The 72,089-nt window shown below is 35.6% G+C and overlaps 2 protein-coding genes across 8 annotated transcripts in view; one reads left to right on the forward strand and one right to left on the reverse strand.

The window, feature by feature from the left end:
* Positions 1 to 5,623: 5,623 nt before the first annotated feature.
* LOC8272414 lies at positions 5,624 to 24,570 on the reverse strand. 7 transcript variants are annotated; one of them, XM_048370421.1, is made up of 21 exons: positions 23,955 to 24,568; positions 23,666 to 23,728; positions 22,364 to 22,626; positions 22,211 to 22,289; positions 21,989 to 22,066; positions 21,855 to 21,914; positions 21,568 to 21,672; positions 20,886 to 20,996; positions 17,007 to 17,048; positions 16,736 to 16,837; positions 16,481 to 16,665; positions 12,207 to 12,484; positions 11,986 to 12,107; positions 11,804 to 11,846; positions 11,632 to 11,723; positions 11,283 to 11,331; positions 10,681 to 10,751; positions 9,874 to 9,993; positions 8,119 to 8,219; positions 7,570 to 7,615; positions 5,624 to 6,128 (listed from the first exon to the last, which is right to left on the reverse strand). In XM_048370421.1, exons 1-21 carry the CDS (start codon positions 24,138 to 24,140, stop codon positions 6,078 to 6,080), a joined length of 2,247 nt encoding a protein of 748 aa, XP_048226378.1. In that variant the 5' UTR covers positions 24,141 to 24,568; the 3' UTR covers positions 5,624 to 6,077. The 7 variants fall into 7 exon arrangements, 4 of the variants coding, with proteins under 4 accessions (XP_048226378.1, XP_048226377.1, XP_048226379.1 ...); XM_048370420.1 differs by having other exon boundaries at positions 22,364 to 22,629; positions 23,955 to 24,565; XM_048370422.1 differs by having other exon boundaries at positions 12,207 to 12,466; positions 22,364 to 22,629; positions 23,955 to 24,563.
* A 44,350-nt stretch (positions 24,571 to 68,920) lies between these two features.
* LOC125369956 overlaps positions 68,921 to 72,089 on the forward strand; it is an 8,551-nt gene continuing 5,382 nt past the window's right edge. The window contains exons 1-3 of the mRNA XM_048373488.1: positions 68,921 to 69,400; positions 69,517 to 69,774; positions 71,791 to 71,860. Of these exons, the coding sequence (XP_048229445.1) occupies positions 68,921 to 69,400; positions 69,517 to 69,774; positions 71,791 to 71,860 (808 nt within the window). The remainder of the gene's footprint in view (positions 69,401 to 69,516; positions 69,775 to 71,790; positions 71,861 to 72,089) is intronic.

Here is a 72,089-nt window from a genome sequence, read left to right on the forward strand (position 1 = left end):
CTGGAAAACTTCGCTCTCGATGGTCAGGACCATTCCGAATTAGTAAGGTTTTCCCTTATGGTTCAATAGAGCTTTAGAACAGACAAAATGGTACTTTCAAGGTGAATGGTCAAAGAGTGAAACATTACAGAGTCGGTGACCTTATTGACGAGAGTGTGGACATCACACTTTCCGACCCTTCACCGAAATGAATCGCAAAGGAGGTCGAGCTTATGACCTTATAAACAAACGCTTTTGGGAGGCACCCCAAACTCATTCCTAATTTTTATTTTTACTCAGACTGTACTTTATTTATTTACATTTTGCATTTATAAAATAATAATAAAAAAATAAAATTAGAAAAATAAAATCATAAAAATAATTTTTCATTTTATGCAAGCATTTTAGTACAAAATCAATTTTCTTGGGACTTAGAACTTTGACTTTTTGTCTTCTTTTATTTTGCTTTGTTTTGTGTGTTGTGTTTTTATTTCTTTTACTTAATTTGTTTTAGCTTAAGCCTTATTCTTGTTTTATTTCTTTCATTTTATTTTTTTTAATAGGTACTCATGCTCTCACCAAATTAGCAAAGAAAAAAAAAGAAGAAGAAGAAAAAAAGGGGGGAAGCGAGAGAATGAAGGTAGTATAGTCCACAACCACCTCACAACTGACTACTTTCAACCACAGGTAACCCGCGGCTCTCAAAATAAAACAGCACACGAGGCAGTCCGCTCCACAGTAAGGTCACAACCTAATATCTAGAGCCACTGCCGGACCGTGACCTCAAACCTGAAAAAGGAGACAACCAGTCTACTCCACGGGATGGACACGATGCACCCATAATCATCGCAACCTGGTCATGAACAATCTGTTGGATTTTTTATGCTCAATTCAACCAGACTTCAACCAAACTCGCTCTGGAGAATCTAAATACTTAGATGAAGTCACAAGGGTTTTCGAACCCTCCTCCTCTTCGTTAGTGAGATTTTGTGAGTACCTCTCCCTTTTACTTATTTTTATATTTTGCTTTTGCACTAAGGACACTACAACATTTAAGTGTGGGGGAGGGTATTAGCGTATGTATTCATTTTTTTTTTGTGTTGCTAAAAAATAAATAAATGAAAAAAGAAAGAACTTTGAACATTCCAAGCCAATTTATGAAGCAAGTAATTTCAAAAGAAAAATGTTTTTCTATAGTTCTTGTCATGAGTTGATTGACACTGGATTGAATAATTCGGTAATGATGTATAAATTCTTTTTTGACAATGGATTGTGGCTAGAATTATCTTCCGGGCCCCGACTCGACTAATGCATGTATCTTGAGTAACTTGTGAGGAATTTGAGCCATATAGACTGACACATCTGAATCAGTCTCTGTTTTTCATGTGTGATTAGATATTTTCCTCTTATATAGTACGATTCTTAGACTTGCCTTGGTTCTATTCGAGACTTTATGACACATATGTGGAGGATGACTAAAAATTCCTTTAAGTAGTTAGAGCCTCAAATTTTAGGATAGCATTATTCACTCACTTTTCTTTTTATTTTACATTCCCCTCTAGGCTGAACCATGTTGAGCTTTAATCCCATTTCTTGACGCCCTACATTACATGCCTTAGAGCCCTTTTAAAGGTTTTGTTTGGATTTTGCGGAGTATGCTACTACAATGTATGCTTTATATGTCAATATGGAGATTGTGATACAAAAGAAAAGTTGCAAAGTTTGTTACTCAAATAAAGTGTTAGTTTTTTTCAAAAAAAAAAAGGGTGAAAAGTCCGGGAAAGAAGCACATAATTTCCCGATATAAAAAAAAAAGAAAAGAAAAAAAGAAAAGAAAAGAAAAGAAGGAAGTGAAAACGTTCGGGAAAGAAGCACACAATTTCCTAATATAAATAAAAAAAGAGAATGAACCTTACATTTGGAAATAGTTGTGTTAGTCTGAGTAGATTTTATTTTCTTTTATTAGGATTTGAGCACCACATCCCCAAATAACATTGTCTTACCCTATTTTAACCAAGCCTACCCTATTACAAGGAACTCATAACCCCCATGTTTGTGCCACCCCAAAATAAGTGGAGAAAGACGAGAGGCAAGTCTAAAGAGGAAGACTACAAAAGTGTCGACGTGAAATAGGTTGAGTGATGGTGCTGCTACCTTTTTAAACACATGAGAGACTCAATTTATTTCCTTTTACAAAACTAAAGTGAGAAGCTACATGCATATGACTGAGTTAGGGGAAGGAAGCGGTAATATTAGTTGGCCGTTGAAGGGTGTCATCGACTTACTGTTTCATTCCATGTTCATTGATTTGTGACACTAACATAGTTCCTAAAATGATTTTAAGTTTTCATGATTGTTACTTGATTGAATTTATTGGTTTGGATGTTCATTATTCGGCTTTGTAGGTATGCCATTCTGAAAACCTTCACGAGTCCTTACTCGTCCGCTAAGGTAACCTAGGGGTTTAAAGGGCTTGTTGCACATGCTAAGTGCAATTGTGATTCCTACGACAATGAGTTAGGATTTTATTGCTTTATTAGTATAGTTTTTCTTATTTTTGTTTTGTTTTCTCGAGGACGAGTAAAGGTTAAGTGTGGGAGAATTTGATAGCACAATAATATATGTATTTTATATGCTATATATATACACTGTTCTTCATGTTATCTTCGCATTTCTAATCTTTTAGAGCTACTATTCGTTATTTTCGATATTTCTCTCCTCGGGTTCGTTTTGTTTTGTTTTTGTAGGAATTGGCTCGATTTGCTAGGCGTTGGCAAGGATGTTTATAGAGCTGTTCATGGTCAAGCACGATATCAAAGAGATACTCATGCCTAGGAGGATTTTATATCACAAAACGAGCAAAAGAAGCTATCTTGCGGCGACTCTGTGACTTGACTTTCAAGGCTAATGATAAAGTAAAGAAACAGTCCACTCTGCCCCCTGCTCGCAGCCTACAATGCCACGTCGCGGCCTGCCCGTGGCTGGATCTGCAAAACTGCGTTTTGGACAGCTGTCTAGTCGAATTTTTAGGGTAAAAACCTAGCCAAACTCTTGGATACCCTATGATGTAAATAGATTGTAAAGAACCTGAAAAAGGCAGCCCCATTTCTCCTTTTCTTTTTAGCTTTGTTTTTCCTTCTCTATTATGTCATTTTTCTCTATGCTTTGAAGATTGATTAAAGACTTGATCATTCATCTATCAATCCAACTATTTTCCTTTTCCTTTTTAAGCTGTTATTAATTATGTTCTCTTTTATAGTCTATTTTGTTTGTTTAACTATCATGAGTGAGTAGTTTTCTAATCTAGGGTTAAGTGAATCCTAGCCATGATTGATGAATGATTTGCTCCTTTAATTCCCAAAATTAATTATTTAATTGCTCTTGCTTAATTGTTTTGCATATTCCGATACTAGATTAAGGATAATTAGTATTGTTATGATTCCATTGTCTTTATTACAGCGGGAGTTGGACTTTAACGGATTTTATTATTTCAATTAAGGACATGAAATTCTCCACGGAAGTAGGTAGAATGGATTGTTAGGAAGTCAAGATATTGAGTTTAATGTCTTTAATTTGCATGATTCCACGGGAGTAGGTTTTAATTGCATATTAGGAAAGCCACTGATACTCGCGAGAGATCTATGGTATTTTATAGGATTACTTTCCTTGTGAACATTATTTAATTAGTTTGGGGTAGGAACTTATCTTTGCATTAATTATGCTAGTGGGGATACTTAACTCGTAGGTGCTTTTTATCCTTGAATTTATTCTCATTATTATTATTTGAATTATAGATTAATTCATCCTCAATCGTTGATTTGATTACTTACTTAGTATTAATTAAAGTCAAGATTAGCTAGTTTTTACTACTTCAGTCTCTAGGGACTCGACCCTTGCTTGCCCGACTACATAGTTAGGAAGTCTAGTTAGGTTATTTTTGATAGGCACGCGACAACCTTATCAATACCCAAGTAAGTCTAAAAGGTGATCATGTTTAAGTGTTTTTTGGCTCGTCTTAGACCTTTCAATTAGCCTTTATCTCTAGTGATGACCATCTTCTGCCTCATATCTATATGACTGTCTCTTTATTGAACAACCGTTTCATTTATTTTGATTTTTCTTTAAAAATTAAAAAACCAAATTAAGAAAAACAAGTTTTAATTAATTTTAAGAATAATTAATTTAATTATTAAGTTTACTTAAAAAATTATTTTAGTTGATAAATAAAAAATTCTAAATTTAGGTATTAGTGTCAAAAATTAATTAATTTATTTTTTCATTATTAATTAATATTTTACTTTTATTATAAGAAAATGCTTACAATTATCAATATCATTTTTAAGTGCAAACATTTTCTCCTGCAAAATTTAACATAAACAATTTTATTTTTGTAAAAGATTAAAAAATTTCAAGAATAAGAAATTGAATATATTCCATTATATTAAATAAATATTGACATTATATCCATTCTACTGAAAGAAATTTAAATTTTGATTAAAAGATACTAAACATATACTTAATTTGTACCTAATATATTATACATATATATATATGTGTGTGTGTGTGACAGATCGTCAGAACTTCATCAGAGTTCGAATCCTACTGAGAGGTTCATATATATAGATAGATAGATAGATAGCTTTAGGTACTATACCAAATTAATATTATTAAACATATACTAAGCAAACACCGAATATATACTAAATTTATAAATAGCATAAAAATTATGAAACATATATCAAATTGCTAATAATATATATTATATTGTAAAAATAGTAATGCCTAATATAAATCACCAAAGTTTTGAAATAAAATTTTAATTTATAGTACTTTTGAAATAAAAAAAACTAACACTGAAATTGATATTTTAAACTTTTCTCTAAAATAATTTTTAAATATTCTTATGTTAAATGTTGAATTAAAAATTAAGGACTTAAAATGACTAAATAATCAAAATTAAACCATTCAAATATGCAATTCTCGTTTTATATTTTCTGATTGTTCTTATAGTGATGTAATTTTATATTTTCTGATTGTTCTTATAGTGATGTAATTTTGTATCAAGATTACTCCTATATATGACAACCATAAAGATTTCATGTATATAAAAAGTTCACTTAGCAATTAATTAATAATGTAATTTTATCTTTTTTTCTCTGATTCCAACTTTTGCAAAATAAAAATTAAATTATTTGGACTTTCTCAGATACAACAGTGTATAGCACCATTGAAAGTGGAAGGCTAGCAATTCTTCACGAGAATTGCTAGGGACATTTTGATTGATGGAGCTGACTATACTTTCAAATACATCCAACCCTTTTAAAACAGAAGCTCCGGCCATATTTAATGTAGCAATCAAATTCGTATTAGCAATACATACAACAAATTGCATCTTAGAAATTAAGTCTTTTGGTGGCCACAGCAGTCCCAGATTCTTATATATAAATCTAACTAAGATTTAAGTATTTAGTTAAATTCAGCTCTTCAAATTTCCACACGTGGTACTCGACCACCAGATTTATATGCATACATTGTACAAACACCTGATACGTTTTGAACTCATTTAACCCGTATATGAACATAAATTTGGGTTTGTCCCAAGTCATACAAATCGCCACTAATGGTACTAAATGTTTGTCAAGGATAGTGACAACTGCACATTGAATATTTTATATCAAAGATTAATGGAGAAAAATACAGCCAACTCCAAAGGCAGGGGAACAATGATAACTACCCATTGGCACAAATATCATAGGACCAACCGTTGCATCCACTTGGAATGAAAGGAGGTGGGATTTTGTAAAAACCACCTTCATGTTTACATTCAGTTAGCTTGATTACTACTTTTTAACTTTGCTCTGGATGGACTGATGGCCACACACAACGGAAGGATAGACGATGGATGCGAAAAATATATATAAGCATCAAGAATACAAGCGCAGTTGCAACTCAAGACGCTAATGGAATATTAAGAGTTCCAAACAACCCTACTTGAAATTTACGAAGCACAGTTGATCCTCAAAATGCACAACTATACATCCTCGATAGCATATACATGCTAAATTCCCCAGCTGGACCAGCTCAAAAGAAAATTCCCCTCACTTGTGGAAGAATAAACTTTTTTTCTTTCCTTTCCTTCTTTCACCAGCCTGCAATAGCCAACAAAATTTTTGAGTGCCTCTGCAAAAAAGTTTCAAATGGCAGTGCAGATAATGCCAAAATAACAATTCGGGTGATTCATGGCACTCAATTGAACACCAAAGAGTTAAATGAAATATAATTACAATTCAATTTGTCAAAAGAAAAATCCAAAAAATTGATCTAAAGTAAATGATATCACTCGTGCCACATTCCTGTCAGAGACTAGTTGAAAATCTAATTAGCAACCTGAACTATTATTTTGCCATCTTATATTTTACTCAAAACTAAAATGAATTAACATTCAAGCACCAAAACTCTGATATAGTATGTCCATTTAACACTGAAGTTTAATGAGGTATAACAAAATTCAATTTGTTCAAATCAAAAGATCCCCAAAATTATCTAACGTCAAATGATCACTAGTCACATTTCTCAGATAGTAGTTTAATTAGGCAACATACAAAACAATTTTATTCATCGTACATTTTACTCGATACTAATATGCAGCATTCAAGCACCCAAAAAACTAATTTTCCTCCATAATACTCTAATATAATATCAAGTCAAGCACGGTTACTAAGAAATACAGGGAATAGGCTAGGTTTTAAAGTTTGTATAGTCAAGCTCCATAAACTCAAATTCTTAAAATTAACATGAAAAAATATGATAAAGTCAAGTCCCAAGTAACAGCTGCAGCTGAATCAATTCCCTTAAATCCCTTCAAACATCTAGCACTCCATTCAAACATTCAGTATCAAGACAATCCCAACACAATACTAATTCCATTTACTAAGAACATAACCTTATGCCCAAGCTCATTTCCTAGCCCCAAATCCTATGTCCTATCCCAGCTAGGTCACATCCTCTCAAGTACAGCCTCAAGCTCACCTCAGTCCACCAGTAGTTGCAAACTGTCTCCCTATCTTGCATATTAAATTTGGAAAAAGTTTAAAATCAAGTGGGAAAGAGATCCCACCACCTGGCACAATGGTTGGGAGGAGAACACCAACCTGTCCAACCCAGGTTTTCTATGAAACTAGACATTATATAAAGGGTCTCTCTCTTTCTGCTATGCTTGCGAGAAAACTGGATGCAGGGAGTTGGGGATGCTACACTATTTAATCTACAATTCCATATTGAAATTTCCTTTTTGCGCCAAAGAACAAATTTCTTTGCTATCTGAGATTCTTTTCAATCCTTAGATCTTCAAATTAAACAGTATCAGGTTCCTATCATAAAAGCCCCATGTATATTAACTGCTTTACTCATGAGTCTAAAGCAGCATGCATGAATGAGCATATCACCTGCAATCTAAATTTTGGTCCTCATAAAAACAGCATAAAAAAATTTCAAAATCAACATGGCAAGGTTAAATATAAAAGGTCATGAATTCCACATCATCCAACTGAAAAAAAGAGGAACCAAAAAAAAGGTGAAAGAAGTTTGTACCCGCATGATAAATAATCTCAAGGTGATAACAATTGTGTCTCTTGAACTGCAAAAGAGCCAGGGAAACAAGAAACAAAAACAATGGCATAGAAAATTAAACCCTAAATCAAACTTAAATAACTGAAAATTAGCACTTCAGAAATTCAGAGCACGAAACATTTAAAAGAATGACATAAATTAACCAATCTTTCCAATTCCTGGGTAGTCAATCACAAACAAACCTTTCAAATAACTGTTCCCAGACATCCTCTAAAAAATTAAAGAAAAGAGGGGAAGAAAGAAGCAAAAAACTCACAATTGAACTTATAACTGAAATCCAGCATGTAATTTAAATGCACTCTAAAGTAACTTCTAAGATGCAAAACTATTTTCTTCTCAAAGCAAATCGAATTACATGTTTTGTTAGCAAGCCGAGTATATCCGGAATTGTTTCTAGGATTTCAGGCAATAATTGCCGTTTACTTTGATAACATCAGCATTATTTGTTTTCCAGCACACTATTCTCTTATGACACAAAAATTACGAACTTAAAAATGCAGTGAAACTCACCAGCTAATATCCATTAAGTTGTTATCTGCACGTAACATATTCTGAACACTATTAGAACTGGTAATCACGAACTCTGCAGGCTGCCCATATGGGATTGAAACCTACAAAAAGAAAATGATAATAATATAATCAAACATCAAGCAAAACGCAATTAGATTTAAGGACGATGCATAAATGGCAAGAGAATTATAGCAGCTAACAAGTTGACAGAAAGAAGTCACTACCACTGACTAATAAGATCTGATTGATCATCTGGTCAGAGTTGCTCTAACATATAAGATTGAGCAAAATCACAAGTCCCTATAATCTTCATATCAAAAAGGTTTGCTCATAGCCCACTAATCAAGATGTCAAAACTAGAAGATGGCATGTTCTGCTTCACCAGTCTGACATGTGTGCACTACAAGTTACCATGTCCTCTTCCATTTAATATCCAATTACAAGTTTCTAAATAAAGATTAAAGAACAGCATATCTGGATTGACAGGAATGAATTGTTAATGAAGAAAGGAGAGAAGCAAAATGATTAACCTTGCAAATTATTTTTCCTCCTTTTGTTTCCTTCAAGAGGACCAGAAGGGGAATGGAGGGAACTCATTAGCTGCCATTCCTCTTCATCTACGTATAAAAGAACTTTTGTCTTCCCATATCTTAACTTTTCTCTGATTCAAAACTCCAAAATAAACAAAATTTTCTTTGGCGTATATAATTGTTAGCCCCTCCACCAACTTCACCTGAGGTGATTAACATAAGTTCTCTTCCATTGTTCTTCAACTATTGCCCTTCTCTCTACTCCCCAAGACTTCAAAACATAGATAAAGGTGCATAAGCTTCTGAACTCTAAATGTGTACTATGCTTACATTGTTCACTCCTCAAATTGCCAACCCCTCAACCTTCCATCAAGAAAAAGCAGCTAACATAAATTCTTTGATGGCTCCTACTTTCTTATTTGACAGTAATCCGCACCTCTGTAACTCCATTTTCTGCCTCAACCTCTACATTCTATTCAGCTCAAGGCTACATTGTCAAAGAGGTTTAGAGATGTTAAGGTTTTCATCACCATCTTCTACCTACTTGCATTCACTCTATTTTAAATTTGAGAAGTGTGATCTTCCAAAGTTGTGCATCTGCAGATCTATGTAAATATTGCGAATCTATAACAATTGTCTCACCCTCAACTTATGCTCAATGGAACCCACTTCCACATTTTTGCATGAACTCAATTCCTAATTTATTTCTCACATGTGCATTAAAACACTAATCACTATTGCTCTTGTTCTTCAGTATTTTTTTCACCGTGCAACGTGAACTACCATGACCAATCAAGTTCCAGGATTATCAAACTTCATATTAAACTGCACATAGATCACAATCAGATGTTCTATGCAAGGACATGGTAATGTGCAGACACAATTGGGCTTCTAGGAAAGTACAATTACAAAACCTCCATTAAATAAGCACACATAAATCCAGCTCTGAGACCACCTCTATCATGATCTAAGACGCACAAAGTTTAGCAGTCAGCTAAGAAACATTTTTCTTTCGTTTTAAAAAGAGGATCATTTATTGAGATAAAATAGTGAAATATTTACCAGCCACACCAAATCTCCAGACATTAATTTTTCATGAGAAAAGAGCATAAAAACTTCAAAAGTTTGAAGTTCAGAACACAACATGATAGTTTTCTTCAAGATTGACATAGTATGAAGCCATTCACAGAGGACACAAAGAGAATAAACAAGCAAGGAACCATACACTTGTGGTTGGGGAAAACTTTTCATTGACTACAACACCACTGGAACCACTACACTTGATACTGTAACCTTCTCTTTTAATGGCTAAAGTGGCTGGTTCCCAAATATCAAGATATCCAGTCTGTAACATAAGCACATGTAACATTAGTTATGCTCTTCATGAAATAAACAATGCTGAATGGTGCACTGAAAGAACACCATAAGCAATTGGAGAATAAAAGGTGAAAAGTTAAAGAGAAAAGTACAAAATATACCTTCTGGTTAGACGCTTTTACACTTAAGAGGACTATTTTTTTCCTGACAAGGGAGTACCTTATATTTTATTTTTCCTACATTTCAATACCCTATTACATAATACCATTATGATTTTATAGTAAAATATTAACAAAATATTAACTTTCAATAATAAAATTAATTTGTAGATGATTTACTATCAAATCAATTAGCAGAATACTCCTAAAAATATTATAATTTTATTTTAACAATTATTTCATTTCATTCCTAGTAAAATTAAAACACATTTAATTTTAATTTTATTTAACATGAGTTTAATGTAGTTAGTTGTACATTAAATCACTTATTAAGTGATCTTATTATTGAAAATGAGTATTATAGTAATATTAAATCATAGAAATCTAAAGATATTAATTTGTAAGGTTGTAAAAATGTAAGAAAATCAAATCCAAGAGTACACGAAAAGAACCACAATCCTTTAAGAGCAAAAGCGCCAAACCAGAGAGCACTTTTTTGTACTTATCCCAAAGTAAAATTTTAGTAGAGCATTTTCCTCTCTGCCGAGAAGTCATACCGATAAGGATACTTTATATGAAGCATGACCGCTGTAAAGAGTTCTCTCAATATGATTCTGCATTTCAGGATCTGCGAACAAATAAAGCAAGATTGCAACATTTATCCCAAAAATTGAACAATTTGACAGCAGAAGTAAGTGAAGCTACCAAAAAAGTATAATAATCGGAACTGAAATTCCTAACTTAAAGAATGAGAGAGAACAACATATGGCATGTTACTTGCGCCTCACAATTAGCTGAGAATCGCTAATTCTGATGCAGCATGCATAATGGTAAAGAATGTCAGAAACTTCTATCGCTAGGATAAGGGGGGAAAACAGTGCTGTGAAATACTGTAGACCACTCATTAAACAACTTCAAGCTTATCAAGATTTTGTTAAAAAAAAAAATTAAATAAAGAAGTCCACAACTGTATGGAAGATGCTAACAAGAAACAAACTACAATAAGAAAAGCACTTTGAGTAAGGAATGCTTTGATGACCAAGTAAACCACTTCAAAGTTTACCAGGATTTTGGAAGTCAAGAAAAGCTTTTCCCCAAAACACATGCAAACCTTAAGCTTCATTCAAAACCACATAGAAGTAATGATACAATTACTAACCACAAATTATCTTTCTGTGCTCATTTGCGAACACCTTTACAAGCTCTCCCTGGAGAAATTGGAAAAAAATAAAAAATAAAAAAATAAAAAGGAAGATTGTTATAAACAGAATATCATGTTATAACTTAAAACACAACCATGAGAAAAGTCGTCACTGGAGTAACACTTCTATGTAAATATTCATTTGTGTATGTGTGCATGTATGGGCCAAAACCAAGTTCCTATCTAAAACAGCATTTAACAGTATAATGTTGACATAGCACGAAAGCAACAAAGTCATCTAATAACAAAGAGAATGTGCATTGAAGCATGTGATCAGCATATGCAGATTATCATGCGAGGTTTATACCTTGCGCTTCCTGTCATCCAGAGGCTGGACTTCTATAGCAAGGTAGGAATTAACATCGTCAGCAGTTACAAGATAGTTTGGTTGTTTTGCTCCTGTAATCACCATATTCTATTTGTTAAGCATCAGTTCTCAAGTCTGGAAAAAATTCAAACAGAGAGAACGCAAAGATTACCATCAATATAATCAACAGATCCATCTTCCAAATGGCGCACCCACTGAAGGTATGACAAACAGTGAATATATGAATAACAACATTACATAGAAATGAACCCAAATAAAACGTTAAATGCATCTCAGAAACTATAACCACAATCACTAATGAACGTTACCAAAGAATCGATATCAAAACCATACCTCAAAATTACAACTGGTTGTTCCATTAATAGAGTATCCACATGCCTGGAGTTCTCGTCCAGGAAATGCTTCGCCTGAAATTTGTAGACCCTCAATAGCTGGCAGTGGATCATCATCTGCAGCTGCACACCACAATATTATCCAATTTGGGATAATCAATAATAGCAACTTAGCAAAAACCTGAGGCAGGGAAAAAAGGACCAATGAACAAGCTTATCAACCTTCAGAGAAGGAGGAAGAAGGTTCTTCAAGAACAGGAGGTAAGTAAGGTGAATATGGTAAGATAGGATCATCAACCACAGTGGTTCCCCAGTTTGCTGAAGGTTCTCTCTCATTTTGGTGTCCTTCTCCATCAGGATCATCCATCTCATTGTTGCTAACAGGGTCACGAAATGTGACTTGTTTACTAGAGGTTTCTTCAGCACGTGTATCAGCCCCAGTAACTGCAAACTGTGCTGGTATGTCATGAGTAACAGGGTTCCTAGCAAACAGCAACATACTGGATCAAGGCAACAGGTAGAAGGCAAGAAAGTGCAAGTAAATATATCACTCAGCAACAGTTACAGAAATTCTAGACATCAACAGCTCAATCTGCTAAATAGATTTTATGATCCAGAGCCAATTTATACAAGGTCTGCTAAGGGCATCCCTACTGGCGCCCTTTATTTTAAAGAGAATCATTTGTATAATAAAGAGTATCTTAGAGAATATTTAAATGCATAGAGTGAAAAAGTTTATTTAAGTTCAATGGACCCTTTATATTTTGCTTATATTGTACTTTTTCTCTATAAATATTAATGGTTTTACTTTTTCTTTCCTTTCTAATAGATAAAATAGAACTACAAATATTAACTGATAAAGTCCATGGAAACTTGTGGTGCATTTATTAAAATCAAGATACAGGGTAAAAGTTTAGCTCTCCATAAACCAACTTTTTATTTTATATTTACAAAATAATGAGAGCCTTATTTTATGAGAAGATTCTCTATACTAAGGAATCTGACATATATAAAAGTGCCTTGGAGATGCTATAAAATTAGTCAAAATAGATGGCTAATCTTTGAATTTTCTTAAAAATCATATAATACCATAGTTGCTAAAGGCAAAAGGCGCACCAAAGCGATAAAGGCTCTTGGTGACTGTGGTGCAAGATGCAAAGCAAGGGGCGCGCCTGACAGAAGTGAAGCGCAAAAAATAAAATAAAACTAAGACTCGTAACACAACACATGCGTAAAATTGAAAACTTAACACAGCCAAAGTAAAGAAATAAAAAGATCATGGCAATCATATTCAAGGGGCATTTAACAAATAATAAAAAGACATGTACAAAAGATATAATAAAAGTATGCATCTCTAAGTCCTTGAACTTTACAGTTTTATTTAATTGAATCCTTTTATTTTTATTTTATTTCACTAAGCCCTTGTACTTTTATTTTTGCTTGTATTAAGGACTTAATGATCTTTAATCAAAGCAAAAATAAAAGTACAAGGGCTTAATAGAACAAACAAAAATCTCATGAAATATGTATAAGTCCTTAATAAAACAAAAATAAGCATACAAGGGCTCAATAAAACAAATTAAAAATTTAAGGGCTCAATAAATTAAACAGAAAAATTCAGGGGCTTAATAATGAGTTTTGCCAAAGTAAAATATGGTCTTACAAATAACTAGAAGTCCTAGAATAGTAGAAATTATAAAGAACCTTCTATCACTACTACACTCTTGATTTCCTACTAAATACTAATTATAGTCATATCACTCATCAAACATTATCATTAAGCTCCATGTACTCTTCTTCTTCTCTTCTTTTTCTCGATCATGTCTTTTTGCCCTAATATTCTTTCTTCTTTTTTTCTTTTTGGAGATAATCAGGTGTGGGAAAACCTACATAACCTATTAAGTCTATGATGAAGGGCTGAGATCATTTCATGTTTTCAAAGAAAAAAAACAATTAGAAGTGAAAATACAACAAAGACGCGCCTCACCTGCGCCTTGTCTTAGGTTTGAGGCCCCCAAAGGAGGGCGCCTTAGTGAAGTCGCCTACTCTTTCTTGGCTTGAGGCGCTAAGGCTTGCACCTTGTGTGCCTCTTGCCTCAGCCACACCTTTGACAGCTATATATAATACAATGTGTTTCTAAGTACCAAAACTGCCAATAAGGACACTGGTTACCACAAAGTCCTCCATTTTGTTTTGCCCAACCAACCTCTATGATAAACAAGCATGGACAATCACATTTGTAAGGTGCAGTTTCTCCCTTCTTAATTCCTAGGAAGAGGGGGAAATTCTTAAAAAAACCACAGAATTGCCTTATGATGTGCTTTACATATATACATAGATTAAGCTATCAAGCAATAAAAGGTTATCACCCACCTTACTTTATCCAAATGTAAACTACATTCACCGGGAGAATATTTCTCTGGCTAAGAATTGAGAAAAACTGATCCATGCACCTTGCCCCACTAGTGGTGTCAAAGCTTTGTTAGTGCATACACTCAGAGTATCAAAAATTTTCTCCACCATATTCCATGGTTCACTTGTTAGTCTATGGCAAGCTACCAAGAGTAACAAGGATAGTTGCTTTACATTCCGCTTATTTAGCAGAAAGTAACTTGTTTCTAGGAAACATTTTCTAAGAAAATTACTTATATTCTGTTATATGGCTCCAACAAGGATAATGACTTGGACATTATTTATGATGTCTAGACTTTGGAGTAGAGCAGAAAGTACTTTGTGGAGCTGGACCTGATTCCATTTGTATTCATGGAATCATGTTTTGTCGGTTAAGCAATCTCTTCAATTACTACAACAACTGGCCTTTAACCACTCAGAGAATAGAAATCCTGCCTCTAAACCACAATTCATCCATATAGCAATCAGTACAAAATGGACAAAAATCCCTGCAAATACCGAGTTATTGTTTAATCCCTAAGGCAGCTGAAACACAGCCTATAACTCCATCCCCTTTGTTCCACCTTCATAAGCCCCAAACTGCCACCTTAATTATATTGTTTTTAAATATCAAGAAAATCCACTCATCAGAATTAAGGAGCCTTCCTTCAGATCGAAGTCCAGAAATCTCAACTATTTCAGTGCTCAGCAACATAAAACCATAGACTAAAACTACCATAAACCACAAAAAATTGAATTTATAGCACCATAAACCCAAGCTACCATTGACCACATATAAAAGATCCCAGTTTCCTAGAGCCTTAGCCCGCCATTTTCAAACACACTTCTGCAGACAAAGCTTCATATAGATATCCAATAGTTGTCCTTCATGTTTGTGCCTCTTGAAAGTTTCTTTCCCGGCTAGACAATGTAAGCAGTACCCTTGCATAATCCTAACTGATCCCACATGGTTGACTAATTGAAACGAAAAGTGATCAGATGTATGAAATACATAAAAATCATTACACTAGCATAATCACATTGACTGGACATGTTTGAACCTTGAAGTTCCACATGTTTCTTACCCTTCACCAATTAAGCCTCTCAAACAAAAACTAGGTAACTTCTTTTATGTTTCTTCCACATGAAAAAAGAACCTCCAGCCTGAACTTTCACCATCCAGATAATTTAATTTTAAATTAATTACAACCCTCGATCCTCGATCATTCAAACTCAATCCTTATATCCATTGATCATTCAGGTGTTTGCCAAAATTAGAAGGTTTGCGAGGCACAAGGTAGTTATTTCAAATTTAAGAAGTTCTAACACCACTCAATCCTTATCAACCAGTTTGGCCATTTTCTGGGAAACCCAATCCACAAAAATCGCATCCACAATGAACATCATGCCAAAATGAAAATTATTCCCATTGCAAATGCAACTGAAAGTCAAAGAGAACATCCAGCAACTCCTAATGCCCCTTCTGCAACTGCATTCAGTCCTTATCAACCAGTATGGGCATTTTCTAGGAAAGCCAATCCACAAGAGTCATATCCACAATGAATATCATGCCAAAATGAAAATTGTTGCCATTGCAAATGCAACTAAACTCAAAAAGAACATCCAGTAACTCCTAATGCCCCTTCTGCAACTCCATATTATTTCTTCATCCTCCATGAAAGGAGCTAGATAATTAATTTTAGTAATGCATCAATTATAATATTTCTTATAAATAATGTCCATACCCAGAAAAATACTAAGAACTCACAAACACTTTGGTCCTTGTGAAAAATTAAGAAACTTGTCTCATAAAATACATCAATGGGCCAATAAGACTAAAAAAACAAGATTGCAACAGAAAAGCTCCACTCTCTTAGCTAGAAGATAAGTCGAGGAAAAGAAAAGGTTAATTGTTCTCAAGTCACATGCAAGAGAGTTTGAAGTCAAAGAAGAATCATTCACCGCACAAACTAACATGCACTATGCAGACAATAATCACGTACACATGCATCCAATGTAAGAATTTATGAAAACAGAACCCACCAACACATGAAGATGGTTGTAATTTGTACATTCAGTAGCAGTCTCCATTTGACCAGGCTCACCTGCTTCCAAGAGGTGAATATCTTCCCACATCATCTGCTTCAATATTGTTTGCACCAGCACCACCCAGACGTCTCTGATGGTGATTCAATATATCCCAGTCTGCAGTTTGTGCATCAGGAGAAGCCATTGGTATCTTTCCATGGGAATATGCTGGCTGTGGCACCAATTCAAGTCCGTTCTTGTTCTGGCATAAGACTTAAAATTAACGAGAAGTTGTGCTGAAAATAGGAAGAAAGAGGATGCACAGAAATTACCAGTCCAGTAGTTGAATGAGACGGTAACTGAGAAGCAACAATTGAGTGGTTAACATCTGAACGCCATGGTGCCAATTGATACTGGGATTCCTTGAGCTTTGACTAAAATTGGGGAAACGAGATAATCAGCTGACTGACATAATTAACAAGTAGTGCAACAGAATATATTAAATTGGTGAAACATAAGTAAACTCCGCTACCAACTAAAGATCCAAATATAAGACAAACAAGCAAGGAATTTAATTAACAACTTCACATGTGCATGACATACCTCAGTTTGGAAGAGTCTCTCCTGGAGATTTCTGAATAGAACCTGAAAAGGGAGACCTTAATAGTAAAGAAGACACGTACAATTTATAGAAGAAAAAATTACACAATGAAACAAAGAAAGAAAAAAATTGAAAATACAGCCTTGGAGATGCTTCAAAGTAATTTTTCTCCAATTTAAATGCGTTTCCCCACATTTAATTTCCAGCAATTCTCAACATCAAGTAATGTAGAAACCCATCCATTTCAATATAACATGGTAATCTCTCTATGCTCAGGAATATTTTCTCTCCAACAGTGTGAAAATGATGAGGAAAGCAAATGAATAAGAAAAATACGTCTAGGTCACTGACACGGGATTCACATTCTGTGAAGAGGAAAATCTCACCCCAGACATGTGAAGCCACTCATGTCTCTTGATCACCAACTACATCACTAGATTCTGTCATCTAAATTCAAAGACCTAATTTCAAGTCCGGGAGCACAGTAATTGAGCTTAGGCCAGGGCATTGCCCTCTGTAACCCTCATCAAAAATCTGGCCCCGCATTGATAAAGCCAATGCTCCTGAAAATGAATGGAACTTTGTTCTCAAATTATGGCCAATCGCACATTCATGTTATAGTTATGAGATTTTAGGAGACAATTCAATCATAAACATTTTGTTAAGGCTCATATAATTGTGGTTCCTGAAGCAATTTGTTTGGCCAATGCACTTTTTGTTTCCATCTTCCCATGATAAATAACAGATATAATGACAATAAGGAAACCTTAAAACTTGAAGTTTTTTTATGTTTTCTGGTATGAGCACCACCTCTATTTGATGCAATATCCATTATACCCAGTCGTCAAAAATGCTTTCAATATATCATGCATTTTCAATTTTTCACTCATTTTAAATGCACAAGAATAATGAAGTGCACATTTAACAATCTATGCCATGCGCATATAAGAAAGTAAATATAACTAAACATGATTTCTCCCCAACTGCCATGTAAAGCAATGTCCCAACCACGTAAACTGCTAGACCTTCCTCTAGCATACTAAGCCTATTAAAAACCATCTCATAGTGCATCCAAGCAATAGATTGAACTCAGCAGCCATCTTTAATACTGAATCTAAACATGTAATACAATACTCGACAAAGTAGCATTCTTGAATCAAGAGATGATACATAAAAATATGTAAGATGACTTTGACCTACTGACTGGCACAGAAGAGAACAGCTTGAATGCAGATATTCTCAGCAATTAATCTGCTCAGTTAGCTCGGATGCAATCTGGCATTTCAATAATTCCCTCCCCAAGACAATGAGTTAGAGTGCAACAAGACCTGACTAAACTTTTCACCCTGATCTCACAACCAATTCAGTCCCAGTTAGGGAATCTTAATAGAGGGCCAGGCAGAGTTCACTTGAGGTGGATGAGGATTTTGTGAAGAGACAAAGTAACTGTTCTATTTTTCTGTGCAACTCACATGTCAAGCACGTCCCCTTATGTTACAAGTTCTTCCACCTAAGCATAAGGTTTTTCATTTCTGAATACCATTTCAATTAAACATCCAGATTTTATATCAGAATGGTATAATTTGGTAGCTATCTAGTTTGGTGTTCTGTCCAGTGTGCATGTTACATGTAACTAAATTAAACAATCAAAACTTTTACTTCTTTAAAATTTTAATAATTGCTATTAAATTCTATCAATATTTTCATTTACATTAGTCTCAGATACTTATTGCTATATCTATTTTATAAGCCTCTTAATGTTCATAAGATTTAATATATTTTCAAGAATAGGATATAAATAACTAAGATTTGTACTAAAGGAATATCATTATAATTAAAATTAAAATTCTACAATAAAAACTAAAAGAAAACTATTCCCTCCATCCCACTTTGATAGGCTTTTTTTTTTTTTTCCTTTCTCCATCTGTGCCAAAATATAGTCTACTTTCCTTTTCTAATTGGTTGTATAACAGCTAACTATCAAAAATACCCTTCATAAATTGACCTGAGTATTAAAATCTACCATTAGACTTCCACCACCTTGATTTTGGTATTGCAGATTTTATTAAAATTCTAATTTCAGAGAGAAAGTGCCAAAAATTAATGCCATCAACCAAAAAACCTCATCAAAGAAAGAAAGGGATTGCCACAAGAAACATAAAGCATCTTCCAATAAAAGCTGGCACAAAGCAACAGAATCATTAGGACAACAATCAAGACGAATAACACTTCAGTCGTTAAAATCTCCTAAAGCATAAGCCCTAAAAATAATAATCCAATAAACTAATCCTACAGCAAAGTAGATAACACAATCTGATTTTTTTGAAGATGCTTGCAATCCTTTCAATCCAAATATTCCACGATAGGGCAACAAAAATTGCAAAAACAAAATGAATAAAAGGCACAATTCCAAATAATTTTGGCATCTTTTCTAAAGCCAAATGCCTTCCATCCTAAAACAAGAAAAGAAAAGCCTCTAAAGAATCTGAACATGCTCAATACTCCACCAAACTTCTAAAAAGGCTATGCCTAGCTGTCAAAGCCACCTCACAACTTAAAACAAGTAATAATGAGACTGACTATGCGTGCAACACATTCACCTGTAGGAGAACGACAAAACCAAAAAAGGGCCCTTACCATGAGCGGCACTGCAGCTTCTCAAGTTTTATTGTCCGAATAAAGACAATGGTCATAAGAGGGAAAATACAGTAGGAATAAATGTAGAAAAGGTGGGGAAAAAAGACACAGGAGAGAATTCCAAAAGAGAGTAAGTGCACCGAAGCACTTGATTGCAAATATTAAGCACATAATCACATCCCAATTCAAGTCCAGACAGTACAGAAAGTTCCAAAAATGTTCAGCCACATCCAATGTCCTTATCCCTAAATAGAACCTACTAATACACCCAAAAAACAAAAGGAACGAAGTGATGCACCCCCTCTTTTTCTTTTTCTTTTTTTAAATAAGAAATTGAAGAACAAAATGGTGCAACCAAGTAGAAATAAAGTACAAAATAAAAATGCCGAAGAGCAAAAAGGAAGACAAATATTCAACAGCTAAACTCTCAACCACCGAATTAATATAAAATGTACAAGCTCTAGAAAGAAAAACTGAATAGTTATAACTACTTCAATAACGAATGAAGAAGTTCCATGAAATGTCTGCAAGTCCATTGAACTAAACCCAAAGTATAATCCTTGGTCTAAAGCAGTTCTTTAATAATCCTTGGTTCACAAGGATATCAAAACCTAAATGAAACAACTGAAAAGTTAAGACACATGAAACAACATAGACCCAATCATGAACCAAGTGGCCAGCTCAGCTTAAGAAAACCAGCCTTGGTCCACTCAAGGTAATTTCTTCCAGAGCTTAAACCAAAATTGGGATGTATCCAGCCCAGCTTTGCTGGGATGTTATGTTAGATAAAGAAGACACAGGACTTATATATTAGTTGGACCACTCTCAGCCAAATTATTGAAACAAAACCTTCTAGCAGATTAGGATATTTTCTGAACATCCAAAATGAAAAAATAAAATAAATCTTACCTTGACCAGGCGTAAGCCACAAAATGATCATATCTAACATAAAAACAAAAAATTATTATCTAAAATAATCATATAAAGAGATGACGCATGAAACTTCAGATGAATAGAATCCATTTCCATTTCATAGGGTCAAATCAAGAGGGAATTAGATTGCATTAGAACAGAAAACCATTCATTTGACACACAAACACAGATATTAATTTGCAAGCTACAAGTACTAGCAGTCAAATGAGTGAAGGATGGTAGATGTTTTAAATGTACATACAATTCCAAGAAAACTCTAGGAGCACAGAAGTATAAAACATGTCAGCAACACAACTGGAAATTAAACTGACCCTGACATTGCTAACAATAGACTGCGCATCAGGAACTGGTGGCTGAAAATTATACTCTGCAAGTAGAGGCAGCAAAGATGACACAAACGTTGATCTTTCTTGCTGTGAAGCCTGAGAAATCCAAACAAAAATCTCAATATTGAATAGGGTATAATTTTATTGGTTGGAAAAGGAAAACCAGGAAAACTAAAGAGAACAGTAAAGAACATCTGATTAGCAGCTGAATTTGTGGGAACCATGGTACCATCAAGACATCTAATTTACAGTAGATGTCAAAAGATGGCATATAGGAGTCGTGCACCCTGATGAAAACAGGGGTACTTCAATGTCAATTTACAGAATCCATTAAACAGGCCGAGCAAAGCAGAAGGAATGCATAGCTTTACTGGCTAATTCCATTAAGCAAGACATTATTTTACAAGTGGCAGAATTCATTCCTATGGTAAAATCTTTTCAATTCAATAGAGATTAGACAGGCAGAACTTCCAATATGCAAGGCAAAAAAGCATGGCAAACAGATAATTAGCAGTTTACATTCAAGATTGAAAAAAAGAATAAATATTGTTCAATTTTCATTAAATTGAATCCAGCACTAAAACACTTGCAGTATTGGGCAGGATAATATATAATAAATCTAATCAAATACCCTGTCCCAGGAGAGAGAACAATATCAAACACAAACCTGCAATTCATATGTCAAACGTATATTTTCTTCAATTATGTCTTGTCTGTATGAGAGAGCTTTTGATGCAGCATCAACAAGGTCCTGTTGCTGTTGATCAAAGGCCTAGTGCAAGAAGTGTAATAGAAAAATCAGAAATTATCCCCAACAAAACTAGGAAGGGAACAAGTGGGGAGAGAGAGAGAGAGAGAGAGAGAGAGAGAGAGAGAGAAAATAAGAAGAAGAAGAAGAAGAAGAAGAATAAACTTTTAGTAAACCAGAAAAAACAGAAGAAAAAGCCTGCCTACCAGACGCATATAAGCAATGCGCTTTTCCAGTACATATTTTTCATTTCGTATTTGTGCTTCCTGTCAATGAATGTCGCATATTAGGCAATTTCAATTGGCATAGCTTTATTGAGCTCTAGTTATGCTGAATCTACCTTCATAGAATAGTCAGCAAGATGTTTCTTTAGCTGCAAAATCTCTTCTTCGTGATCTCTAATCTTGAGGGCAAAATCCTAAAAGAATATAAACATGGTTCATAAAGTGGAAAACACTTGCAACGGATGTCGGACAAAAATAAAATAGTTTTACATACACAAGCATGTTCTCAAAAGAAAATTACACACATGCATATAAATGCCTATAAGAATGATATGTACCTGCTTCCAAAGAAAATTAGGGTTATTTACTTCAGTCATTGGCATTAATCCATGTCCAGCCTCCCCTTCCATTTGATACCTAGGAAAAACATGTACGGTTGTATAGAATTGTGTGCATCCTTCAATAAAACAACTAAATCAAATCTAAAATACCTTATTGGGGAAAATGAGGTTGTGGATGGTGAAGAGAGCTGAGAAAGACCAACATTATCAACAGGTGTCTGCCCTCCAGGAAGTACCTTCAATGTCCCATTCATCTTGCTGCTGATAGTACCAGATGGATCTACTGTAGAAGTAGTGCCCATGATGTTAAGTTTATCTTCTAGATCACCTATAGAGGTAACTGGTTGACGAATTTCATAAGGATGACCCCGCTCATTCCATGGCTCAGCAGAATGAGATCCTTGGTCAGTTACCTTCTGCCAAATGCCACAACCAATAATGTATAAAATCTTGCACATATATTGTTTTATGAAGATTAACATGCATAGCACATAAGACTAGCTGTAAATCATAAAGACTATGAAACCAATGATGTGGCAATTAAAAGTTAAAATAAAACATTAACTAAAAAGCAAAGATGCTCAATGCAGCCTAAAAGCAGCTCTGCCAAAATCTAGCAACAGTTGAATGAATAAATCTCAGGACCAATTGTGAATAATTCCTTGCTATGTTTTCCTTTTATCACTACACTTTCCTACTTCATACTTGCAACCACCGCCACAAATAACCTACCACCTCACCTACAAAACCCCAAACGAATAAATAAAAAGAGAACTTACCTAATTCCCAAGGGAATAGGAGAAACTAAAATTATTTTAACTCTTGAGTGGAGGCCTAAGGGTGATTAGTAATTGGACCAGAAGTTTGCTTACTCTAATAATAAACTGGAAAGCATTTTAAGCATATAGCTCCTTTGAGGAACTATCTCTTCTTTCTCTTAAGAAAATCATGTTGCAATAAACCAAAAGGCAGAAAAGACTTGAGAATTTGTTTATCATGCAACTATATAAATACATTTGAACAGAAAGAATATAGAGCAGCTCCAGATGTTTATTTTCTTTTCTTCACAAGTAATTTTGTCAAGTCCATATGATACCATGTCTTAAAGTATGCAGTTTACAGCATCATATGTGGACAAGATGCTTTTTTGAATACAAGATTACTGATATTATTATCCATTAATTAAATCCATGTGTAAGTCAATTCCCAATCAAACTATAAACTAAAGGTGTCTACTAACTTGTCCAAACGAAAATTCAAGATTACAAGCGTTCAGTACACAAGAAGTTTTCTTTTTCTTTTTTTCTTTTTCGGGTGGGGTAAGGAAAAAAAAAAAGAAAGAAAAACAGCAAAACCAATATACTGAGCAAACAAGTAATACTTTGATTGCCAGACAATTTAAGTCCCATTTGATATTGGATGGACAATTAAGAACAAAATAACTAAACTTACGTATTTGTCAAGTTCCTGAATTTTCCTCTGTAGTTCAGTCCTTAATCTGGTATTTTCTTCTACCTGAGAAAGTGCAATGCCAAAACAAAACAAAACAAAAAAAAAAAGATAAAGATCCATTAAAAGACATGTGGCTGTTTCAAACACAAAAGTAAACCCTAAAAACAAAAATTAAAAGAAGAAAACTTACTAAATACACATCATTTCATTTCACACAACAATAAAAATAATAATAATAATAATAATAATAATGATAATAACAATAAAAATACAAACAACAAAACCATACCTGTTGTCTGATGGTAGCCTCGGCAGCTTCTACAGCTTTCATCACCTGATACAAGCTGTCGTTGTTGTTACTGTTGTTCTTGTTGTTATTATCATTAGAATTAGGATTCGACGACGAAGAATTCGAGTCATTCAACCCTAACCCCGCCATCTTATTGACTAATTTACCTTCGTGACCGTTCTCCATAAATCCAAAATCAAAACAAAATCACAACTCTCTATTGCATCAACTAACCTAATTTAATAACCACTACCAGTTCTGAACGAACCAAAAACAAAACAAAACAAAAAGAAAAGAATACTGAGAGGAGTAAAATGATTTTCGAAACCCTAAATAAAACCCAAATCAGACGGAACGGAGACAGAGATAATAAGAGAGAGAAAGAGGGATGAAATCAATTAATTTTCTTCTTTTTTTTTGGCTCTCTCGCTCGCGCTCTCTCTCTCTCTCTCTCCCTTCTTTTCTTCGTTTCTCGCTCTGTGTGTAACGACAGGGGCGCGTGTTAATTAAGACACGAGTATATTTTAATGATGCTGCTGCTGCTGCTGCTGCTAATGATGATGATGATTGATATTATTATTTGTTTTGTGTTTTCTTTTTTCATTTCTTTGTTTGTACTTCTTTCTTTGCTAACACGACGGTGAATTTTGTGATTATTATGATGATTATAAATTATAATCATCACTCTACCTATGCTTTATTATATTTCTTTTTTTCTTTTTTTTCAAAATTAAATATATGTTGATGGATTATTATAGGTTGAAAGTTTGAGTTTTGATTATATTTATTTACAATTTAAATGTTGTTTGTTTTAGATAAACAATGGGCTTGATAAAAAGAAAAAAACATTCTTTTAAACTTATTTTTTTATTTTTTAAATTTATAAAATTCATTTTTCTATCAATTATGGTAAAATATTAAAAATTTAGTAAAGTGGTCGGTCATTATTAGAATATAGAATGCTAACTATATTTGAGCATTGAGAAGCTTTTTCTTTCTCTATTTTTGGTCCAATTCTTCGTTCATGCGTTGAATGTGAGATAGGAGGGATTTTAGGTGATTTCTTTTATTGCAAAAGTTACATTAAAATTTTTATACTCTAGGAACCATAAGAAGAGTCTATTATGGATTTTGAGTGATTTTGGTAAAAAAAATTTAAAAAAAAATGAAAAAATATGACAAATGAGAAAAGACATACAAACTCTAAAAACATTATAGGATATTTATATAAAACATGTAAAGTTATATGTTATAAATAAAACAGAAAAGTTTCATAAACTTAACATTATCAGTTGTTTAATAGAAGAAAATAAGACGTTTATGCTAAAGATTTTAAAACCACTTGAATTTTTTCTTTTGATAAGGATAAAATGGACAACTAGTTGTCTTTGAAAAATTTCAGCAAACTTAAGTATCAATCTATTATCTGACAAAAAAAAACATAAAACTATATTGATTAAAACTCATGACAACAAGACAATTATAAGCTAGTTTGAGGAAAATCATATGATTTGGACTCATATTCATTCAAAACGCTTCTTTTACAATAAATCAAAGTGATAAAGGATTCTAATGAAGTTAATTCAACTAATAGTGAGCAAAATGCTAAAATTAAGAACCAGATTTAGTGATGGAAAAGTAATAAACATAACTAAAGAGCAAAAACAACCGACAAAAATTGCATTCGTAAAACATTGGTAGAAGAGAAGTTAGATCATGCTCTTACTGACCTTAATTGGTATTTCTCTTTTTTAGATACTAAGGTATTCAATATAAAAATATTTCCATTGGATTACACTGCTCTTTTTCTTAATTTATTTTTCAGTCACTATTCATAGAATGGAGATATCATTTTCATTTTAGAAATGTATGGCTGAGTAATGAAGATTGTGGTCGAGTTGTCAAAGAAAGTCATAGGCTAGGCTAGGAATTTATAGAGTAAGATCCAAATCTGCGATCAGAATCTCTAACAATAAAGGAAGACCATTATTCATAAATTTAAAATTGATATTGTCAAATGTAAAGGAAGCTGTGTGATTTTAAGCCTCTACATGATGATAATGCTATGAAAGAATACAATGAATACCACTAAAAACTTCAAATTTTTCTTGACTAATAAGAAGTTTTTTGGTGTTAAGTGCCAAACAATATCCGTTGCAAGAAGGCAATCTAAACACAAAAGTTTTTCATAATTTTGCTTTAACCCAGAAAAAATATTTAGATACATACATAGCTCTTTATACTTGGAAAAAATGGTCAGATATCTCCCTTAACTTTAATCTTGACCTATTAGTTCGTTGAACTCACGAATTGCCTAACACATAAACACCTTCCAATTTATGTAATTTATACGCGCGGTGACTCATTAAGTGAAATCGACATATGAGCGGCAAGCTGATATGTCAGACACGTAGATATTTATCTCAATTAATTTTCTTTCCTCTCAATTAGTGCATTAATGTGCAATGGGTATTTGCATTTTCCTAAGCTAAAAATTCTCAAATTTGTTTTACAATCCTTAATTTTCTTACTACGAGCTAAAATCCTTAATTTTCTTTATCTATTATAAGCACTTGTATTCTGAATCTAGATATCGAAAGAATTATGAAAACCCGATGATGAAAATCCTCATTCTTCTCGAGCTTCACAAAATTGAGAAAAGTTAAGATCTTAATTAGGATTATAAGTAATTGAGCCAAAATCTTATTTTTCGAAATAAAAAAGTCAAAGTTGGACTAAATTGACTAGAATAGTCAGTTTTTGAGTTAAAATCAGTTAAATGGCCAAGTTCGGGAGGCTAAAATGCAAATTTTCAAAGGTCCAACGACTTTTAGAGCCAATCGGCTCTACACAGTGGCAATTAGTTAAAAACTTAATTTTTTATGTCGTTTTCAATGTTTTTTCAGGATTTAAACGCCCATAATTTTCAAAATCAACTTTCTAGAAGGATTTTATGATAATTATATAGTCTTTTGATTATTTTTATAATTAAATGGATATTCATCAATAATTATTCTAAATTACTTTAATTACCTATATTTATTGACTAGAAAAGGATTTTAATAAAACCCTTTAATTATCTATAGTTCTTGAAAATTATTGACAATTAAAGGGATAATTATCTTGGCCTCTAGGGTTAATTATCTAAATTTCTCCTACCTTCTCTATAAATAGAAAAGAAAATCTTAGAATATTGAGGTTGACAATTTTCAGCAAGAGAACGACTAGTAGGCTTTGGCAAACGTACTAAGATTTTAATAACAAACACTCTAAATTCCTACCCAATCTTTGGATCGACCTCCTTTTCCACTCTTGAGACTTAAGGATATGCACAATATGATGACAACCTGAGGGTTCATAAAACTCAATCATCTTATCATCTTCTCGTATGATTTTATTTGTACTTTAGTGGCATCTTTAGGATCTGTTCATATGGTTTTGACATTTAGATCTAAAATTAATAGTTATATGAATCTTAACTTTAATAGATCTACATGTCTAAGGATTTGAATATGATAACTTGAATTATAATCGGTTAATTTGCATGTTAAGATGAGTTATCAAATGATATGCCATGTTTAAGATAAATTCAATTAAAAGTTATCCTTCTTAATTGAGTATGTTTTGAGGAAAGTTTCCTTATTTACCATTTGACGAATATGTTTTTCTCTATGTTTATTATTTGATTGCCACATATTTTTAGGATGTAATAGTTTCTTTTTATTCTCTATGATTGATTAATTTGATCTAACATATTAGATAGCCATGTCTTATATCTATGCAAGCTTCAATTAAGTTACTGTAAGTTTTTCTTTTGAACTATCTTTTTTTTTTATATGTTTGGGTTGAGTTACGCTATTTCATTGTCTGTTTCTTTCTCTTATTATATTCATTAAGGGCTAAATGATGTTGCTTTATTTCTATGCATTAATGGTCATTTTCGGAGGATTTTGGGGCTGGAATTCATAAACTCAAAAAAATCGCCAAAGAATCAAATTTATAGCCCGAAAGAGCCACAGACTGATCAACTTAGCATACACCCAATCGGCTGTGCGTAAAGCCAATCGACTGTCCATTCCTAGATTGCTTGATTTTGCACATTCCATCCATTTTTAGCTAGTTTTGATTTCCTTTTTGAGTTTTAGGAATGTAATTTTATTATTTTCTTGCTTTTTTGCTTTATGTTTTGCATTTCTGTAATCTGTAAGTAGTGGCAAATATCTACTTAAAAGTCATTACTAATTAAAAACAACTGACATAGACTTAGGCTTAAAATTGGACTTTGGCATGAAATCTATAGCCTATTAGGTTAAGGAGATGGTAAATTGGGCCTAACTATAAAACCTAACTAGACCTAGGTGGGCTTTGCCATGTCTAATTAATAAACTGGTCCATTTAGACTTGGGAGATTAAAACATGCTTTTGGCATGCAAGAGATAGCCTATTTAAGATTAGACATTGTAAGTTTGGACTTGATAAATAAAATTAGGCTAGACTAAATGGGCCTTTTGCATGTAATTGAGTAATTATCTAGATTAAATAACAAGGATTGGACCAGGTCTAGTAAAGGGGCTAGAATCAGGAGGACCTATGCCATATTATATTGCTTATATGTAGAACATACTCAGTTGTATTTATAGGAAAAAAGACTATTAATTAATAAAATTAAAGGTAGGAATATATAATTAAGGAAGTTGATTTTCGGGTCCATCTCTAGATGTGGCGATGCTTCTTAAAGGAATCTAGTTATACCATAAATTTAGAAGAAGTGTCTTAGTGATTACCCAGGTGGCGACTCTCTTTTTTTCGCTCTAGTCTCTATTATTGGTTAGTGTGTTCTCAATTAGATTGAAAAGCCTTGTAGTGTCGTAGTTACAAAAGACACTTGGGTGCATGCTTGAAATTGCCACCTACGGTGGCGACTCCACTAGGGATAAGAGAATTTGATTCCAATGTATTCTTACATTTAATTTTAACACTTAGTAGTTCATTCTTGCATCACTACACCATTTTCACATATTATGCACATTCATCCTTATAGCCGTGATGGCATTGGTTAATAGTGCTCTGGCTCCATTCAAACCTTGGAATTATAATATTGGCTAACCATCATTCACAAAATAAGTAAATTTCCTTCGTCGCATGGACCTTTAAGTGGGGAGACAAGCAAATGAAGGATATTTAATTTGTGGGAACCTTTATCCTTACCCGAGACCCAGCCCATGCTAATGGCAGTAAAAATCTCCACTAGGTACCCAATTGCTTGTTGTTTGAGGTATTTTTCCTTATAAGAGTTTGAAGCCCATATCTTGGAAGGCCTTGGCCCAAAACATGCAGGCTTTGCCCTTGTATTGAAAAATACCACCTTGTTTGTTGACTGCTTTGAGAGATATTGGCATATGCGATCTGGTACTTATTATCCCATGTTGATAGTAAGCCCATACCACAAATCCTAGGAAAAAGACTCACCTCGAACCATGTGCGAGAGTAATAAGGTCGGGAGGAATGATTGTATACCCTGTGTTTTCTTTGTTTGTTTTTGCTAACTTTTCCTATTATGCATTTTCATATGCATCATGCATACTATGCATCTCATGCATTACTCTAACTCTTTGTTTTGAAGTCATATAAATACTCCTTTGGGTTAGAAAAGATAATAGAGTGGTAGGCTAGAGAGAGTTCCTTTATCACTAAAGATCATATCAGTGTTGGAATAATTAGAGAGATCAAGAAGTCATCTATCTGTAATTGAGACTAAAATGGCTAACGAATAAGATGTTGAGATCCTCAAGAATGTTGTCATCAATTATCTGAGGGGCGTAATTGATAAGCATAGTTTTACACATATTTGCTTGCATATTATTGCGTATGTTCTTAGCAATTATTGTGCTTTTATTCCCAGATCACCCGTGTTTTGTGTTCTTTTGCATTTCAGGAACATTTATAGGACCATCATCGTTGTTTAAGCAATTATAGATCAATACGTGCGGAAACGGACGAGAATTCATCAAGATCGGACAAGAGCCCGCATGATGCATACATTGAGCACGGCTGGACTCGGCCGTGCTCAACCAATAACTGATTCTTGAAATTAGCACTTTGGGCACGGTTTCCGTAGCCACCACGGCCTGCAAAGACGCGGCCCCGTGGTGGCCGACACGGAGCAACCACGGCCCGTGGTGGCCAACACGGGAGAAATACTGGCCGTGGTGAAACCCTACTGGTGAGATCCACGATTTCGTACGGCTGGACTTGAAGACCACGGTAGTCTTGAGTTAAATATATAAGAAAAATTCATTTTTCTTAGAGGGGGAGAGAGGAAAAAGTGTGACATTGAGCCCTAGTGGTTAGTTCGATTTCGCACAATCGAGTGCGAGAGAGTTGCGGTGAGTAGAATCCGAATCGTAAGATTCGAGTGCAAAAACGATAGTGGAGCAATTCAAGAGGCAGTTTGGGAGATTAATCAAAGTGTAGATCCGGATTTGGGTATTCATCCAATTCGAGAGAAAAGGGTGTACATGTTTTATTTTCATTATTCTTTCATTGTAATTGATTTCCTAGATTGCTTTAAACATGAACATGTTTAGCTAGACTGATTTAATCCATTGGGATTTCTTTACTATGTTGGCTTGATATTATATTGTTGGATTGTTTGGGTTAATTTTGTATTCTTCTTGTTTTCAGTATTAATAAGATAATGCATTATTCATGAGACGTTGTGAATTGTGTGTTTAGATTTCTTTGTGTGATTGAGAAGTCCATTTGGCAATTGGAATTTTGAATAGCAAGAACTGGTTAATAATCGCTTAGAGATAAGGATAATTAACTAGCCTGATTAAGAATTAACAAAGCTTAATAGAGGCGGATTAAAGCTTAATGCTAATTTAAGAATCAAACGTTAGGAAGAGATTCCAACTTTAGGTTATTAGGTTTAGGAATTCGGTTATCTCGAGAGAGAAACCGAATTCGGTTAAGAATTTGTCCACGGGTAGCATAATTAGACTCACTGATCCTTTATCTTTTGTTCGGATGCCAACTAGTTTAGATTCCCTTTGGGTTTGTCTTCTTGTCTTAATTATTTCACTTATCAATTACTCCTGCATCTCCCTTAGAACTTAGCTCGTAGTTAATAGTTAGTTTAGAATTTATTCATCATCCATTTTAGGTTAATATAACAAAGAACAAAGAAGTAACTCTGGGCTTTCGCTTTCCCGAGGAATACGACCTTGATACTCGCCATTAGTGCTAGACTGCATCGATAGGTACATTGCCTTAGATTGTAGCTAACACGAGTAGCACACATCAAGTTTTGGCGCCGTTCTTAGGGAATTGTTTGAAAACTAGAGTGAAATTTGCTATTTGTTAATTTAGCCATTTTTTTTCTTTCTTATTATTTTATGATTTTTTTTATTTATTTATTTATTTTATTTTATTTGTACATATTTATTTAGCTTAAGTTTATGATTCAGATAGTGAATGATAAGGAGGTTCAATGCTAAATTCAAACTCTTTGTATGACGCATTGGAAAATGAGAATAGGAACCAAGAGAGTGCTAAAAATTGGGATACCCGTGCATCTTTAGATGCTCGAGTGGAATCGTTTTGCAGGGCTACCGATCAACTCTCTTCTCCTATCCTTTCATCTCAAGTCTTTTGTGAATTTTGTTGTGGTTTACATGTGTGTAATGATTGTCCATTGTATAGTGATGTTGCTCATTGTTCTTATAACGTGAGCGAATGTGAATTATACGGAAGTTGGCCAAATGACTCGTATGGAAGCACCTACAATCAAGAGTGGAACACTCATTCACCCTTTGGATGGAGCTTAGATGGCCAAGAACCACTAGAATTCAAAGAACTACATCAAGTACCTAATGTTGCACCTTCAACTCAAGATGAAGAGTTAGTGTCGGAGGAGTTGATGATGAGGTTCATTACAAGTCTTGATGATAGATTCCAACAAACAGAGAGGATACTTGAAGATCAACAAGCCTCGATTAAGAACATAGAGCATCAAGTAGGCTTAATCTTCAAGTTACTAGCCGGAAGAGCAATTGAGAACTCCATCAAATGAGGAACATTTGAGCGCCATCACTTTGCGTTCGGTGAGAATTTTTCTGGTTTATCTATTATGTTTTGACGATGATGCTTATGTGCAGGACGACTCTTTGAACATGGAGATAGAACCAGAAAAGGAAGAGGCAAACATGATCCTTCTGAAAGACTACCAACTGGAATGTACAGTTGATGATGCCGAGTTGCGATTAGAGGAATTGTTGGTAGATTTTCCACAAGTCCCCTCGATGATGGAAGATGAGCACGAGTTGTCCAATGAAGAAGTCTTGGAGGAGCTCGAGTTTCTCCTAGCAAGTGAACCAAGCCGGGGATCAAGAAAACCATCGACACTCCGAAGAGATTGCCCAACCATCGATCCTTCCAATTGTTGAAACTCTAGCTTTCAAATTGGAAGAGCCCCTAGAAACATCATGACTACATCCAATTATACGAGGAGTGAGTCTTGCCCATCATATTGGCGACTTGTTTGATAGTCGGAAGAGGAAATTGACGATTATCCCTCTAGCGGATACTTGAAGATATTTGCTTGGAAGAAGGATGGATGGTCGTCGATCACGCCCATTTGCCTTTCACCATGAGTCCGGTAAGAAGACTCATCACATAAAAAGAAGCGCTTTTGGGAGGCACCCCAAACTTTATCTTTAATCTTTAATATTTTAACCTTTTGTTTTGAAACATTTTATTAGTTTTAGTTTTCATATTTTTAGTTTTAATTTTATTTCTTTATTTTATTATTTTCGGATTCTACCGAGGAGGCACTCGAATTTCCACAACATCGGCCTCGATGGATGATCAGGCGATCCCCTAGATCTTTTTATTTTTCCGTATTTATTTACTTTATTTTTCATACATGTCATGCACTTGGGTTGTATTGCCTTTGTTCTCCGAGTTGAGCATTCCATGCGGGGTATCCATAACATTTTACACCGAGGACAGTGTGTTCTTCAAGTGTGGGGTGCTTATGGGTAAACCTTAATCTCTCATATGGATTTTTAATATATCCGAAATTGCTATGGCTAGGTGTTGTGTATTTTTAGGGATGTTAGGACACTTTGTGTTTTTATGCACTTGAGTATGCTATTTTTGAGCCGATTGATGACTTGATTTATAGAATTGTAGTTACTTTTCTTTGTTGTTCATTGTCCTTAGAAAACAATTTATGGTGTTTTACACATCAACCCTCAGTTAAACCGGTGTTATTTAATTGTTTTTCGAATTGTCGAATTTTAACTTAGAACGTTGATAATATCATATGCATGTGTTTCTTAAGTAATGATTCAATTAATGATGTTGCGAACCAACTGCACCTAATACCACACCTGAAAGTGAGATTTTGAGCCAGTTGAGCATTCATTATACTTATGCTCTCTATATTTCTTGTTTGAGTGTGCATTGTACTTAACTTTGCTTCTAGAACTTGCTTTGTAATGCGTGTTGAAGTTACATGAATATTGTGAATACCATGAGATGATTTGGGCGATTTAGGATTCCCCACATTTGACCAAAAGCCTATCACCTTATGTTTCCATTAGTTAGCCAGTTTTTGAGCCTTAACCTTTTCTTCATAATCTACACCTATACACTTCAATTATACCATTCTTTACATTTATCTTTCCTTTACCCTTATGCTGGAATTTCTTTATGTGATATGTTCAACTTTATGTGGGATTAAAATGCTAGTTGCTATGTTGGTAAATTTACTAAATCTTTTTGATATTTTAAATGCTCCCTTTGATCCAATTTGTATTTGATATTCTTTATGTTTATTCGAGTTGTATGCAGCGGTCGCTAATAAGCTGCTAGTTCATTTCTTTTGAAAAAAAAAAAGAAGAAGGAAAAAATATATATAATAAACAAATCTCTTTAATTATTTATCTTTTTATTGGATTTAGAGCATTTGCGAGCGTTATTCTATGAAGTAGGGATTTTAGTGAATGATTCTTTTTGTGATCTTAGGCATTTAATCCTTTGAGCATATACTATTGTTTATCGCACGAATTCCAGCATTTTCATACTTCTATCCAAATCTCCGTACCTTTGCCCTAGCCCCATTACAACCTTGGTAAAGACCCTTTGATTCTGGTATTTACTTATTCACAGTAGCGAAGATATGATTTATGAGCAAGCTTATGGTGAGCGGGTCTTGTGCATTTGCTTTAAGGAATTTGTTATTCACCTAATATACACTTTGAGCGACTTGAGTGATCCCTGTGAGGCATTGGTTCATGATGTTTGTGTTGAGTTATCATTTAAGTTACTCATGCATTAATATTATTTCCATTCTTTGTTAATGATTTGTAATTTGATTTATGATTGAGTAACCTTTGAGATGCGTTGAATACTCTCTGTTGTGGACTAGGGGCATAAACTGAAAGGAATTGCTAACTGTAGTTTTATGAGGTGAGTTGTTAATTGCTTGAGGACAAGCAATAGCTTAAGTGTGGGGTAATTTGATAAGCATAGTTTTACACATATTTGCTTGCATATTATTGCGTATGTTCTTAGCAAGTATTGTGCTTTTATTCCCAGATCACCCGTGTTTTGTGTTCTTTTGCATTTCAGGAACATTTATAGGACCATCATCGTTGTTTAAGCAATTATAGATCAATACGTGCGGAAACGGACGAGAATTCATCAAGATCGGACAAGAGCTCGCAATGCATACATTGAGCACGGCCTGGACTCTGGCCGTGCTCAACCATTGGCTTTGATTCTTGAAATTAGCACTTTGGGCACGGTTTTCGTAGCCACCACGGCCTGCAGCACGGCCCGTGGTGGCCAACATGGGGAGTAACACGGCCCGTGGTGGCCAACACGGGGCTACGTGGTGAAACCCTACTGGTGAGATCCACAGTTTCGTACGGCTGGACTTGGTAGTCTTGTCGAGTTAAATATATAAGAAAAATTCATTTTTCTTAGAGGGGGAGAGAGGAAAAAAGTGTGACATTGAGCCCTAGTGGTTAGTTCAGTTTCTGCACAATACTGAGTGCGAGAGAGAGTTGCAGTGAGTAAGAATCCCGGAATCGTAAGATTCCGAGTGCAAAACAGTAGTGGAGCAATTCAAGAGGCGTTTGGGAGATTAATCAAAGTGTAGATCCAGGATTTGGAGTACATTCATCCAATTCGAGAGAAAAGGGTGTACATGTTTTATTTTCATTATTCTTTCATTGTAATTGATTTCCTAGATTGCTTTAAACATGAACATGTTTAGCTAGACTGATTTAATCCATTGGGATTTCTTTACTATGTTGGCTTGATATTATATTGTTGGATTGTTTGAGTTGGTTTTGTATTCTTCTTGTTTTCAGTATTAATAAAATAATGCATTATTCATGAGACGTTGTGAATTGTGATGTTTAGATTGCTTTATGAGATTGAGAAATCCGTTTGGCAATTGGAACTTTGAATAACAAGAACTGGTTAAACATCGCTTAGAGATAAGGATAATTAACTAGCCGGATTAAGAATTAACAAAGCTTAATAGAGGCGGATTAAAGCTTAATGCTAATTTAAGAATCAATCGTTAGGAAGAGATTCCAACTTTAGGTTATTAGGTTTAGGAATTCAGTTATCTCGAGAGAAACCGAATTCGGTTAAGAATTAAATCACGGGTAGCATAATTAGACTCACTGATCCTTTATCTTTTGTTCGGATGCCAACTAGTTTAGATTCCCTTTGGGTTTGTCTTCTTGTCTTAATTATTTCACTTATCAATTACTCCTGCATCTCCCTTAGAACTTAGCTCGTAGTTAATAGTTAGTTTAGAATTTATTCATCATCCATTTTAGGTTAATATAACAAAGAACAAAGAAGTAACTCTAGGCTTTCGCTTTCAGAATCGACCTTGATACTCGCCATTAGTGCTAGATCGCATCGATAGGTACACCGCCTTGGATTGTAGCTAACACGAGTAGCACACATCAAGTTTTGGAAAAACTTGATGGGTTCTTTATGCAACCTACACCTAAGGCAAGTGAACCTCAGGTGCGACCTAGCACTAGTGAGTGTCAGGTCGTATCCACGGAGATCGGGTGAACCTAGAGTTACTACCGCTATGTTATCTAGTCCGAAATAGGGTGTGAAAGTTCTAACATACCGGTAATGGTTATGAGTGCAATTAAGTAAATGAAGGACAACAATGGATAATTAAAAGACAATTGTAAAGAGAGAAATAAATCCAAAAGGGAGCCTAAGTGATGGAATTCTAAAGATGAATTTTATGGATTGCCGATCTTGCTTACCCGTACTAAATCCCTGAATTGAATCCCGGTTCCTCTCTCGAGCTTATCGGATTCCTAAACCCTGCACTAACCTAATGGAATCTCTTCCTATCAGATTACTACAAATTAGCATTAAGTATGATTTAAGACTATTAAGAGTTGTTAGTTCTTAATCCGGCGAGTAAATCAACCTCTTCTCTAAGTGTTAACTACCAGTCCTTACTATTCAAAATCCAGTTATAACAAGCATTTCTCAATGTCAAGACACAACCTAATAAATAATTAATCCAACGTCTCAAATTAACTGCATCAAACTTTTATTACTGAATAGCAAGAAGATTGCAAGAATGACAATTATAAAAAACTAACAATTAAGCATAATCCATCAACAAAGGTGAACCCTAATGGATTCAAAAGATCTAGCTGCTCATGTTCATAGTCAAAGCAATTAAAGAACAAAATAAGGAAAAACAAATTAAAGGTATGTACACCCTTCTCTTTCAAGCTGAATGAGAAACCCTAAATTTGCAAATTCAAAATCTCAAACCCTAGTTGCCTCTTGAATGCTCCCAAAGTTTGTCTTGATCTTCAATTCGATGTTGGAATAAGTGGAATCCCCCCTTCAATTGATGAAAATTGATCTCTCCAGGTCTACAATTGAGGTATAGGAAATATTTGATTAAGTGTGTGTCTTGGAATTGAGTCCGAAATCGTCCTCTTCAATTAGAATTCAAAATCGCCTATATAGTTGATTCAAGATGCAGAGCTGGTCTTTGAGCCACCACGGGCCGTGCTGGTCTTGATCCACCACAGGCCGTCTTGGAGGCCGTGGTGGCTACTAAGGCGTATTTGAAATGGCACAATTGGGGATAGCCTCTTGATAATTCAAGCACGGGAGTCCAGCCGTGCTCAACCCTCGGGGTGCTTGTTCTCGCCCAATTTGATGGATTTTGCTCCGTAATCACACGTATTTCCCTTGATTCACTGATGGTGTCCTTCGAAATGACTCGAAGCGAAAGGGAAACAAAAGACAGTGATTCTAGCATAAAACGGGATAATCATGCATAAAAATGTGAACAATCGGGCATGAAAACATGTGTAGTATGATGCTTATCAAATTACCCCATGCTTAAACTTTTGCTTGTCCTCAAGCAATTTACAACTCACTCCTCAAAAGATATCAAATAACTCAATCAACTGCATTGCAGGAGGTTAGCTCAAAATAAATTTCAAAACTCCGTAATGATTTTTCCCAAAATCCCCAAATCACTAAATCCTTAAGAGAAAGAGCAAACTTAATAAAGTTGCTAAAGTTAAAATGATAAACCATCTAAATTAAGAAATTGAGAATCATGCCTCACAAGATATCACTCAAAACACACATGTGTATATAGATGAAAGAAGATCGCCAAGCTCTCAACGCAAAAATACAGAAAAAGTGCTTACCATAGGCTTGCTTATGGATTCAATCTCCACTACTACGAAATAATCAATAATCATGATCAAAGGGTCTTGAGCCAGGTTGTAATGGGGTTAAGGTAAGGTACGTATAAATATGGAAAGTAGGCTACAAGTTGCTGGAAGTTAAGCAAGTAATGCAAGAAAGTAATGAAGGATCAAGTGCTGTACCAAAATGAACACTAAGTTGCTCTAAAAATAAGATGATGCTCGAAATGAACTAAATTAATACTTTCTACTTTTTTTTTGTTTGTTTTTTTTTTTGACACATACAATAATTGAAGGAAGCATCTATGAAAAATCTAGCAACTTAGTGAAATATATGAATGCAGATTGATCCAAAGTAAAATGCAGCATAACTTATATAATTTCCAGCAATAATGGTAGAAAGAATGGTCAAATGAATAGAAGTGATAAGATGAGTGTCACTGTTATTATTGTCACGAAAGGAATGGCTAAGGCTCAAAATTGGTTCACTAAGGGAAAAATAGGGTTAGGCTTTTTGGCCAAATTGTGTAAATCCTAAGTGCCCAAATCATCTCACGATTATTGACAATTCATGTAATTTCAACAGATATCGTAAAGCAAGTTCTAGAAACAGAGATTCTGTAAAATGCTCACTAATGAAGGAAAAGGGAGCATAATAGTGATGCACCAATTGGCTCAAAATCTCACCATTTGAGTGATTTAAAATTGCATGAATTCTCAACCCAAAGTTTAAATAGTCAATCACAATAATAAGCGTGATATTATGATGTTCTATATCTACGATAAAGTAATATGGAAGAATTAAAGAAAAATACCAGTTTTACCTGGTTGGATTGTAGTTGAGAGATTTATTCATTGCCTTCTTCCGAACAAGGTTCGATAAAAGCTATAAGGGAATCCATTCAAAGGAGAAAAAAGTCATCAACTACTTAATTAAAACAAAACTCAAGATAGGCACAACATCGGTAGGTCCCTACCCCACATTTTAGTATAACAACATCACAGTGTTAGAGATTAGGCCCGAGGAAGCATATGATTCACACATTATGGTTATGGAAGATCATGCTTTGAATTTTTTTTTTAATTAAAAAGGCATAGTGTTCTACTTAACATAAACAAACAAGTGCAAGGAAATAACATAAAAGTAAACAAGCTACAAGCAAGAAAGTAAAAGGAGATAACAAATTGAAAGAAAAAAATAAAATAAAAAAAATAAAATAAAATAAAATAAAATAAAGAAAAGGATGGAGAAAAATATCACAAATTTTTCTTTCATTAGAGTCTGTGACTGTATCCTCACCGTTGGTTGGATCTGCTGGAAGTTGGGGGCGGAAATTTCTTTGAGGGAGGTTGCGGTGGTGGATCAGGGTCTATGAAGCATGTCGCCAAATCGAACTCCATATCATCAATGAGCCGTTGATTTTGTGCTCCAGCCTCTTGCATCTTTTGAATCGCACTACTATGAAGTCATTCGGGTGGCCTGTCTTTCTAAACCACTCGGGAACTGTTGAAGTGTCTTGTTCAAGCCCTTGTTGTGCCTTTGTTTCTTCTTGAAACCGCACAAACTCGGTGTCTACTTCTGCTTTGTAAATCACAGACTCGATCTGAGCGGTCGGCCAAAGCACCGATCTGGACGCTCGATGGCTCTACCAAATGAGAGGATGAGGCTCCGGGATGAAGGCATAAACACTCTAGGCCGGGTTAGGAATCCTAACATCCGGAATCCCGGTAGGACGGATGTTGGGCTCCTCTGGCCACGCCTCTAGCTTCCCCCGATTATTGTGCTCACGAGCCTATATTCAATACCATGTGGATGTCTAGTGGCCGTGATCATCTGCATGTTGATCATTTGTCTGATCCCTAGTGGTGTCATGTCACCAATATTTGAAAGCTCCAGAGCGGTCGTCCAATATATTTAGTCTCTTAGCTAACCTAGTCACATACGGACCGAAACAACAATGCATCTTCTTCTGAGCGTCTACTATAAATGAACGGACTTGGCGAGCCAATAAATATCCTAAGTCTAGCTTCTTCCGATGTTGCATAGCCTAGAGAATAAAGACATCGATCGTGTGGACGCCTAAAACTGCCCCTCGACTGTAATGGTGTAAGCTAGTAGGGTATGAATGTAGCGGAGATGGTCCGGTAGGCTAGATGCCTTAGACACCTTGGGTAGTATGTTTCCGGCCTCATTACCAATGAATCCCACATGGCATCATATGAAATTGGGTGGATGTAGAGACAACCCTGATACTCCTCCCCCGAGATTTCTTGTTCAGTCCATAATCCCAAATGCATTCCAAATTGTGGGACCGACATCGAGAACTCCCTTCCCCCAAGCCTAAAATAAATTGCATCGGTGATGCCGGTTTGTGATCTGTGCTGCGGGAAGAAGGTCTTTGAGGAACTCGATCGTAAGCTCACGGTAGGTTGGCTCAATGATGTCAAAGAATCTCGCATATGGCAGAGTCTCGATCAGTGTGTGCACATCTTGAGCCAATCCCACTCTCTCTAGGGATGTGAAGTCTATGCAACGGCCCGCCATCACTTGCTTCCATCTCATGACTTGGAATCTACTTTCATTTATCGCATTAGGGAATGTCCACAATGGATGACGACCAGTGTGGATGGATTCACGGCAGGTGCTCTCCGAGGTCGGACTATTTCTTTGTGGTGGTGGATGTGGAAGTCTTTGGTCTTTAGTTACAGTCTTTGTGGAGGAAGACGTTCCTTCACGCGATCGCTTCTTTGGTAGCGGCGTTTGATTCTTTCTCACGAGATTTATCGCGGTCCGTCATATCACCTAATGCAACGAATTATTAGTTTTTTGTAAAAATTCAAGTTAATGAAAGAAATAATCTACCGAATCAACATCATAATGATTATACTTCGACTAACCAAAACTTGTATAAATTAATAAACCGATATATATCAATCCAATTTATCATGAACCAGCAATTGCAATTTAAATCTAAACATTATTCATGCTTTGTATGCTGTAGGCACATTTTATTTCCACCAAAACCCCACACTTATCAATTTCATAACCAACTACACCACAAACACAACAACTAATGTAGATTAACCTAACCAAGGTCATATAGTTACAATATAGAGCCACCAAAATATCCTAGCATGTCCTAACAAAAGTATATGTCTAAAATAGAAGTGAAATCATAATAAAAAAAAAATATAATGCAACAAATGAAGGGACTTACCTGAGTTCGCTTAGGAAAGTGAGAAGGGTGAGATAGGAGTATAAGAACAACACCTTTGAGCTAAGAAAAACAAAAGGGAAGCAAAATTTTCGGAGGCCTTCACTTCTTATAGGCACGCAGTTTCAGACGGGTGAGGTAAGGCCGTCTTGATCAAGCACTGGGACTCGACCCGTCTTGATCCTTTAACCTTCTTTGGATGCTCCTTGGCACGGGCATTGGCGGCGTGCTTCCCAAAGACGGCTAGGGGTTGTGTCCCGTCCTGCCTTCGGAAGCCGTCACAATTACTCTTTATCCTTCAACACGGTCTTGACTCTGGCCGTGCTCATCAGCACGGCCTAGTGATGCAGCCCGTGATGGCCACGAAAACCGTGGTGAAACGGAGTTTTTCTGGGCTTGCCTTTTGCCGACTCGAGTCGCCTTGCCCCCATACCTATAATTAACACATATGCATGTAATTAGATCATTAAACAAGTAGATATGGTCAAATGGAAGAGTTTGTCCTCTTCGATTCTATAAGTCCGAAAAATTAAAATTAACCTAATTATTTTTAAGCAACTATAATAAAGTCAAATGAAAATAATGAAATAATCATAACTAATTAAAAACATGAAAGTATAATCCAAGTCGGATATGCGAAGTGCTTAGTTGCGAGTCTTAAGCGTGACTCATTCGGATCACCCTTCTGTGCATACAAAGCCAAGTCAACTCGTTGCTCACTATCCAACGAGTTGCTGATGATATCGCTTTAGCCGATGGCCGTTCACTTTGAAGTTCCCTTCTCCGGATGATGCAACTCTACCACTCCATATGGAAAGACTTGTCCGATCCGAAATGGTCCGGACCAGCGAGTCGTAGCTTTCAGAAAGCAGGCGAGAGTTGTAAAGCAACACTCGATCCCCGACCTGAAATTCCTTAGGCTCACGAATCCTTTGATCATGCCATTTCTTAGTTCTTGCTTTGTAAGTTGAGGAGTTTTCGTATGCCTGCTGGCGCCACTCATCTAGCTCACTCAGCTGCCATTGTCGCTCCTTACCTGCATAATCAATATCAAAGTTACAAGTTCTAAGGGCCCAAAGTGCCCTATGCTCTAACTCATCAATTATCTGAGGGGCGTAATCCAAGAAGAGCTCCAACAACTCTTGACTGTGATGGTTGTAAACTAAGCTCCTCCAATAACACCAATTGCCCCTGCAATACCTAATCCTCCTATCGTTATTAATCCCACTATTGATGTTGCCTACTACTGCCACTGCCACTGCTACTGCTGTTGCTACCAATGACCCTACTAGGAGAGGGGTGCCTAAAAAACTTTTGGGACTTTAATGAGTTTATACTGGACCAAGTCAAGAAAGAAACTGCTCTTGCTGCTAATGAAGTTTTGAGTGGCTTAAGTGCAAGGTTGGATAAGATGCAAAGGATACTGGAAGTCAAGGGTTTGGACTCGACTTATGATTTTCATGAGCTAGTCCTAATCGGGGAAGATAAGTTACCTTCAAAGTTCAAGATGCCTGAGACGAACAAGTGCAATGGAATTTAGATTCGAAGGTCCATTTGAAATAATATGCTGCTATCATAGAAACTACTCAACTAAGTAAATCCCAAATTGTGAAGTTGTTTGTATTGTTCTTAGAAGGACCTGCTGTAAATTGGTACCATAGTTTAGAAAGATATGCTAAAGCTGAGTGGCGAGATTTGTCTAATTTCTTTGTAAAGCAATATAATTATAATACATAACTTGAGGTGAGGTTTATTTGGAATCCACTAAGTAGAAACCGAACGAGTCATTCTCTGACTTTCTAACTAAATAGAGGAATAAAGTTGGATTGATAAAGAACAAGCCTTCTAAAAGGGACCAAGTTTATATGGTAGTCTGAAATGTCCTTCTGTCTTGGGTTGAGAGGCTTTAGATGATGAACCTTAAAACATTCATGGACTTGTATGACGATGGGCTGCAAGTCAAGAAAATTGAGAATGACTAGCAAAAGAATGTATGAACTGGTGGAAGAAGGAATTATCAGGCTGGAAGGAGCAGAACTGTCAATGTGAATGTTGTCCAATAACCGAGGAGATTCTCTAACTTCAAGCAACCTCTCCCTAAGAATTTTTAGAGGCTAGTGCAAAATGGCTTGCTGCAACCAATTACCCCTAAGAACCCACCCAACCTTAACGCACTGCGATACATACCAAACGCCTACTACAAGTACTATTAAGTCTCGGGCCACCATATTGACACATGTATCCTCCTCAAATATGAAATCCAAAACCTAATCAACGCTGGAAAACTAGCCGACCCTGATCAACGCAATACCAAAAGAAACTCCCTACCAAACTATAACAATACACTACCCTTGAACCGGGTTTCCATGATTAACCCTAATTTTAGTTAGGAAGAAGTCATGAATTCCTTCCAAGATGTACCTAAATCAGAAACTAAACCTGAACTAGAACAAATACTACACTTGAATCAAAATTTAAACTCGAGCCAGTACATATACCTTATAAATATCCGCAAAGAATCTTCATTGAGTCGGGGGCACCATTATCTGTAGTGTTCTAACACTAGTAAGAAGTAGAAAGCTGATGCCTTTGACATCGAGGCATGGTCTAGCACCTCTTAATGATCAGTCCTACGAGTTTCATCAGATCTTTGGGCATGCAATTGATCAGTGCAAAGACTTGATAGACATGGAAGATGGCAAGTAGGGTAGCACTCTCAGAATATTGTAATTAATGAATGTGAGAATTTACTAAGGCAGCCATCTATGAAGTTCGATTACAAGGTCTTCTATTCTAAGCCTCTTTCGACTGACATTCGAATTGAGGATACTGTATCGAGTGGATAGGGTTCGGATAGCGATGAGCAGCCAATTAGTGACTTTTGCATCATGGAAGTATGGAAGCAATGGAAAAAGAAGTTGGTCATGACCATTGACATCGGGTATAATTCTAGGGATGAGTGTAAGCTTTAAGACGGTACTGCCAAAGATATATGGGGGATAGTGACTCTAAGAAAGAGATCGGGTGATGTGAGTAAAATACACACATCTAAATGGGGTTTTTAAGATCGATTTTATGGATATTTGGATGTAAATTGGTACCAACACTCACCCTATGCGTATGTTTGTGTGCATTAGGTCCAAAAGAAGTCAAAGAATGAAAAAGGGAAGAATTGGAGCATAATTGGACGTCAAAGCTGCCGAAGCGAGCTAAGTACGAGCATGAGGAAGCTGAACATGGCCGTGTTGGTTTCAACATTGGCCGTGTTCTCAACACGGTCACAAACACAGGCCGTGTTACGAACACGGGAACTAACACAGCCGTGTGGCATCAAAGAAGAAGTAGGTCTTATGGAGCATGGCCACAGAGAGTAACACGGCCAGGAACACCAGCCCGTGTCCTTAACACGGCCATGGACACGGCCGTGTTGAAGGCGACAGGGGGTATTATTTAAAAGAACGAAGAGAGGAAAAAAAGAGGAGGCGGCTAGGGTTAGAACGTCCCAAACCCTAATTTTTCTCTCCCTAAGGGTTTTCTGAGCTGAAACCAAGGGAAAATGAGACTTGGATCAAGGTTTCAATCAGATTTCCTTGAAGGATCGAAGATTGGGCGAGGTTCGTTGATTGATTTTCAAATCGAGCAAGAGGAACAAGAATCGATTCAATTGGAGCAAAAGGATTTGGGGCTGTTTACTCTCATCTAAGGGTGTAATCGGGTTTTATCTACCTTTGCTTATTGTTGTAATTGAATTCTTGTATACTTTGAGAATGAACATGATTAGCTAGATTGATTAAATCCATTGGGATTTCTTTACTATGTTGGCTTGATATTATATTGTTGGATTGTTTGGGTTAATTTTGTATTCTTCTTGTTTTCAGTATTAATAAGATAATGCATTATTCATGAGACGTTGTGAATTGTGTGTTTAGATTTCTTTGTGTGATTGAGAAGTCCATTTGGCAATTGGAATTTTGAATAGCAAGGCGGTTAATAATCGCTTAGAGATAAGGATAATTAACTAGCCTGATTAAGAATTAACAAAGCTTAATAGAGGCGGATTAAAGCTTAATGCTAATTTAAGAATCAAACGTTAGGAAGAGATTCCAACTTTAGGTTATTAGGTTTAGGAATTCGGTTATCTCGAGAGAAACCGAATTGATTAAGAATAAATCCACGGGTAGCATAATTAGACTCACCGATCCTTTATCTTTTGTTTGATTGACAACTAGTTTAGATTCCCTTTGGGTTTGTCTTCTTGTCTTGATTATTTTGTTTATCAATCACTCTTGCATCTCCCTTAGGACTTAGCTTGTAGCTATTAGTTAGTTTAGAAATTATTTATCGCTAATTTTAGGTTAATATAACAAAGAAAAAAGGAGTAACTTTAGGCTTTCACTTTCCCGAGGAATACGACCTTGATACTCGCCATTAGTGCTAGACTGCATCGATAGGTACACTGCCTTAGATTATAGCTAACACATTTAGCACACATCACTGGGTTAGAAGCTAAGAGCAATGACAAGGGGCTGTAGGATATGAAACAGGTAAAGAAGGGTTCAAGAGAAGAGGGTTCGAAGGATAATGAGTTATTGGAAGAGTTGAAGAGGAATAAGAAGACTAATGATGCACTCACTAGATCATAGAAAGATTCTAATTCAAGTCTTGTCCAGCATCACTATAATTACATCAACAACCCGTGAGGAAATGATCAAAAGCATGATAGACAAGATCATCAGGATGATCATTTTCTTATATGAAGACTTGCCACTAGAGGAAAGAGACCACAACAAGGCTCTATACATCTCGACTGAAGTGAAGGGGAAAATGACTCCTTGTGTGATGGTGGATGATGGGTCAACCATTAATGTCTATCTTTCTCACATTCTTCCTAAATTAGGAATGAGTGCGGAGGATTTGAAGCCTTCAAATATGGTCATAAGATCCTATGATGAGACGAAGAGAGATGTGAAAGAAACATTCTTAGTCTTAGTGAAAATGGACATCCTAGTAACTTATACACTATTATTGGGTCCATGGTTCCATGCTCTGGGAGGAATGCCCCCTATTATGCACTAAAAGTCAAATTCTCTCATAGAGGAGAGATAGTCACGATCAATCCTAAGGGTGGCAAGGTTGTTTCGGTCAACTAAGAGGTTGCCAAAGAACTTGATGCCCCGATTGGGTTCGAGTAGCTGTGCTTTATGTGGATTACATAGATCCTAAAGTGGTTAGTATGTTTAGGAAGATGGATTTCATGCTTAGAATGAGGCTAGGAAAGAATTAACAAGGAATTGCAGAGTTGCCAAACTTCAAGGGTATAAGACTAGACATAGCCTGGGATATAAGAAAAATGAAGATGAGAGCAAGTCAAAGGGTAAGACTCTGAAGGACGTCTTTGTCGAGGAATACAAACCTTATTGAGATTAGCTTGAGCTAATCACTATAATTAGAACTGAGGTGGTTGATTTTGAGATTTTCAAGAGCCTAATCATCGATCAGATTGGAACCCGTAGAGCTTAGCTGTATTAGTTAAAAAGAATATTGTTGATGTTTTTTATGAAGAAACTAATTTAATAATGTCTGAACTTTATGAGGACGGTGTCATTTTTGCTTCTAAGATCAATGATATAAACTTTGATTTTGCTTATTTCTATAAAGTTTTGCTTATTTCTATGATGCTCTTTGTAATGGTAGTGTGCAATTCAGTAACTTTAACATGTGCATATTTGACATTAATTCTATACAAATTTATTTGCTTAGTCATACAATGATATGTCAAGGCTAGATTGAAGAACAGTAGAGCACCATATCTTGACCTACCCAAACATCAAGCTTATCAAGTAGAAGATAGGAAGGTTGAGGCTAGAGTGGGCAAAAAAGATCAGAGAAGAGGTCGCCAAGCAAGTAAAAGCCAACTTCCTTAATGTAGTTGACTATCCTGAGTGGTTGGCGAACATTATATCGATCTTGAAGAAGAACGGAAAAGTTAGAATGTGTGTGGACTATAGGGACTTGAATAAAGGTTGCCCGAAGGATGATTTTCTGTACCTCACATTGATGTGATAGTCGACAGTACGACTTTAAGCGTGATGTATTCCTTTATAGATTGGTTTTCATGGTACAACCAAATTATGATGGTAGTTGTAGACAAGTTGAAGATAACATTCATCACAGAACGAGGGACATATTGTTACAAGATTATGCCATTTGGGTTGAAGAATGTTGGAGTAACTTATCAAAGAGCAGCCACTACCTTGTTTCATGATATGATGCATAAAGAAGTCGAGGTGTATGAATATGACATGATGGTTAAGTCAAAAACAAGGGAAGGGCATTTTCATGCTTTAGATAGGTTTCTTGGACGAGTGGAATGGTATAATTTGAGGCTGAGCTAAGAAAAATGTGTTTGAAGTGACATCATGGAAGCTACTAGGGCACATTGTAATAGAGAATGATACACACAAGGTTAAGCGATTCAAGAGATGTTAGCACTGAAGATAGAGAAGGATGTCAGAAGGTTTCTATGATGCCTATAGTATATTAGTCGGTTCATCTCTAAGCTTATAATGGTTTGTGATTCTATTTCTAAACTTTTGAGGAAACACTAACCCATTGAATAGGATGACAGTGTTAGAAAGCCTTCGACATAATTAAAAAGTATCTGATGAAGCTGCCTGTATTAAAGTCACCGATGGATGAAAAGCTATTGATTATCTACTTAGCTCTGGAAGAGAAAATGATAAGAGCAATGATAGCATGATGTGGGCCCAATGACGTAGACCATGCAATCTATTATTTCAGCAAGAAATTGCTATCTTATGAGTCAAAGTATAATCTCGTATAGAAGACTTGTTTGGCTATAATATGGGCTACGAGGAACTTGAAACACTACTTCCAGTCTTATAAGGTTCAAGCGATCTCAAAAATAGACCCACTGAAGTATATATTTGAAGCTCTGTCTCTCACAAGCAAGTTGGCCAAATGGCTGGTTCTCCTAATAGAGTTTAACATCGAGCATGTCATGAGGAAAGTGGTCAAGAGAATAGTAGTAGTGGAATTCCTAGCACAAAACATAATTGAGGGACACAACCCTTTTAATTTGGAGTTTCTTGATGAGAATATGGGGGCAATCGAGATTCAAGAATGGAGGTTGTACCTCAATGGGGCAATGATTATAAAAGGTGTAGGGTTAGGCATAGCCTTGATCACACCGGATGGTGAGGTGCTACCAATGACCAACATGTTAGACTTCAAGATTACGAATAATATGGCAGAGTATTAAATGTGTTTGTTTGGTTTGGAAGCAGCAGTGATAGAATGAGCAAAAGAATTGATGGTATATGAGGATTCCATGCTGGTAATTCAACATGCTATAAAGAATGGAAAGTGAAAGAAGAGAGGTTAAAACCATATGTCAACTACCTCAGGACTTTGGTTCATAATTTCTCCAAGTGTTCTTTTATCCACCTACCAAGAGATGAGAACCAGATGGCAGATTTGCTAGCTACACTCTCATCTCTATGGGACAACCCTGCTTAGCTCCCGATAAAACCGTTGGTAATTATCAAATCTAGAGTACCTTGTTACTATGGGAAATAGATTATGAATATCCAGCTAAGCCTGGAAGAGAAGCTCTAGTTTATAATTTGCAGAAGTAAAGAATAAAGAGTATCCAAAGGAAGCAACTATAAAGGACAATTATGTGCTATGGACACAAGCTAGGAACTACATCAGCCATGACAGAATGCTGTACAAAAGAATAGCATCAGGTGTCTAGCTCAAATGTTTGACTAAGAGAAGCATAAGCAATGATGTAAGAAGTGCATAAAGGGGTGTGCAGGCCTCACATTAATGGCATAATGATGACTAAAAAAATCGTGCTTCAAGCCTATTGTTGGATAATGAGAAAAAAAGGACTGTATAGCCTTGGTAAGAAAATTCCATGAGTGTTTAATGTAAAGTAACTTGAATCATCTGCCTCCAATAGAGCTTCACAATTTGAAATCTCCATTACCTTTGCAGCTTGGGGAATAGATTAACTTAAAGAAATAAAGCCTCATACGAATGGTCATAAATATATAGTCATAGAAATTAATTACTTCTCGAAGTGGGATGAAGCTGAATCACTCACTACCCAGGGGTAAAGCAAATTGCTAGGTTTATAGAAAGGAACCTCATTTGCAAATATGGGATTTTGAATCACGTTTTGACGGATAATAGGGTATTTTATGGGTGAGATAACATATCTACTCAAGGAATACAAGATTGAAGATCATAATTCCTCTCTATACAAGCCTAAAGCGAATGGTGTAGTTGAAGTGACTAATAAGAATTTGAAGAAGATATTGTAAGCACCCATTTTCCAAATCTAGATATCGAGAGAATTATGAGAAACCCAATGATGAAAGTCATTGTTCCTCTTGAGTCTCATAAAATCTACACAGTGACAATTGGCCCAAAACTCAGATTTTCACATTGTTTTTAGGTGATTTTTGATTTTAAATGTCGGTAATTGCTAAAATGTGCTTTCTAGATGGTTCTTATAGATAATTATCTAACTTTTAATTATTGTTTATAATTAAATATATCCTTATTAATAATTATCCCGAATATTTTTAAACCTATATTTATTATTTAATAAAAGAATTTTGATAAATCCCTTTAATTATCACACAATTTCCAATTCACATGCACATAAAACATCAAACATGATTATACATAAAAAGAAATGAAATAAGTACATTAAATAGAAAATAAGTAACTTAAAAGAGCCATAACACATAAAATAATCAAAAAAATGAAATAACTAACAGGAAATAGAAACTTCACATAGCTGATCCTAAAACCAATCATGCAACCCTAAAATTAGACCTAATTATATAATCGCATGAAATATTATAATTGTAAAATAAATCTTACATGATAACCTAATTATTTAATTTATCATATTCAAAAGCCAATGAAATTATATCATCAGATTCAAAAACCCAGCACAGATCATATGTTATTAGATTCAAAATGCAATATGAATAAATGCTAAAGGAACATGTTGAACTATTAAAAACCTAGATTTGTAGATATGAGACACATAGAACAATTAACAATAAAACTTAATCATGTTTCTAAACTCATAGAGAAATTAAAGAAAAGTGAAGAAGATGTTGATGATGCTGGATTTGGGAACCCTTAGGTTGTCACCGTATTGTGCTGATCCTCGAGTCTTTGGAGATGATGAGGAGATGGAATCAAAGATTGGATATGAATCCAGTGCTTTTAGGGTTTGATTTGGTGTTTGGTTTATGAGAAAAGTTTTTTAGAAAGGCTACTGCCCTTCTAAAAGAGTTTCCTAAAATAGGTTCTTCCTTACTAGCTTTTCCTATCGACTACTTAAAGAAAAATGTTATGATATTTGCTAATATCGATAATAAAAATAAAATATTTTTAATTTATCAGACATTTAGTTTGAAAAATATCCAAAATAAAATTATTTTAAATTTAAATAATTATCGATAATATCTTCAAGAAGACTCTTTTAGCGTTTTAGGTCAAAAATACACATTAAATGACATCAGAAGACAAGATAAGAGCTAATTAGGTAGAGCCCATCGCCTCTGCATAGAGCTGATCGGCTGTACGCATATCCAATTGGCTCAAGGACTGAAAAGTCTTAAAAAATCTTGTAATTTAGTCCCTAAACTTTTAAAAACTATCATTTCATCCCTCAAACTTAAGTTTTCTTATATATCATCCATTTTCCGGATTTAGATATCAAGAGAATTACGAAAACTCCGATGATGAAAGTTACTACCTTTCTCGAGTCTTGAGAGACTGAGGATGGGTGGATCCCATCTAGAGTTGTGTAATTGAACCAAAATTGCTTTTTTTAAATCGATTTAGACCAATGAACAAAATAATAAAGTTTAAGTATTGAATTGGCAGTTTTCAGGAATTTAGAGACTAAATTACAAATTGTTTCTGAAGCTTTTTAATTGGCTCTGTGGTGAGTCTATTGGCTCTGTGGTGAGTCTATTAGCTCTATACAAAGTCGATTGGCTCTTATCCAATTTTCCATGTCGTTTTGAGTTGATTTTTGATTTAAAACACTCAAGTTTGCTTTCTAGAAAAAAATTATCAATAACTATCAGGATTTAAAAAGATTTTATTTATTGATAATTATTTTAAATTTAAAAGATTTTATTTATTGGATATAATTTAAAATTAAAAGATTTAATCAAGTGATAAGTTAATCAACCGATTTAAATTATCTACCTCTCTAGGGTTTCCTAAAAGAATTTTATTGCTATAAATAGAACATGATGTCCGAGGTCTAGGGTTAGCTACATCTACTAGTTACTAGGAACACTTATTATTTCATAGAGAGTTTAGGTAATTAAGAAAGAGGGAGGTAACTAAAGAAAGAGCTTTAAATTAGGAAACTTTCTTTTAGAAGGACAAATTTTTTTTTCTTCACCAATCAAAAACCATTTAATTAATTAGCACTAGATTCTCATCTGATCTTTGATCCCACCACCTCATCATCTCTAGAGGCTCGAAGATTAGCACAATACAGTGACAATCTGAGGGTTCTCCAAATCCAACATTATCAACATTTTCCTCTTCTTCTTTTTTGCCTTTACTTTTCCTTTAATTTTATGGTTTTAGATAAATGATTAGGATGATTTTAACTGCTTTTTATGTTTCATATGATTAGATTTATATTTTTTTATGGATCAACATGCTTATACCATGGTTATATATGCTGGATTGTGAAATATAATAACACGATATATGTTGGGTCTGAATCTGATAAAAGTGCTTTCTATTGGAGTTTGAGATCTAATGATTTGAATGAGTAAGGTAGATTTATTTCCTTTTATTATGTGATTACATCTATTTTCTAGGGTAATATGTTTCAATTGAGAACTTGCCATATGAAGTACTTGTCTTTTGTTAGTTCATCCCCTTTTTATGTTTACATTATTTTTTTATTTTGGTATTATTTAATTTTTTCTTGTCTTTTATTTCATACTTTTTTTTAGTATTAGTCATATTTTATGTCTTTTGTGAATGTCATTTGGATTTTGGGCGTTGGAGGATCGAAAGACTGTGTAATATTATGTGCTTGCTAACCTTTTCTTGTCTTTGTGCAAACTATGTGCATCATGCATCATACTAACACCTTATTTCTTAGCCATATAGACTCTCATTTGGGTTGGAAAAGACAAGAGAGCAGTTAGTTGGAGAGGGTACCTATATCACCGAAGATCCGATTAGTGCTAGAATACCTTGAATGACTAAGACATCAAGCTTCTATAGTCGAAGTGCAAGCTGTACCAAAGATAGCCGATGAGAGAGCTAATGAATAAGACTTCGAGATCCTCAAGAATGTTGTGATTGAAGACCTAAGGGGTGTGATTCGAGAGGAACTCCAACAACTTTTGACTGGGATGACTACGAATCAATCCTCGCTTGCTACTCTAATTGCACCAGCTGCCCTTGCGGTAGTTAATCCTCCTACTATTGTTGACTTGGCTGTGATTGCCACTAAAACAACTATTGCTACCACAGCAGGAGGGGAGTGCCCGAAACTTTTGGAATTTTGATGAATTCATGCTAAACCAAGCTAAGAAAGAGACTGCCCTTGGCACCAATAAAGCTGTAAGTGGCTTAAGTGCTAGGCTTAACAAGACGTAAGGCATGCTGAAAATTAAAGGGTTGGACCCGACCTATGATTTTGAAGAGCTAGTTTTCACAAGAGAATATAAGCTGTATGCGAAGTTCAAAATGCCCAAGATGAACAAGTTCAACAAGACTGGTGATCCAAAAGCTCATCTAAAGTAATATGTCACTATCATGGGAACTACTCAGCTAATTAGGACCCAAATTATCAAGTTATTTGTGTTGTCTTTGGAAGGATCTGCTGTAAACTAGTAATATGGACTCGAGAAATTCACCAAAGCTGAATAGCGAGATTTTTGTAACTCTTTTATCAAGCAATATAATTACAACACTCACTTGGAAGTGTCAATAAGGGATCTCGAATCCGCTAAATAGAAACCAAATGAGTCTTTCTCTGACTTCTTTATTAGGTGGAGGAATAAGGCTGGGTTGATGAAAAATAAGCCTGCTGAGAAGGACCAAGTTCGTATGGTGGTCTGAAATGTTCTACCAAGCTAGGTTGAGAGGCTTCAAATGATGAACCCAAAAACCTTCATGTAAACATATGATAACGGGCTTCAATTTGAAGAGATAGAGAATGATAAGAGAAAGCACATGCGAACATGTGGGAGGCCAAACTATCATGCTGGAGGGAGCAGAACCCTATATGTGAATGTTGTCTAGAACTCAAAGAAGTTCTCCAACTTCAAGCAGCCTCTCTTAAATATTCTTTAAGAGGTTAGTTGAAAATGGCCTGCTCCAACCCATGACCCTTAAGAACCCATATAACCCCAATGCATAAGGATGTAAACCCAACACCTACTGCAAATTCCACCAAGCACCCGGACACCACACGTACAACTATATCTGGCTTAAGCATGAAATTCAAGGCCTCATTGATACTAGAAACTTAACCGACCTTGACCAGCAGTACCAAGAGAAATCCTTTACCTAACTACAATAACACACCACCCTCAAACCAAGTGTTCATGATCACCCCCTATTTTAGTGAAGAAAAGGAGGTCATGGACTCTTTCTAAGACATATTATATACCCAAAACAGAATCAAAGCCAGAGCCAAAAATCCTATAAAGAACCTTCATCGAGCTGGGGGCACCATTATCCATAGTGTTCCAAAACCTAGTCAGGAGTAGGAAAGTCAAGCCCTTATCATCGAGAAATGGTCCTAGCCCTTTCAATGGTCAATATTGTGAGTATCACCATGCATGTGATGGATCAATGCAGTTGCCTTAAGTATAGATTTCAGGACCTAATTGACTAGGGATTGGTAACTGGAACAACATCCTCGGGAAGAGTATGAAGACCTATTAGGGCAACCTTCGGGCAAGTTTGACTTCAAAGTTCATTATTTAAGGCCCCCTTTTGGTTGACATTTGGATCAAAGGCATTGTGTCGTGTGGCTAGGGATCGGATGATGATGAGCAAGTCAGTGATGGCTATATATATATATGGTACAACTCTAGGGATGAGTTTGAAGTCCAAGACAGTGTGGCAAAGGATATATGTGCAGATAATGATTTCGATAAAGAAATTGAGCTAGTGGGTAAATGTAAAGACACTGGAGTAGAGGAGTGGATCAGCTCTGCAATTGCAGAGTCTAATCCTAACATTACTCATTGGCCTATAAATATGAGTACACCCCCTTCAAACCTCCCTACACGCATTTTAGTACTTCTAAATAAAAAACCATGACTCAAATAAGTGTCAAAGCCTTTAAAATCCTTCTCAAAATCCTAATTGGCAATGAGTGGATCAAACGTGGGAAATTCCATCTTTCTTCTTTCAAAGCAATGTAGCACACCAAGCTTGACTATGGCTTTTTCAAAGAAAAGTCATTTCCTTTTTCAAATTAAATCCTCAATTACAACTTGTAACCTTAATTTCTATGAGATGTGAAATGTTTAGAGCTTCTGCTGCGCTACTGCATGTGTTTTTTCTAACAGTGGTATTAGAGCCAATTTGCTAATAGTTGAGGATTTTTAATAATTCAATGAGAATTGGATAGAAAAAGTTAATTTGATTGCATGTAGGATGATTTTGGGCTTAGGAATCCATTTGATGTGTTTCTTTGATCTATTCTTATGGTTTGTAAATTTAATTATTTCAATCAGGGTTGTAATTAATTATTTTGGTACCTTTTGATTTTGTAATCTTATTTCACCTTTGTATCCCAAGGTTTATAAATCGTATAGTGTTACAAGTGAAAAAATTTGAAGATTCAAGAATCAAAAGGGAACCAGATCATCTAAAATGCAAGAAAATCAGATCGTCAAGATGTGATTTAGACTTTTAGTTTTCTTATAATTTATTATAAGCCTAGGTGCCTAATTTAATTCATGGCTCTAGAATTAAATTATAACAAATAGCACTTAATCATCTGAGTTTATTTATCCGTTTTGATATGCATAGGATATATGGTTAAAACGGATGTATGCTAGTGAGACCTAATAAAGATTAAAATCTTCCAATTAATATTAAGTTGATAAATGGTATGACTTGAGAAATTGATATCATGGCTCTCCACTATGTAAAATTTAAAGATTTTTACGGTCTTAGTAATCGATCATGGATAAACTGTGAGGGTTATGAAAGATCATGTGATAATCTGTTGAATTTTATTAAGCATTTGATGTTATAAGTATAGTTGTTATTAGTGGCCAATATGTCGACTCACGATAAGGTTCTAATATTGCAATTATATTTATTAGATACTAGGCTCGACTTAACTATATACAATGGACAATAATCGACTAAACATGATGTTTAAAGTACTTGGAGCCGAAGTGTAATTTGATCATGCATGAGATGCATATAATATGATATATTTACTTATAAAATGTTAGTAATATTTATTTATAAAATATTAGTAACCCAATAATCGACTAAACGTGAGGGATACTAAAATTTAATAAGAAACCAATCACCCACTAGAAATCCACTAATGAGGATTTCCGTTTCTCACTAGGAAGTGTGAGATTCACCAAGTTAGTGGGAGTCATCATTTAGATTTAAAGACCAAACTCAAAATCAAATTATATAACAAGTCACTAATAATCTACTATTCTTTGCAAAGTTAAAAGCCCCTCCCCCTAATCCATTTGCAAGCATATTTGATGCTAACCGGTTGACTGGACTAAGTTTCATTGACTGGCTCAGGAATTTGGGAATAGTTCTCAATTCTTTACAAAACTAAGCTGAGTATATGAATTCCTTAAAGGTTAAGGAAGGTGAAGGATTTGGTAAAAAGTAGGATCCTTAAAGAGGATAAGATAGTTCTAAAAATTAGGAATGGAGCAAGTGTTGCTGCATTTGCCATAAGAATTGCTTATGTTATTTTGTGTAAGGGATGTAAATTAATATTAGAGGATTTCTTATATGTACCTAATGCATACAAAAACATCATTTCACTTTCTGCTTTAGTAGTTGCGAATTATAACAAGTTTGCAAATGATGTTTGTCGAGTTTATTTTGGAAATGAGTGTATGCATATGGTACTTTAATTAATGGTCTCTATTATTTTAAATTTATATGTAGATAAAATTGGAACACATAATATGAACATAAATGCCAAAGCAACCAAAGAACTAAATCTGAGATACTTGTAGCATATGAGATTAGGTCATATTGTAGAAGAAAGAATCACTAAGTTGGCTAAAATGGGATTAGTAAATTCCATTAATTCTAAACTATATCTGACATGTAACTCTTGTCTTCAACACAAAATAATAGGATCACCCTTATAAGATAAGGGGAACGAGCCTCAAATGTTTTAGGACTGATACATAGTGATGTATGTGGACTTTTTAACATTGTGGCTCGTGGTGGTTACAATTACTTCATTACATATACTGATGATTTATTATGGTATGGGTATTTGTACCTTATGAAGTACAAGTCATAATCTTTTGAAGAGTTCAAAGAATTAATGGCTAAAGTAGAGAATCAAACAAGAATAAGTATTAAAGTCCTTCAATTTGATTGAGCTGGTGAATATTTAAGCAATGAGTTTGATAAGTTCCTAAAGAAATGCAGCATTGTTTCACAACTTACTCCCCTAGAACACCATAATTGAGTGATGTATCCGAAAGGAGGAGTCACACCTTGTTAGACATGGTATGATTGATGATGAGCTTTACTGATTTATCCACTTCCTTATAGGGATATGCCCTCTTTACGAGGTTATACCTTCTGAATAGAATGCCTTCCAAGTTTGATCCTAAAACTCCATATGAGATATGGAATGGCAGGGAACCCAGTTTTAAACATGTTAAGATTTGGGGTTGTCCAGCTTTTGTGAAAAAGCTAAAAATGAACAAATTGGAGGCCCGATCTGTTAAAGGCAGATTTGTTAGATATCCTAGAGAAACGAAGGGATATTATTTTTATCTTCCTATTGAACTGACTATTATTATTAGTAGGGATGCTCTGTTTTCTAAAACACAGTTTATTCAAGAAAGTGGGAGCTAAATGAAGATAGAATTCAATAAAGTGTCATTTAAATAGTAAATAAGTCAAGAACCAATCAATGAACCAACACCTATCAACCCTGTTATTACATTACCTCGAAGACCTAGTAGAATTTCTCATCCACCAAAGAGATATGGCATGCTCCATGGGAATGTAAAAGAGTTTGTTCATTTATGGAGATGTAAATCATATAGATGATCCTACTAGTTATGAAGAGGTAATATCAGATATTGACTCTAGTAAATGGAATGAGGCAATAAGATCAGAAATGGATTCCATGTATAAGAATGTTGGTTCTTGTAGACCCTCCCGAAGGTATAATACTAATAGGGAACAAATGGGTTTATAAGAGAAAGATTGGTTCTAATGGGAAGGCTGAAACCTTCAAAGCTAAGCTAGTGGCGAAAGGGTATCGTCAAAGGCAAGGAATTGACTATGAGGAAACTTTCTCGCTTGTAGCCATTTTTAAATCCATTAGGATTTTATTAGCCATTGCTGCAGACTATGATTATGAGATTTAACAGATGGATGTCAAAATAGCCTTCCTTAATGGATATATTGAGGAGGACATCTATATGGACCAACCTATGGGCTTTGAATCCAATGATACTTATAATAAAGTATGTAAGCTTAAGAGATCCATTTATGGCCTTAAGCAAGCTTCGAGAAATTGGAACATCCGTTTTGATGATGCAATCAAATTGCTTAGTTTTATAAAAAATATGGATGAACCATGTGTGTACAAGAGGGTTAGTGGGAGTGCTATTACTTTTCTTATACTTTATGTAGATGACATATTGTTGCTCAAAAATGATATAGGCATGTGACTTCCACAAAAGTATGACTGTCAAAGATTTTCTCTATGAAAGACTTAGGTGAAGCAACCTATATTTTGGAAATTCGTAACTATAGAGATAGATTGAAAAGGACTATAGGCCTTTCCCAAGGTCTTTACTTAGACAAGGTGTTAAAGAAATTCAACATGCTTGATTCTAAGAGAGGATTGTTACCTTTTAGGCATGTTATTCATCTTTCAAAGAACATGTCTCCAAAGACATCTGGTGAGAGAGAACAGACGACCATGATTCCATATGCTTCAATAGTTGGAAGTTTATTGTATGCTATATTGTGTACTAGGCCAAACATTGCCTATGTTGTCAGTGTGACTAGTAAGTTTCAGTCTAACTCAGGCGAGGAGCACTGGGCAGTGGTCAAGAATATCTTTAAGTACTTGCGAAGGACTAAAGATATATTCTTGACATATGGTGGAGGAGAATTAAGCTTACATGGTTATACGAATTCTGATTTTCAATCAGATGTGGATGATAGAAAGTCTATCTCAAGGTCTGTATTTATATGCAATGGAGGAGCAGTAAGCTGAAAAAGTTCCAAACAGGATACTACTGTAGACTCTACTATAGAGGCCAAGTATGTTGTTGCATCTGATGCAACAAAAGAAGCGATTTGGATTAAAAAGTTCGTAATAGAACTTTGGAGTGGTTCCAAACATCGTATGAATAGTACCTCTCTTCTATAACAACAATGGGGCTATTGCACAAGCCAAGGAACCTAGGTCTTATCAGGAATCCAAACATATTAAAAGACGCTTCTATATCATATATGAGATCATTGGTAGAGGCGATATATTCATGCAAAGAATAGAATCATAACATAATATAGCTGATCCCTTTACCAAAGCTGTGATGCATATATAATTGGATCGCCATCTTGAGAAGATGGGGTTCAAATATTATCCTGATTGGCTTTAGTACAAGTGGGAGATTGTTAGATGTATGTCCTAAAAACCAATTGGACTTTTTGGTTTTTGGTTCATACATTATGATATTATTTTATTAATGCAGTTGTCTGTCATTCATTTGTAGTAATATAATTATTGAATGAGTCCTACAATATTTATTAAGGACTCCATTCTCAATCGTTGAAAATATGAGTGACCTTTAGAATAAATATTATAAACTAGTTCTTGGTCGTAGGATTAAATATTAGACATCTATAATATGGAAGACCAACATAATATGCTTAGCCCTATGATTAGTATGAGCTACTAATAAATATAGGATGGTAAGTCTGATGCCATTTAGTATGAGTTATTAAGTTAATCATTATGGATCACTTGTGACACGAGTGGACTGAACATACTTGAAGAAACAATGAATCACATGGATGATTTACTTAATTCACTGATTTATTATCAAGTTATGATAGTGTAGCTAATCCTCAGACTTGAGGTGACAAAGTTGTCTCATGAATATGTAATTGGAATTTGCTTATGCTTTAGGTATTCGTTCATAACTAGAATAGGTACTTGCAGATAGTGGCTCCAGTTGCATATGCATGAAGGCAGGTGTTCATCAACAAGGAATCCATTATCTTGAGGTTGACAAGGCAAAAGTGGACATAATTGCAAACTTACCATACCCTACCAATGTTAGGGAAGTGCGCTCTTTTCTTGGACATGTAGGATTTTATCGCAGGTTTATCAAGGATTTCTCCAAGTAACTGATTAATAAGGTGTTCGGTCTCCGGTAGTTATTCAGTTCCCAATAGCTAGTATTTTTTTAGACAAAACTGTTGATAGCTGTTAGGAGTTGACCATAAATTTCCAGCACTCAGGAGTTAGCAAAATTAAAGTGCATGGAACTTGCTTACACATAAATATGTCAATATACTGTACATTGTTAACTTTAGATACTAATACAAATCACTAGAGATACACACATCTATATTTTATAAGTTCAGATGTTGCCCAAACAACAATGCTAAGGGAGAGATACGACTTGGCATTTTATTTCATATTAACTGGGTATGGAATTTGCAAGTAGTAATAATTGCTTGGTTTTATATTTATTACACTAATAACAAAATTAATTTTAGTAGTAGCAATAGTTGCTTGAAAACTAAAATTAGAGAACTTACTCCCATGTATTTAGGATTTTAATTTGTTTAGATTACTCTTTATCTTATCCTTCCTTATAGGGATAACATCATATAGGAAGTTTTTTTCTTTTTTATAAGGATTATCTTATTAGGGTTTAGGTTTCCTATATAAGGAGGCTAGTTCCACCAAGTAGAGGACGACTAAGAGTGCTTTGATTATTATTTTTCTTCTATCTTCTTCTATTCTTTTCTTGTGAATTTTTACTCCACCATGTGTGGCTAAGTTTTTAGTTTATGATTCAAGAGTGAATAAATTCCAATTGTGATTTTGTGAGGCTTTGTGCTTAACAAAATTCTTCTTTAATTCAAGTATTCTTTATTTCTTATTTTTATTATTTATGAATTTTTGATATTGATTGAACTGACGACTCAACTTTTATATTTATTTTTCTATTGCTAAACTTTGAGTTTGTGATCCGTAATTGTCATGAACGATTGACACAAGTAGCAAGGAGCTGGCTCATGTGTGTGTGATTGCAGCCTTTTTGAATTACATAGCTTGCATGATAGGCTCTAGGGAAATAAAGGAACAATATTAATTCAATTGCAGCTATCTCAATTAATTAATATTGGTTTAGTCATTCTCATTATTCTTAATGCTATCATTGAGTTGATATGGAACGCTATCGTGCCCAGTTGACTGATGGTAAGTTTTGATTTGGATGATGGGTTTGAGTCAATTATATTAGGAGAATTTACACTTGTTGCAGCTTTTCTGAATAAGTAGACTAAGTACTTGAATAGAAAAATTGATATTTAAGCCTATGATCATGATTACAATTGGATGGAATTAGCACTCTTGAATTGGAAATTTGTTAAGATTGATTTTTATTTACTTTAATATTCAGCCTTCATTATTTTCTATTTATTTATAATTTTGGTTCAAACATTCAAAATCCCCCCATTTTTATTTAATTTTGAGAAGCTATTCACATTGGTTCCCTTGGGATTCGACCTGGTTTCACTATTTCTACAAGTTAGTTTAAGAAAATCAGTAATTTATTTTGAAGGGCTTCGACAACCCGTTCATAACCACACTGCTAGGAAGGTTCTAGGGGCTGGGTTCTATTGACCGACCATTTTTCGGGATGCTAGAGCACTCGTGCATGTTTGTGATGCATGCCAGAGGTCAGGTAACATCTCTACTCGTGATGAGATGCCCCAAACGAGCATTCAAACGGTTGAGATTTTTGATGTTTGGGGCATTGACTTCATGGGGCCCTTTCCTTCTTTTAGAAATAAGTATATCCTTGTTGTTGTTAAGTATTCTCTAAGTGGCTGGAAGAACAAGCATTCTAGACTGATGATGCTAGAGTTGTTATTAAGTTCCTTAAGAGATTATTTGCTAGGTTTGGCATACATATGGCACTGATTAGTGATAGAGGGACTCATTTTGTAATGCCCAACTGGAATGAGTACTTCAGCGATATGGAGTGACCCACAGGTTTTCTACACCCTATCACCCGCAGACTAGTGGGCAAGTAGAGGTTACTAATAGGTGTTTGAAACACATTTTAGAGAAAATCGTGGGGGTGAGTAGGAAGGATTGGGCAAATAAGTTAAATGATGCACTTTGGGCATTTAGGACCGTCTATCGTACTTCTACAGGTTTTACACCTTATAGGCTTGTGTATGGGAAAGCTTGCCATTTACTCATTGAGTTAGAGCACAAAGCCCTTTGGGCCTTAAGAACTTGTAATTTTGATGTTGATTCTGCAGGTAAACAAAGACAGTGGCAACTCAATGAGTTAAATGAGCGCCGCCAGTAAGCATATGGCAACTCATTCATCTATAAGGAGTGGACTAAGAGGTGGAACGACAAGTGACTAAAGGGCTCTAAGGAGTTTCAAGTTAGGAACCGAGTTTTGCTCTACAATTCACATCTCCGTTTGTTTCGAGGGAAGCTCAGGAGTCCCTTGTCAGGACCGTTGTGTTCCCATATAGCATAGTTGAGTTGCATCATCCTGATAAAGGAAGTTTCAAGGTGAATGGCCATCGATTGAAGCATTATCATGGAGACTCGCTTGAGATCGAGGAGTGGGTCAAATGGTGTTGTTCCAGCGAAATTGACCTTCTATATGAGTCCAACTACATGACTCGGTCAAAAGAAGTGCTCTCGGGAGGCATTCCCGAGCTTATCCTTTACATTTCTGCGTTTGTGAACATTTGACTTATCTTTTCTAATTAGCTCATTTTTACATTTCGGTTGGTTTTGAAGTTAACTTTTTTCATTTTTATGTCGTTTTTTATTGAAAATTACTTGCTTGTATAGATTATTGAGTTATACAGGTGTTAGTGCACAAAACGGAGTAAAAGCACATTTATGGGCTTCAACACGGGACTAACACGGTTTCAGACATGGCCCATGCTGCACTACACGACCCGTGCCCAACTTCCCAAGGCGTGTTGATTGTGAAAAACGAAGCTATACGCATTCTAAGAGTCATACGACCTACAATACGACCCGTGCTACTCTACGCGGCCCGTGTCTAATTACCTAGGGCGTGTTGGGTATAAAAATTGGAGAGTTACATGGTCCCCGAGAGTCACACAGTTTATAAGATGGCCCGTGTACATCAACACGGCTCGTGTCGAAACCATGTTGATTATAAGGCATTCTAGGACACAGTGTGGTTGGGAGCACAACTTGGACATGGCCAGTGTGCGCCCAGAACACGAGTGTGTCAGATGCATCAGCTATAAAAAGATGAGAATAACATGGGCGTTTGGTGTATCACGACTGTTTCAGAGCAAAAATCTTTCTCGGGTATTCTTTATGAATTTTCAGTCTTTGTGCAATTTTTTCGTGTTTTGCCATTAACCCAGTAAGCTTTCTTTTTTATTTTCTAATTTCTTTTCGTTTTAATTTTTAGTTTTTAATTTTTTATTAATTTTAATTTTATTGTTTTATTTTTATTTATTTATTTATTTTATTTTTATTGTATTTTTATTTTTAAATTTTAATTTCTGCTGATTATTTGAGGTATAGTTTAGTTATTTAATTCTCATTATGTAATTTGGCCTTTTCTTTTAATCTGCCTTACAGTACTAAATTGCGGAAGTTAGTGACTGTTACTTATTAGTGTACTAGAATATCATTGGCCATTACACTCTTTGCAGGAATTAGAATCTTGTGGCATTTTCTAATGCCTCAAATTTTATGTTTAGAAATTTTCAATCGTTATGCTCTCATAATTTTGGCTAAATCTTTGTGCTATTTGAATTATTTATCTGCTATGTATACGTTATTTTCTATGTTTCTATTATTGAATAATACTTTTTCAGATACAATGTCAGAACGCACCACACAGCAGCCTCCACAATAGGCACACTACAAGAGATGTTGCACAGAAGCAGACGTCTCTTTTTCACAACAGCAGGGTTCAACACCACCCGTACCAGCACAACCGCTATAGCCAGCCAGACCTCAAAGACCTTTGGCACTACCAGCCCCCGCGTGACACAAAGTGCTTACATTTTAATCCGCAGACCACGAGCAGCGCTTCCAAGCTCTTCGATGGAAGCAAGCCGAGACTGGATGGTGTATTGACTTTATAGCTCTAGAGAATGTCAGACTAGCCCCGGAGGTGAGAGAGCTCTTTGAGACCCTACCATATGCTCAATTCTTCGACATTATCGAGCCCACCTACCAGGAGCTCACTATAGAGTTCTGCAACACCTTCTTTCTACAGTAGTAGATTACTAATTGGCATCAGCCGAATGCTATTTCTTTCAGGCTGAGGGGCAGACAGTTCTTGATGATAGTGCCTCAGTTTTTGGGATGCACCTAGGGCTGTGGACTCAGCATGAGATCACTGGAGAGGCCTACCACGAGTGCTTATATACTCACCCCCTTATGAGAGGATGTGAGATGAGATTGTGACCAGACTAGAGCATTACTACTTGAGCCACTCAAAGGCATCTAACATTCTAGACCAGCTCCGATATCTGTATACACTTCTGGTTTACACCATTACAGGCAGAGGGGAGAGCTTTGGGGTAGTGACGCAGACTAATGTCTTCATCCTTTGGGCACTAGACTAGCGGAGGAAGTTGGATATGGGCTACCTCCTAGCCAATCAGAACAGGACCTTCATAAGGGAGTCTAAGAAGATTCATATCTGTTTTGACCCCTACATCACATGTTTGGCTAGGAGCTTGGATGTTTTGGATGATTGTTTGAGTGAGCTAACTCAAATAGGGGATATGTTACCAATAAGAGTCTGCCAGATGATTAACATGCGATGGTGAGGCTGTCCTGTGGCCTTGTGCTGAGTATAAATTAGTTAGTTGGATCCACGGAGGTTGTGGAGGCTGTGGCTAGAAAGCACCCGGGACCCGGTGTGGGACATCATAGAGCCACGCCCTCGAGATGTACTCTGACCCAAGACGTGCTCCGCCGTCTCTCTCTGGGGCTTCCATCTTATATAACGCCAAGACTTACGTAAGGCTCGGACAGTGCTCAGATTGCTTAGACATGCTTTTAGACCTTCAACAGGAGCACTTCATTGAGTTTAGGCAGTTCTGGGAGGGGACCTGATAGGCTTCTTATGTAGCTACAATCTAAGGCAGTGAACCTATCGATGCATACTAGCACAAATGATGAGTATCAAGGTTGTATTCTCGGGAAATGGTGATCCTAGACCTACTGTAGCGTCTTATGTTATTTAACCTAAACAAATCAATAAGTGTTATGCTATGATTAAATATGAACAAACAATAAATTAAATGTCAAATGATCTGAAAGGATTTAGGAAAACTCTCGAAAGAAAAAGCAAACCCTAGGGGACCTAAATTAATTAGATTTTAGTGAAAATAGAGATTAAATTGATTATCAATTGTAATTAGCCGTGGATAAAGTCTTAATTGAATTCGGTCTTCCTCTCGAGATAACTGAATTCCTAAACCTAATAACCTAAAGTTGGAATCTCTTCCTAACGATCGATTATTCGATTAGCATTAAGGCTTAACCCGCCTCTATTAAGCTTTGTTTATTCTTAATCCGGCTAGTCAATTACCTTTATCTCTAAGTGATTATTAACCAGTTCTTGCTATTCAAATTTCTAATTACTAAATGAATTTCTCAATTACATAAAGCAATCTAAATACCACAATTCACAACGTCTCAAGAATAAAGTGATTTCTCATTAATAATGAAAGCAAGAAGAATTAATAATTGACAATCAAAATCTTATAACATTAAAATCAATCCAACAACATAGGAACCCTAATTGGGTTTGACAATTTAGCTACTCATACTAATAAGCATCACAAAATAAAGAATAGATTCAGAAAAGTAAATTAAAGGCATGTACACCCTTCTTCTTCAAGTTGGATGAGAAACCCTAAATTCCCAATTTAGAATAGTAAACCCTAATTTGCCTCTTGAATGTTCCCAAATCTTGTCTTAATCTTCAATTTAATGTTAAAACAGATGTAATCCCTCCTTCAATTGATGAAATGATCTTCTAAGGTCGAGAATTGAAGTCTGGAAACAGATGGTTTAAGCTTGTATAATGGAAATTAAGTCAGAAAATCAAACCCTAATTCAGCAAATCATTTTTGCCTATATAATCCCTTCAGCACGGCCGTGGTCAAGCCTGTGTTGATCAGCACGGGTGGAGTCCAGGCTGTGTTGGACCTATGCATTCTGCATCTGTTGACCTCTTCCAGGCTGTGCCCTAGCCGGTGCTGAGCCACCACGGGCCATGATGGAGGCCGTGGTGGCTACGCAAACCGTGCTAAAATGGCACTCTTGGCGGGCAGCTACTTGATAATTCAGACGGTCGGAGTCTAGGCCGTGCTCAACCTCAAAATGCTAGCCCTTGCTCAATTTGATGGATTCTAGTTCGTAATTGAGCGTATTTCCCTCGATTATTGATAATGTCCCTCGATAATGACCTGAAACATGAAAGGAACCAAAAGACAGGTGATTCTAGCATAAAACGAGATAACTATGCACAAAAATATAAACAATTGGGCATGTAAATATGTATAATATGATGCCTATCAGGACTAGAGCACAACTCCAAGGCTTTAACGACATACTACAGCAGCTCTTTGAGGGCTTCGAGAGACAGGTTTCATAGTCCCAGATGCGACCCAGCCTCCACTAGTTCCAGCTGCCACTCAGGACCCTCCACCGTCTACGAGCACAGCTCCTGTCTAGGATGCGCCGGTGCCCCCACCAGCCTCACCTTTCACTCAGGACCCCCCACTGCCTATTAGCACAACCCCTATTGAGGATGCATCGATTTTCACTCTACCAGCCTTGACGGATGCTCAAGGAAATCTTGTTTAGATTGTATTTTATTTTCTATTTTTCTTTACTTTATTTTTCAAACATTACTTATTATTGATTTTGCTTTCCTTATTTGTAGTCCCCATGTTGGGTACCCACTTCGTTTTACACTAAGGATAGTGTCTTCTTCAAGTGTGGGGTGGGTAAACTGTATGTTCCTTTTCCTATGTTGTGATGTTCTTTTAACTATATTTGAAATTGCTATCACTGATTATGTATATTGTTAGGACATTAGGATACTATGTCTTTATACACTTAAATATGCTACTTTTGAGCTGATTGACAATTTGAGTTATATAATTTCAGTTACTTTTCTTGGTTGTTCATTGTCCTTGGAAAATAATTAATGGTGTTTAATACATTAACTTTACCGGGTTAAACCGGTATGACTTAATTGTTTTTCGAGTCATCAAATTTTAACTTAGAATGTTGATTATATCATATGCATGTGTTTCTTAAGTGATGATTCAATTAATGATCTTGAGAACCAATTGCAACTAATGCCACACTTCAAATGCGAGATTTTGAGCCAGTTGAGCATTCATTATACATATGCTTTTTATATTTCTTGTTTGAGTATGCATTGTACTTGGCTTTGCTTCTAGAACTTGCTCTGTAATGCTTGTTGAGGTTACATGAATTTGTGAATACCGTGAGATGATTTGGGCAACTTAGGATTCACCACACTTAGCCAAAAGCCTATCCTTTGTGTTTCCATTTGTTAGCCTTGGTTGAGCCTTTACCATTTTTTTCATTTTACACCATTTCACACTTCACATCTTAGCCTTTTCATTTTATCTTTCTTTTACCTTTATGCTGGAATTTTTATGATTTGCTCTCTCTTATTTGGGATTAAAATGCCATTTGCTATGTTAGTGAATTCACTAAATTCTTTTGATATTTTAGATGCTCCCTTCAATCCAAACTATATTTTTGCTTTTTATTTTATTCAGTTGTATGCAGTAGTCCTCTTATAAGCTGCTTGCTTAGTTTTCATTAAAAGAAAAGAGAAAAGAGAAAACAAATAACAAAATTCTTTAGTTCTTATTCTCTTTATTGGATTGATAGTATTTTCGAGCATTATTCTACAAATTGAGGATTTAGTGAATACATTTTGTATTTTTGGGCATTTAATCCTTTGAGCATACATTATTTATTACAAGAATTTCTAGCATTTTCACACTTCTTTCACAAATCTCCATACCTTTACCTTAGCCCTATTACAACCGTAGTAAAGACCCTTTGATTTTGGTATTCATTTATTCACTATAGCGGGGATATGATTTATGAGCAAGCTTATGGTAAGTGGGTTTTATGCATTTGCTTTGAGGGATTTGTTTCTCACCTTATACATACTTTGAGTGACCTGAGTGATCCTTGTGAAGCATTGGTTCTTGATGTCTGTTATTGAGTTGTTATTTAAATTATTCATATATTGATATTATCTCCATTCTCTACTAATAATTTGCAACTTGACTTACGATTGAGTTTCTTTTGGGATATGTTGAATACTATTTGTTGTGGCTTAGGGCATGAATTTGAGGACTTGTTGACTACAGTTTTGTAAGTTGAGTTGTTAATTGCTTGACGACAAACAAAAGCTTAAGTGTGGGGTGATTTGATATGCATAGTTTTACACATATTTGCTGGCATATTATTGCACATTTTCTTAGCATTTATTGTGTTTTTATTCCAAGATCACCCATGTTTTGTGTTCTTTCGTGTTCCAGGAGATTTTATAGGTCCATCATCAATGCTTTAGCAATTTTAGATCAATTTCAGGTGAAAATGGATGGAATTAAAAGCTTTTTGACATTGGGTTGACTTTTGGAAAGTCAACACGACCCATGTTGGAGCCCGTGCAGAAATTCCAGGCCATGTAGCTTAAGCACTTTGAAGCAGCATGTTTTTCGAGGGTACCATGCCCCATGACCAACACGGGCTAGAACACGGCCTTGCTCGATTCAGTTCATTATGTCATTTGGAGACTAACACGTCCCAAAACACGGGCTGGAACACACCCGTGTTTACGCAATGTATAAAAGAAACGAGCCAAAAAAGACAAGAAAGGTGCGGGATCAGCGATTTTGACTCTTTATCTTCCTTTATAATTTGCTAGACGTGTTTTCAGGTAATTTAAGGCGGCTTCTGGGAGACTGATTCCACCTTCAAATGTCAGATTCGTGATTCTGGGTTTTGGATTGAAGATTGAAGAGGAGTTTTAGAGCAAATCAAGCAATTATGGAGATCAACTGCAGTGTAGATCAAGGCTTTGAGTTGTTCATCCAATTCTAGGAAAAGGGTGTATATGTTTCAATATCTTTATTTTTTCATTGTAATTCAATTTTTATTTGCTTTAGACATGAACATGTGTAGCTAGATTGGTTGAACCCATTGGGGTTCCTTGCTATATTGGCTTTGTACTGAATTGTTTAAATTGGTCGAACCTAGGATAAGAAGAAGAGTCCTGTGAAGGAATACCAGCCTCCAATTCCATATCCTATGAGGTTGAAGTAGGAAAAGGTTGATCAATAGTTTGGTAAGTTTCTGGATTTATTTAAGCAGTTGTGAATTAACTTACCTTTTATTGAGGCTATATCGCAGATGCCCAGGTATGCGAGGTTCCTGAAAGAGATTATAAGCAACAAAAGGAAGCTGGAGGACTTGGGACCAGTGAATCTTAATGCAGAATGCTCAAACATTCTTCAAAATAAGCTACCAATAAAGAGGCGTGATCCAGGGAGTTCCACTGTTCCTTGTATTATTGGTGATTTGCATATTAGTGATGATTTAGCTGATTTAGGAGCTAGGATCAATTTAATGTCTAGCAGTTTATTTGAGAAATTAGGTTTGAATGAGCCTAAACCTACTAAGATGAGCATAAAGTTAGCATATAGGATTATGAAATTTCGTAGGGGAATAGTGGAAGATGTACTTGTTAAGGTAGACAAGTTTATATTTCCGGTAGATTTTATTGTTATGGATACGAAGGGTGAGAGTAGCGTACCTTTAATTCTAGGTAGACATTTTCTTGCAACATCTAGGGCTGTTATAGATGTGTGTGATGGGAAGTTACAGCTTAGAGTAGGTGATGAGACTATTACCTTTGACCTTAGCACTTTTATGAGACATTCACTGACCATGATGATATTGTATATTCTGTGGATGTTTTGGATGATATTGTGGGGTTTCATTTACAGGAGATATTACTTGATGATCCTTTACAGGTGGTATTACAGGCTGAGGATGAGGAGGAGTTGTCCAACGAGGATGTATTGGAACAACTTGCTTGTTTGTTGGCTAGTGAGCCGAGCAGGTCTGCTAACCATTTTATTGATATTGACAGGTCAGGGATGCAGAAATTGAGACCTTCACTTAAGGAGCCACCTGCCCTAGAGTTGAAGGAGTTGCCTAAGCACTTGACTTATGCCTATCTGGATGAGGCGGAGAAGCTGCCGGTGATCATTGTATTGATTACTATTCATAGAATTCTTTTGGCAATTGAGAAATTCTAATTGAGTTTGGAAATTTAATTGCAAGAAGAAGTTAATTTTCACTTAGAGGTAAGGATAGTTAATTTGCCGGATTAAGAATTAACAAAGCTTAATAGATGTGGATTGAAGCTTAAGGCTTACTCAATAATCAATCGTTGGGAAGAGATTCTAACTTTAGGTTCTTAGGTTTAGGAATTCAGTTGTCTCGAGAGGGAAACCAAATTCAGTTTAGAATCCGTCCACCGGTAGCATAACCGGACTCAACAATCTGTTATCTTCCATTTGATAACCAACTAGTATAGGTCCTCTTAAGGTTTGCTTGCTTGTCTTAATTATTCTCTTTGCTCATTCATTCTCGCATTACACTTAGAATTTAGTTTTTAGTCATTAGTAAATCTAGAAACCTTCGTTATTAATTTTAGGCTAGATAACAAGGAACGAAGTAGTAACTCTAGGATTTCACTTTCCCGAGGAATATGATTTTTTTTAATACTTGCCATTGTACTAGACCACATCGATAGGTTCACTGTCTTAGTTGTAGTTGCATAAGCATCGCATCATGTGTCAATATAGCTTGACACTTGTCATCACAAAATATTTTTATGATGATATGTGTCAATATAGCTTAATACGTGTTATTATAAAACTCTTTTGTGATGACATCACCAAAGAGTTTTATGATGACATGTGTCAATACTGCTTGACACATGTCATCACAAAAGAGTTTTGCAATGACATGTGTTTATACAACTATGTTAAGGATTATAAATCCTTGACAATATATAAGAGAGTTTCTTACTCCTATTATTATTAAAGAGTGTCAATTTGACATACTTATTATTATAGCAAGGTTATCATAGTATGAAACTTGAGAGAGGAGAAGGAGTACTTCATCTTCAAGAATTGAATAGCTTTGCTTGAGGTTGGTTGTGTGAGATAATCTAGAGGATTTGCAATTGCAAATCTCTATTTGATTCTCTAATAGAAACATCATCAACAATTAAGAATTGAATTTTGCTCTTCAAAGGTTGTAGTCTATTTCTTTATGTTCTTCATGTTCATAAAAGAAAGTCATTTCCTTTTTCAAATTAAATCCTCAATTACAACTTGTAACCTTAATTTCCATGAGATGTGAAATGTTTAGAGCTTTCGCTGTGCTACTGCATGTGTTTTTTTCAACAGTTCTATTTTTTTAGGCTTTCTCAACTTGCTTCAGCTCTTGTGCCCCTTTACCTATCATCTCAGCTTCTTTGTTAGAGTCACTATCTACCCATATATCCTTTGCCCCGTTGTCTTGGACTTCACATTTGTCCCTGAAACTGTACTAGATTTCTATGGCCATTACCAACTTCTTATCACCTTCCTTCCATATCTCTAGAAGGTAAGAGTCATTAATTGCTTAGTCATCATCATCCGATCCCTAGCCACTCGGCACAATGCCATCAATATGAAAAGTCAGCTGAAAAGGGCCTTGAAAATGGACCTTTAAATCAAATTTTCCTTAAGGCTGCCTTACTAGGTCTTCATACTCATCCCAAGGAGGTTGTTCCACTCGCCATTACCTAGAGTCTATTATGTCCTGAATTTCATGCTTGAGACGATTGTACTGATCCGTCATGTGCCTAAAAGCCTGGTGATACTCATAATATTGACCATTGTGAGGGTTAGTACCACTTATTGGTGATAGGGGGCTTGAGTTTCCTGCTCCTTACTATGTTTTGGAACACCACGGATAATGTTGCCCCTAGCTCAATGAAGGTTCTTTGTAGGCTTATTGGCTTTGCCTTTGGCTCTATTTCGGGTATCGGTATGTCTTGGAAGGAATCCATGACCTCTTTTTCACTAAAATTAGGGGTGATCATGGATACCTGGTTTAGAGGGTGTGTTATTGTAGTTAGGCAATGGGTTGCTTTTGGTGTTAGGCTGGTCAGGGTCAGTTAATTTTCTAGTGTCATTAAGGTCTTATATTTTGTGTTTTAGGCAGATATAGTTGTCGTTGTAGTGTTGGGTGCTTGGTGGAATTTGCAGTATGTATTTGGCTTGTATATAGGTGCGTTGGGGTTTGATGGGTTTTCGAAGGTTATGGTTGGAGCAGGCCATTTTGCACTAGCCTTCCGAAAATTTTCCAAAGAGGCTACTTTAAATGGGAGAACCTCCTAGGTTGCTGGACAACATTCACATCAAGATTTTTGCTCACTCCAACCTGATAATTCATCCTTCTACTGGTTCAAATATTTTTCCTTTCATCGTTCTCGATTTCTTCAACCTGAAGCCCATCA

This window comes from Ricinus communis, chromosome 1, assembly GCF_019578655.1.
Source record: "Ricinus communis isolate WT05 ecotype wild-type chromosome 1, ASM1957865v1, whole genome shotgun sequence".
In the NCBI taxonomy this organism is placed as follows: domain Eukaryota; kingdom Viridiplantae; phylum Streptophyta; class Magnoliopsida; order Malpighiales; family Euphorbiaceae; genus Ricinus; species Ricinus communis.

Bases quoted from the DNA above. Each gene is read 5' to 3' on its own strand.
- LOC8272414 (XM_048370420.1), bottom strand. From the start codon at position 24,140: ATGGAGAACGGTCACGAAGGTAAATTAGTCAATAAGATGGCGGGGTTA. The intron at 22,630-23,665 runs GTAAGTTTAGTT...GGCATTTGGCAG, and splicing joins TTCAGGAACTTGACAAATAC to AAGGTAACTGACCAAGGATC. The intron at 11,332-11,631 runs GTATAAACCTCG...CAATTTCTCCAG, and splicing joins TGGATGACAGGAAGCGCAAG to GGAGAGCTTGTAAAGGTGTT.